The following is a 72,089-nucleotide window of genomic DNA, read 5'->3' on the forward strand; positions in this document are numbered from 1 at the left end:
AGAAAAGTAGCATGCATTTCCTGAATTAAGCCTACTTTTTATTTCCTCTTTAATTTCATTTTCATTTGTTAGCATTACTCCTAAGTACTTGAATTTGGAAACTGGTTCAAATGAGTTATCAATTAGATTTTGATTATTACCTAACACTTGGTTTCGGCTTGTAAGCATATATTTCGTTTTCTCTTTGCTAACTTAAAAACCTCTCTCTTTAGCTGCTTTGAAAAATATTTTAGCATTATTCTTAATTGTATTTATATCTTCCCCTAATAAGTCTACATCATCTGCATATGCCAACAGCTGAATCACACCATTTAATTTTAGTCTTTCGTTAGTTTCTTTTACCTTCCTAACAGCGTATTCTAAGGGAAAATTAAAGAGCAATGGAGATAATGCATCTCCTTGTTTTAACCCATCATGAATTGTAAATTTGTCAGACATATTAATACCCACACAAATTTTACTTTCGGTTTCACTGGTGCATACTTTTATCATATTAACAATCTTCTTAGGTATTCCAAACTCGACTAACATATTTTATAATTTATCTCTTTCCACTGATTCATATGCTTTCTGGAAATCAATGACTAGCTGATGGACACTTTGATTATATTCTCACTTTTTCTCGAGTGTCTGTCTGATGAGAAAAATTTGATCTGAAGTTGATCTGTTATGTTTAAATCCACATTGATAATCACCTATAATTTTATTAGCATATGGGTAGTCTTGTTAAAAGAACGTTAGATAATAAGAGAGAAGCTCAAAGTCTAATGTGTATTTACAAGAGCAAGACTGGAAAAAGATAAGAAAGTTTTGCACTCAGTGGTGCTCGAAGCACAAGTGGCTAACTGGGTACAGTGAATGAATGTACTGCTTCGTGTGTATTTTGTTTGGTGGTGAACCTAAGTCGACAAAGGAAGGTATGGTGAGACTGAAGAATTTTACTTGTAAAGCTACGAAACATCAGGCATCCGAAAAGCACATCAGAAACGGTGAGATTTCATTTCCTAGGTAACACACCGAGAATTGAAGGTGTTTGTCTGCAAATGCAATAAAACCTCGTTAATCCAGACCCCCATAAGCCGGACTTCGCTTAATCCAGACAGGCAAAAGGAAAAAAAAACAGAATATAAGTTTTTTAAATGTGGTTAGAAATCAACAAGAGAACTTCCCAAAGAAAAGGCAGTCTATCACTGATGAAATTCTGTTTCCCGCAGACTTTGTGTTGTACTCAGTGACCAAAACGCTACATTTTAATAGTAGCTTCGCTACAACTACAGCTACTCTTCCAAAATGTAGCTTCGCTACAGCTACAGCTACATTTACAAAAAATAGCTCGCTACGCTACTCCTGTTCGCTACTCGCTACTTCGCTACTTTTGCGCTACTTCTGCAAAAACTTGAAACAACCACATGGATATTCAAAAGAAGACTCTAGTATGATAGTTGTACTTACTGGAAAATACGTAGATTCTGTTTATTTATTATCATGATTCCCTTCATTAGATAACTTTGATAGCAGTTCAGTTACTTATTTTTACTATAGTGTTGGAGAATAACATACCTATGCAAGTGGCATATCAATTCAAATTTGATATATGAATATTGCAATTAGGGTGTTACCCAAATTAATGATTACAACTATACACAAATAAAATTTGGTAAGATTGCGTATTTATGTTCACATATCAACATATTTTTCTTGAGAATAAATATTTAATTTTTTAATAGACTGATATGAAGGCAATTTTGAATGAAAAGTATCTGGGGCTCTTTTGTAATCACAGGGCCTCAGGTTTGATACCCGGCAGAGGCACATAGTGGTTCGGATGCAGTCTCGATCAGTACCTAGTCTTACCATAAATACTGTCACAAAGTTTGTATTAAATTGACACAAAATGCTGAGAGATATTGTAATATCCTAATAACATTACTGAAATGGATGCATGACAAATCAAAATCATTATTCAAAGTGGCCACGCTTAGCACGCACACATTCTGTAAGTCTTTGTGGCCAGGCATCAATTGAATTACGCAACACATTGACTGGAAAATGAGCAACTGCCTTCAGAAGAGACCGCTTTAAACTTTCAATATTGGGATGTCTCTTCTTGCAAGCCATCTCCTGAAGCTTGGACCACAATTTGTAGTCCAAAGGGTATAGGTCCGGACTTGCAGAAGGCCAATCTGAAGTGGAAATTAAGTCTGGTACATTTGCCTCTAGCCACTGCTGTGTTGTTCGGGCCCCATATGTTGGGGCTGAATCCTGCTAGAAGCTCCAGTTCTGACCATGGAAGAGTGTTGTTGACATTCTTGACTAGTTTCTCAAACACTGTCTGCTGGTACACTTTGGCTGATGTTTTTACCCCTTTTTCACAGAAATGGACCGTGCCCTCATAGCAAATGTTCCAGACTTCATTTCCACTTCAGACTGGCCTTCTGCAAATCCGGACCTATACCCTTTGGACTACAAATTGTGGTCCAAGCTTCAGGAAATGGCTTGTAAGAAGAGACATCCCAAAATTGAAAGTTTAAAGCAGTTTCTTCTGAAGGCAGTTGCTCATTTTCCAGTCAATGTGTTGCGTAATTCAATTGATGCCTGGCCACAAAGACTTACGGAATGTGTGCATGCTAAGGGTGGCCATTTTGAATATTGATTTGTGATTTTGATTTGTCATGCATCCATTTCAGTAATGTTATTAGGATATTAAAATATCTCTCAGCATTTTGTCAATTTCTTAAAACTTTGTGACAGTATTTATGGTAAGACTAGGTATATCTATCCATAAAATGGAATCAAAACAAAAACTAGGAAAGAAGCCAAGTTGGGAGGATGGGATCCTCCTGCTCCTGCTCCTCCATTCCCGACACTGTTCATCATTCATCATTCATCCTCATGCTCACAATTAGCCGAAAGTGACTATAGATAAAAGAATAACTAAATAAACCATTTATTCTCATTGTCATGATTAACGAAATACATAAATTTGGCAACTGCACATTAACTAAAGAAAATTGTCGTTTCTGCAGGAAAGTCAATAACTTGTGCATAGTTTTTACAATATCATATAATGAGGAAACTGACGTGCAAACCCAAGTGTTCTAAACATATTGAAATTTTAAAATCTGTGAACAAATAACATGATGAAAATAACTGTAACTCCAGAAAGTGTATGTCTATCATTCTTGTAACAATAATTTATTGCTGGTGAGACCCTTATACACTGACAATTATCAATGCTGTTAATGTACTGAGCCATTGGTTGCTGGCACTATTGCTTAAAGTCATTGTAGTGGAAAATGGATCACTCATCTTTTGCACTGCAAGTTGTGTTTTACACAGTAATTAATGACATTTTGATATCCACAGGATTTGTTCCGGGGGTGACACAAACGAGACATTTTGTTTTCAAGCGGTGCAACAAACGAGACATGTTTCTCCCCAAACTAGCGATGCAACTGAAAGAAACGTATATGTTAGCCGGAATATATTCATATATGTCAGTTAGTTATCTGCATATTTGAATTATTTAGATACTAATGAAATATATTACGCAGATATCTATAATCTACAATATCAAGATATTTATAATCTAGATTATCCGAATATCCATGTAATAGACTGTCTTTGTAAACCTCCTGCAAAAGTAAGCATTATTGTCGATTTTTTTTACGCTGCTGTCACATTCAAAATTTACCTCAAAATGCTGAGAAAAATGTAGCTGTAGCGAAATTTTCGCTACAACTACAGGAATTCCGTAGCTCCGCTACAGCTACAATTTTCAAAATGTAGCGTTGCTACAGTAGCGCGCTACTTCTGACCACTGGTTGTACTGTATAGTGTATTTAGGCCTATGCCCTTTAAATACGCCATAATCGCATTTTGTTGCTATGAGCGGAGTTTTAATGCACTTTCTACTATTCTCTTAGGTTATTTCAGTTAATCTGGACTTTCGTTAAACCGGTCAACTTATCCCCCATTAGTCCAGATTAACGAGGTTTTACTGTATTAAAACACTGAAAAGGTGTCAATGAACAGAAAAATGGTCGTTTCGTGCAGTGGTGTCCTTTCTTGGTAAGCGATGGTTCATGAACAGTCTAATAGTATTGTGAAACTACTCATTCCTTGCAGCAACAATATACAAAGGTCATCCCGAAATTAATGCCTCCACCTTAATAACTCCTCATATTGTTATTGGATTGCAATGAAAGTTCAAAGTTTATGTCAAGATAGTTACATATGTTGGGTACTTATTAAGGCTATTCAAAATACTGTCCATTGCTTTCAATACAATTCTGCCACCATTCAACCCAATGCCAAAATCCGCTGTGGAAAAAGGGCAGTTTCTTTTTACCCATGCATTCTTCCACGTCCTGGAAATGCTGTCCACACGAAGGTTGTTTTTGAGACGGTCAACAAATGAAAGTCCAATGGGGCCAAATCAGGACTGTAAGGGGGTTGGGACATTACTGACCACCACATTTTGGCAATGGCATGTAACAACACTCTATTTGCAAGAACCGAATTACAGCTGTTCGTTTTTCTCTGCTTTTCATGTTGTTTATTTAGTTACCTGCAAATGCAAAATTGTGTGCATTAGTAACATATCACATTATATGTGTGTGAGGTTTCATTGCAATCCGATAACAATATGAGGGGTTATTAAGGTGGAGGCATAAATTTTGGGATGACCTTTGTATATTGCAGTTATTACAGAAATCAAAAATTGCATAAGTTATGTTTCGCATATGAATATTGATTGATTTGGTTTATTTTACTTTTTGCCACTTTTTGCTAATCATGATGATGATATGATGGAACTGATGAAGAGACACTTAAAAAGAACACCCATGCCCAGGTTGGGATATGAACCCAGGACCCCTGGCATTATACTATGCTGTGCTAGGAATTCCACCATCGAGGCCAGCTCAATTTTGAATAGTCTCTGCCTGTGTCTAAGACCAAAAAATACATTACATCAAATTAGAAGATTATTAAAAGAATTCTATCATACACACACTGTACAGTGAAATACGTTCCCACATAATACGTTCAGCCATCCAGGTTCCAGCAAAAGGCTATGTTAAATGTTAAATAAAAGGTCGTTCACCTCAATCTTACGTTTGCTCAAACTCCCGTTTCCCGTTTTTATATGTTTTGCAAGGAGTGCTGATGTAAAATTTGCCAAAAGGCTGGTCGGCCAAGCAACTTTTCCCTCCTTTTCCTTGATTTACCAGCTGTTTCATTCACCCCGCCACCTTGAACTTCCAGATGTTAGGTTTTCATGCTAGAGAAGGGAGGGAAGAGGCATGGTTCCGCAGCAGAGGGGAGAGGTGCACAAATTGAATTTATCCTCCCTCCCTTGAAGGACAGGAAGGGAAAACTGCACTTCTTGCATTCCCCGTGAGGATGAAATAGACCGATCCTTCTACCTCAGGATCAGACAAGCGGACTGTTGCCAAACCGATTCTGCCTAAATGCTGCCTTCCCTCGAGTTTGGACACAATGTGTGTGAAAGAGGTGTTTTGTTCACCCTTCCCCTCCAAAAAAACATGAGTGGAAAATTGACAACAAGACTCAATCATCACCATTCGCTTCTTTGTCCACACATTTACAGAATCCTTCCTAGTTGGGAATGAAAAAAAGAAGGGCAGGAGACTGGTTTGTAAAACTTTTCTTTTCTTCTTGTTTGCAGCATTGTAAATAGAAAAAAATAGGATTTGCCATACCAGATAGCAACTGCACTTTTTCTTCAGTGGAAAGTCGTTTAGATTCCTAAGGAAATATGATTGAGTCTAGTTCGATTATTTTTAATCTGAAGTTTTTTCACGAATGCTATATCATTTGGTTATCAGAATTAAGCTGAAAACGCACAAGCTAAAGTGATTTTTTCTAAGGGCAGATAGGGTGATATTTTACTCACTGATGGAAAAATATTCTTGTCAAAACAATTGTGTGGGGGAGGGGGGGGGGGGCAAAGTTTGGATAAATGTATTCTTCTTCCTGAGTCGGAGAATGTTTTCTGTATGCATATTACGAGACTCATGTGTTGTACAGTGACAGGGCCAGGAAAAATTAGTGAATAAATGAGGGGTGCGGCAATATTTTCTGAGAGCAGCCAAATTTTATGCACATCTAAATGCAATTAAAATGTGTATTTGGGCCAAAACATATTTATTTACTTTTTCTCATTTGCTGGACAGCCATAGTGGGCTAGTCGGTAGGGCATCTGACTGCTACACTGGAGACCTGGGTTCGATTCCCAGGATGGGTAATTTAAGCTGGAGCTCCCCGAGCTTCAAATACATTTGTACCTGGGGACAACCTTGGGGAAGGGGGGGGGGCAGTAAAGGCTGCCCAAGCATGGTGCTGATCACATCACTTCCTAATTGGCAGAGATCGAATAATATGTGGGGTAAAGGTGGTTGGAGCATGGTGCTGATCACATCATATTCCACATCCCCCTATATGTATATGCATCACGGTATGGTGCAAAGTGCTTTCTCATGCCACCTATGGCAGTATCTCTAGTAATTACTGAAAAGTGCCAAGTATTTCTGCCCCAATTTCCTTGCTTGTGTGGAAGTGAGCCTCCTTACACGAGACATCTTAACCAATTAACATAAAGGCGAAAAGCGATCTCCCAGTCTCCTTTCCTGTCTAAAATTATGCAGTTGCTTTTGAACCTGAATACATGCATTCAACGAACATAGCATACTTAAAAAAAAACTAAAAAAAACGCCCATCTCTCCCCCCCCCCCCCCACCCGGATGAGCTCATTAATCTGCCACTCTGCACAGCTATGCAGTAATTGAAGGATATAGCCCGTTTCTCATTCTTTAATGCCCCATGTCTGAAATCTTGATCCTATGTCTAAGCATTGACATGACATCATGGGAGAGCATCAAGCAGTGATCCTTCCTCCCTCCCCCTTCCTTCTTTCCTGCAACTTGGCCGGGAATAAGCACACTTCTGATAAGACTTGTTGAACTGCATTAGCGCCACTCCACCACCTGTTTGTCACCCCCTGCCTCCCGTTACAAACTGGTCCGAGGGGTGTCTGTGAGCAGCAGGCAGGCGGCACCAATGTTTTGTCTCTTGGCTCCAGAGCTATGACTCTGAAGGGAAGAAAAATGGCATTGTTTTGAGTCTCATCTCAGAAGGTCGTTTTGCTTTGACAATTACAAAACACAAGCACCAGATACAAAGCGAGGATTTTAAAAAAGACACATTCATTTTTTTCTTGTTCTGCTTTCTGATAAACACCTTGAAAACACAGAGCAGTCGAGGAAGGAAATGCACATGATGCTAAGAATAATATAATCACCGCTTTTCTTCGGAACCATTCATGTGATGAAAATAAATCACAAAATATTAAATGTTGACGGGGGGAGGAAACACTATATTTACAGGGAAACTATTGGTGGAAGGAGTGTTCGACCTCCGCAAGACTTCTAAATCCAATAATAAATCGTTGATTAACATGGATGTACATAACAATCAGTGGCGTGCCAAAGGGAAGTTGATGGGGATCATAACCCCGCCCCCTTTTTGGCCAGTATTTCTACAAAAAAAAAAACAACTTCAAAGGCAGGAAAAGATGTCAAAGTGAGGGCTGACTACTATAAAAAGTATATATAAACCCCATCCCCCTTTCAAAAATCCTAGGCACGTCACTGATAATTTATTGTGACATCTAAAAATGCATTGCGTAAGTTTAACAAAAGCTTGTTTTGTTCATTTCATGCTGTTGGGCTGATCGGGACTGGATACATATGCAGCTCAACTGAACCATCCTGCATGTCTTCAGGACACTTTGATTACAGTATATAAAGATACTTGACGTCCAGCTATAAATGATAACCCCCTCCTCTCCAATTACCCGGTACTTCTAAAACTAGCAACTAATTATCAGTTTACAGAGTAAACGGAGATCGAACACAATCAGATGCATAACCTGAACCTAATAGGCAGCAGTGAGAAGCAGTCATCCACCGTCCCTACCCTCGAAAGTGGGTCCTGTTTATCCGTCATTTACTTTCACAGCAGGTCTTGCTTTTTTCCTTAGAAATTCATAATCATACTTTTTTTTCCGGTTGTTAAATAATTTTTGACACAATATACCCCCAAAAAGTTGATTGTGTAGTAATTTCTTACTGACACTTGAGTTTTACCCTTCCCTTATGCTTTCCTGCATTTTACGTTTTTTTTATTTATGGGCCCCTGAAAAACTTAATATCGGGGTTTGACTGTACTCTACATTCAGTCTTCCTATTTTGGTAGGGTTTCAAAATTGGAGCTTCTAGCTTCGTAGTGTGTTGCTCTGGCCACTACGTCACATAGACTGGTCACCCTCACTCCTGTTCAATTTATTTTGAATCACGTGATGTAAAAAACAAAACTGTTACTTTGATGATAATTTGCAGGTTAGATCTCAATAGAACATACGAGGGTGGTTTGAAAAGTTCTCAGAATGGAATAGAAAGAAACGACTTACAACAGTGATTTTTTTTTTATTCTTCAATGTAGTCTCCCTGTACACTAATGCACTTGGTCCAGCGATGTTCCAATGCCTTGATCCCATCTCGAAAATTAGATTCCTCCAGGCTGTGAAATACGTGTCAACTTCGGCTATTAGTTCTTCCTTTGAAGAGAATCTCCATCCACCAAGGAAACTTTTGAGTTTGGGGAAAAGATGGAAGTCTGAGGGAGCCAAATCAGGCGAATAAGGTGGATGTGGCAACAAGTTCATGAATTTTTGCCATGGCAACGACACTTGTGTGAGGGCGCGCATTGTCCTGATGCAAGATGATTTTCTTTCTTGCCAAACCTGGCCTCTTTTCCCGTATCTTATGCTTTAGTTGGTCGAGGAGATTAGCATAGTATTGTCCCGTAATTGTTTGACCAGTGGGAAGATAATCGATCAACAGAATCCCTTTCGCATCCCAAAACACTGACGCCATTACCTTTCCGGCCGACCATATTGCCTTTGCTTTCTTTGGTGGTGGTGAATCAACATGTTTCCACTGCTTTGACTGTTGTTTTGTCTCTGGGGTATAGTAGTGGACCCACGTTTCATCTGTCGTCACAAACCGGCGCAAAAAATCTGTTTGGTTTCTCTTAAAACGAGTCAAACATTGTTCGGAAATGTCCACTCTGATGCGTTTATGGTCCTGTTAAAAGTCGTGGCACCCATCTTGCAGATAATTTTCTCATATCCAATTCAACTGTTAAAATGTGATACGCCCGTTCGGATGACATTCCTATAGCTTCAGCAATTTCACGCACTTTCAGTCGGCAATCCTCCATGACCAATTTATGCACTTTTTCAATAATTTCTGGGCGACCACTACGTGGATCATCTTCTAAGCTGTCCCGACCAAATTTAAACTCGTTTGTCAACTTTGCAACAGTTGAATATGAAGGAGCAGAGTCCCCCAGTGTGTTCAGAAAATCTGCATGAATTCACAAAGCACTGCACGGGAACAACTACAAAGTGACGTCCGCACCACAGATCTCTACCCAGAACACTGACGCGCCACGTGTTTATTAATAAAGGATGGCCTATTACTATGCGGGAACCTTGTTGTCCTAGCACTGACATCTGGTGGTGATTCCGAGAACTTTTCAAACCACCCTCGTACAAAAATCATTTGAATTTATGTGCATTTTCTTCTTTTGAATTTCTGCCTAGTTGCCAGCGAGTTCTTGGGTGCTACTCATAATCTAGCCATTTCAATTTTCAATAGTTTACATTGCTCTTCTACCTTAGGGTTAATCATGGTGAATATTTTTGGCTTGATTGCCAATCTCGGCATTTTGTAATTTTGGATATTTTGTGCAACATGTAACAAAATTCCAGGTTGGATAAACAAACTTCTAACATTATAGTATTTCTAATGCAGAAAGGAAGCTATAGTAAGTTATATTTTATAGAAATTTATATGAAATGAAAACAGTTCCCTGTGGCCAAGCTGCTAAGTATGAGGTCATAGGTTCAAATATTGACTAAGAAAATTGACTTCATTTTCATGTTTAATCTGCATATTTTTATTTATTTTTTGTTATTTAGTGTGGCTTTTCTGGCACTTTTGGCTAATCACAATGATGAGGATGACTGGTGATTAGATAAAAGTTGATGAAGGGACACTCACAACATCATTCATGCTCAGTCTGAAATTTGGATATAAAATAGACATTTTTGGAACCAGTATCAAAAGTTCTACAAGAACAGAGAGTTCCATCAAAATAGGGGATGGTGGGTGAAATTTTCATAAAATCCTGGATGATTTGACATTGAATGTAATCAATTACAATAACCAAACTCCAAATATATTCATACTTTTTTATGCAAAACAAAGTATTACAGTTGAATTACATGATGAGATTTGATGCAACTGGAATATTAAACTTCTATCTCAAGTATACAAATATTCCTTTACTCAGTTACTAGTTTCAGAATTATTCCATTCGTTTTCAACTTGTCAAACTAGTTCCTGTACTACATGTTCATATCATAACAACACACAACAGTAGTGATTCACAAGACACTAATGTGTATTAATACACTATACAAGTTCATATATGTGTATAAAAAAATATATGTATATCATGAATTTACAAATCATAGTAACTGTAAACTAAAGTTTGTATGTTTGTTTCTTAATGTCAAATGAAAAAAATATGAAATGTTAAATAAAATGACTTTTCCAATGGTATCTTATTTCTTGATGCAATGCTGACTGCATACAAAAATCATGAATATCAACACAAACACACATGAAATATTTGTGTACACATGGAAAGAAAAAGTGTATATGCAATATTTGCTGTTAAAACATAAGGATAATACAACACACATTTTCTCTGAGTCATCCATGTTAGCAAATATTAAGTATTACACATAATATTTGATAATAAAGATGACTCAAGGAGAAAATAATGTTCCTGTGTTAACCTTATATTTTCATCTCCAATTTCAATTGTGGTTTACACATTTGAAATAGGGTACACACACATATATCAGTTTGTAGATACGTTATTAATTTTTTTCAGTCTTACCATTAGCTGGGAATAAAGTCCCGTGTAGCCATTTCCCAACTTCTTACCATCTACACCTCTGTCTTCAAGAGATTTCGGAAATTCCGTAACAAAAGCACGAGCAACAGTTTCAAGTTGATCATCCGTAACTTTTTGACCCCCTTCAGTAAGTTGCCGGATAATTATCCTCACTAACTTGTGTCGTTTTTCCTGAGGAGGAATCACTCCTATCTTACAATACTCCTTTAAGTCATTAGTCAGTATATCCCAAGGTTTGAAAGGTACAACATAAGGATTATTAGAATCAGGTTCATCGGATTTAGTTACTGTTGACTCGGCCTGAGAATTATTGTTCCCAGATGGAGGTGCTGGAGGCCTTCGGTTTTGTGATCGGGAATGGAAGCTTCTTGTTCCAGGAACTTTATTACCAGATACCTGTTGCGAGTTGGCAGTTTTCATATTAGGTTTATGATCCATGTATCCAAAATTTGATGCTCCACCTACAAAAGACTTCTTCTGTGGTCCTGGCTGAAAGTGAGGGTAAACAGGAAATGAATTCGTAACACTAGATGACACAGAATCTGAACCACTAGAATATCCACACGGCTCCACATCAGAATTGTACTTTGCGTAAGACAAAAGTGGTGGCATACCAGTCAAATCCCTACTTGCGAATTTCTTAGAATTGAAAGAACCAGAATTTTTCTTTTGGTTCAAATCGCTCTTGGAAGTGTTCGACGTATATCCACGTGGCATGGAGAAGCTACCTCTGCCTCTTTGGGTCGAGAATGCTCCTCTTTGTGGTGGTGAAATAACTTTCTGGTTTGCAAACAAGCCTGTATGAGTCCCACCTCCAGGCTGCGATCCCCCGCGCATTCTCTTGTTCGGCTGCGAAGAAATCCTACCTCGTCCTCGAGACTTGACAATTTCATCCGAAGTTTCCTTTACTGCAAGTAAACCCCTCCCCCTGCCCTTCTGAGGTTTATTAGTATTATTGGTATCCAGAGACGACGTATCCTTGTCTTTCCATAATGATGCAGCACTATCAAGTTTCTCCAAAAGTAATAGTCCAGGATTATAAGTTTCCACACTTCCATCTTTCTTCTTTTCCTTGACCACAAATCCTATGCTATCGTTGGCATTTGCACTTTGTGGATTTTGTCCCACAGTATTTTTCACATCTTTTTTAACACTTCTTTCGCCAATCGTCCTGTTAAGAGGAGGTCCAATGTAGTACTTTTCCCACGAATATTTCTTTTGCTGTGTAACATTTACATCACCAATGGTAAGATTAGATGTGACTGATGTAATGCTTGCTATTTGGGAATCTTGGTTGTTGCAAGTTGAACTTGGGAGGCAGTTAGACTCTAACTCTGTTTCTTCCTGTGCTTCACATTGTGTAGCAGAAAAAATAAAGACTTCAGCATTAGATGTGTCTGTCTTATCCGATGGGGAACCAAAGTTAAATTTTTTATCTGGAGACGTGTTTCCATGCACGTCTGACTCAACATTACCTGAAATAAAAAATAGGCATTTCAAAAAAACATGAAGTGTACAGGAGTTTCCATAAAAGAGTTCTGGGATGGATGGGAAAAGTTCTTCCAACAGTCTGTAAACAAGTTGCAGACTAGAATTACAGAACAATATATCCATTGTTATTATTATTAACAAACTGAGTTTGAAAAAGTCCTTTGTCTCCCTCTGAGTGTTATGGGGTAGACCTTATGAAATGGGCTATAACTCCACAACCAGCACTTTTACTGCTTTTATATGTAATAATGAGAAAATTTAACAACATATGACAATTGAGGGTCCAGGAGCAAATGTCCAATTTTCAACATTTCTAAAAAATAACAACTTTCGAAAATGTTGTACAATTTCCGATTTTTTCTTCAAATTTGGGGATGGGCATTACATATCCTAAAAGAATGGTCTTTGTTGTGCTTCCCTCCAAATTTCGTCCATACAGAGTCCATAGGTCAGAAGTACAATGTATAAATTTCAGCTCTGCTACAAGCCGCAATTCCAAAAAAAAATATTTAATCTCTACGACAGTTTTATAGCGCAACCACATGGAAAAGGACCTGCGCAGAACCAAATCACACTTGTAAATGTAGGGGAGGGCAGAGTGAACAAGGTTTAGCACGGTCTGAGCCAGTATTGCCAGGTCTATTGGTTTGTCAGGGGATTTCCTTAGTAAACTATTGCCAGACTTATTGCTATTTCAGAGTGTAACTCCTTCTATAACTATATTTACATCCCTGTATACTCAGTACTGTGGCAGAAGAAAGACCCTTTGCTGTTTTACACCAGGTAATAGTACAATTTAATAAACTGATATAATTAATGGAATTTACCTTGTCTGGAGTGACTGAGGAAAAAATTATAAAGTATCAGTTACAAAGAGGGGGGCAATGGTATTTGAATCTACGACTTGTTGCATGGATGTAACTTTGGACCTAATTCTGAGGCCGCAGAATCGAACTTGGTGCTTAATTTTGGGAGAGCAGACTCAAAAAATTTTCCATTTCATAAAAATAGCATCCAGGATTACTTGTTAAATAAGCGGAATCACAAATATTGCTCTTTATTACTTTGCTTCCCAGATGCCAGGAGGTTAACAAAAGTAACTTGTAAATTGGAATAAACATGAAAATTTTGGAGGGACAAGTGCCCTGCCAAGTTACACCTATGACCTGTCAAATACTGGTTGGTTACCACACATTATTTTTAGATGTCAGAAAAATAACGAAATCGCAAATGGTATACAATCAGTGCTAGAAGTGAGGGACGACGATATCCCCCAGGCTAGTAAAACCTTTGTAAAGCATCCCTCCACTTGCCTCATTGTCACCAACCATGTTACACCACAGGAGCATCCCCCCAGCTAACCTCAAGACTCGACCAAACATCCCCCTCAGCTAACAATTTCCACTTCAGGCACTGTATACAATTCAATGTTTAGACTCATTTCTTGTAAATTAAAAGAATATAGTGTACTTCTACGAGGGGGTATCAAAATTTTTTTGCCTGTTGAGGTATAATTTGTTTAATAATGGAATGGAAAGATTGAAACAATAAACATACATATAGTTTGCTTGTAGTGTCCTCTACTCAGAGTTACCCTTCCACACAGTTGCCATCACTTTCGATGCATTTGTGCTACCATTTTATCCAGCCCTCAAAACCAGTTTGGAAAAATTCCACAGAACACTCCCAGCACCACCATTTAGAGCTGTTTTAACCTCCTGTAGGTCATCGAATCTCATGACACGAAGCACAGAGTTAGCTCAGACTTTATGGAATCCCAAACTCTCAATCATTGCATGTTCTGACCCATAGGACATGTGCACTGCATCAGAAATTTCCTGGATGGTGATGTGTCTATCCTCTCGAATGAGCTCATCATCCCTGTGGCGGTTGTCGTCAGTCAACGGTGTTGATGGCCTGCCACTCCCTGTCATGTCCACACTTTCGGTTTCTCCCACTTTGAACTAAACTACCTAAGTCTGTGCTTCGTGATATGAGATTCGATGACCTACAAGAGGTTAAAACAGCTCTGAACAGTGGGACAGGGAGTGTTCTGTGGAATTTCTCCAAACTGGTTTTGAGGGCTGGATAAAATGCTAGCACAAATGCATCGAACGTGATGGCAACTGTGTGGAAGGGTAACTCTGAGTAGAGAACACTACAGGCAAACTATATGTATGTTCATTGTTTCAATATTTCCATTATTACAACAAATTATACCTCAACAGGCAAAACTTTTTGATACCTCCTCGTATTTCTGAAGAGTCTTGGTTCCAAAACATTAAACTTCATACAAAATGGTTAACAAGTAGTCATCTTGTTACGAGTTACTGCAGACTGTACACTGAAAAAGAGGGCGTAAATAACACCTCTGCAACCCCCCCCCACTCCACCAAGGGGGGGGGGGGGCAGCAAGAATGATAAATTAAGAAAGACCGATAGTTTGCAAAAGTTTCCTTTCAGCGTTAAAATATATTTTGAACCAAACATGTTGTACTTTTATGTCCCTACAACTGCAAACAGAAAATTTTAAATCTCTACAAAAGTAGAAAGCATATTACCAGATTAGAAGAAAACCTGCATTAGTTGAATAGTTCAAGTCATTGATTACATCACCGAAGGGTAGACAACAGGCAAGACAATGTGCTGTCAACACTTTCAACCCCCCTCCCCCTCCTTGTCTCCCACGTTTCAGCAAGATTTGCCGAAACTATGCTGCTACCGTGTGTTGTTAAGTTTCTTACGTAGTTGTTATTGCTAATGATGTAAGAAAGGTTTAGAAACAAACGTCTGGTGGTGTTGAATTTCGAAAAAGGAAAAAAGAAGGAAAAAAGGCAAAGAAATATCCTACGTTCCACTGCTTTGTTAAACCTGGCAGTAGTGCTACAACTGAAATAATTTTAGATGTAATAATAACATTCCATCTGTAATTTGGCTCTCAGAGGACATAGAGAAGATGTAACGAATGTTCAAAGTAGTTCTGGTAATTTTCTTAACATCATCGACTTGTTAGCGTGATATGCCCCACTTCTTAAAACTCATATTGAAAATTAGAAAATAGAGACAAAATACTTTGGTCCTACTATTCAACATCAACTTATTACACTGGCTTCAAAACAGGTGTTGAGTGGCATAAAAGATGACGTTCTAAAGGCACCCTTCCCCCTTCCCTTATTTTATGTACAGCCCAAGATATTACTAAAATTAACGAAATGTCAGTTGTAACAAGATACGTCTATATTAAACATGAAGAAAATATTCTAGTAGGGAAGAGATTTTTTGAATTTATTGAAGTTTCAGACCAAATAACTGCAAGTTTAGTACATATAGGTGTAGTATAATATAAATGTATAATGTAAATGTAAGTGTTGACGTGAATCAATATTAAAAAAAGAAGAAGAAGAAGAAGAAGAAAAAGCACAACTGAAAGTTGTTTGGGGCCGCAGAACATGTTAGTTATGCTACTCTTCCAAGGTATATACAAAAGCAAAGAAGAAGAATGTGAGGGGTGTCTCTTTATAAGGATGTAAATTTATGTGAAGTCAGCACAGTTCAATTACATTGTAGTTGCACCTCATAATATTCACAATTATTATTATTTGTTTTCATGATTCGTGGTAGAGTGTTTATTCCTATAACTAAAATGTTTGAGCTCAGCCAATATTTTGGAAAAGTTGGCACCCATGCAAGAGTAATAATATTACATTTTAGGATCTAAAAGTAATAATTAATCTTCAATAAAGATAGTGAAGTTTTTCCCCCTAACCCAACCGCCACTTGAAAACATTGTTAATCTGTTAACATTAAATAATCTGATTTTGTAGCAGCAGATCTCTTGGTATTCCAAGGAACACACACCAGATTTTTTCAAATCCGACCTGGCAACACTGGTCCGAGCTCCAAGGACAGAGAGGAAGATGCGTAAAGGCTTTTGGCCGAAGGTTCATTTCCTTGTGGACAACTCTATAGAGCTGAAATTTATTTTGCACATTCTGGAAAGTTTGAAAAGTGGTTTGAAAATTTCCCATCCGGGGAAATTATACTTATATTAACCTGTTATAACAGGCACGTGGAACTCTGTTAAAGCATAAACATTGCCAAAACTCAATTCACACAATACAATACCAATTACACTCTTAAGAATTATAAAAAAGTTGAGATGGCTTGTAAAATCAACTTACATATAGAAGTGGAGTTTATATTGTCAAGTTATGCTGAACTGATGACCCATATCTCTATCAATTTCCTCCGACACTATTCAGAATATATAAGCATATCATAATCATATCAATCTATCAGTTTCTCCTCATCCTAAAATATTCACAAGTATTAAGTACAAGGAAATAAGAATATTAAAGTAATTGTAAGATAATCTCTATGGCCCAGGACTTTATGTCCTATAAAACTGTAAAATATACAGGGTGTCGCAAAACTCTTTCAACAACGCTTGGGTGCTGGTAGATATCATAAAAACAAGTGAAGGGCCAGGGGGAAAAACGATGAATGTCGATTTTTCGCCCATTTTGAGATCGCAGCGCCATCTGATAGTTCAGAAGCTGTACTATAAGAATGAGAACGGCCTTGGTTGGGAAACGATGAGAAGTGCCCGAAAAATGCATTATTGTTTTGGCATATATTAACGTACTTATGGAAAGAAATACTTTGTTTTTCATTTCCTGGCAAATCGTCTCGAATGAACATTCATCGTTTTTCCCCCTGGCCCTTCAAGTAACTTTTCCCTATAAAGTTTACTTCAAAAGCGCTTAGTTACTGCGCTATAAGCGCTTAAAATCTATCCTGTACGTATGCAACCCAACACAGCAAACGCTTGCTCTAACATAACTACCAGGGGCACGTGGCAGGGTTGCCACTAGCGTTCCTCATTAAGAGAGGCGACTTGAAAACAACAACTTGGGAGTCTTGCCTTAGCAAAATTCAAAACATTAATGATACTTGCGATGTTGTAAGAAGCATTGACAGTATTTATAAACTGACCAAGACAAATAATGGGCAGACTGAAATTCAAGATTACTCATTCTAAAATATCTCCATAACTGATTGATTGATTTGGTTTATTTTAATTCACTTTTCTGCCACCTTTGGCTAATCGCGAAGATGAGGATGATATGATGAAATAACAAATGACACAAATGTCTAGGCCAGGATTTAAACCCGAGACACCTGGCGTCGTAGCAATCTGTGCTAACCACATCACCACGGAGTGTTTCGTGTATCATGCAATATCAACAATTGCAAGGGACACGTGAGAGAGGGGAAATCCACGAACGAACAAATGTAAACATGATTTGTTTGCTGCCTCGTTTCGAACATTTGACATTCGAACAAAAACTGCTGGCTGATAGTGCATTACACAATGACTCTAACATCGTGGTTGCAATCGCATTCGCAGCAAAACATGCCTTTACTGCAGAAATGAAATTTTCTTGTCAGTATATTCATTCTTGACTTTTCTAACGCTACTCTTGTTCCAAGAGACAAAATAATTCGTTAAGAGCAGAGAACTAACAGACTTTATAAATTAAGTTTTCTTACAGTGTTCTTTTTACGTTACGTTCAATGCACCAATAGGTGTAGTGGTGCAGTACCTGATCCCTTTTCAGAAAAATCTGAACTACGAAGACGAATGATCCATTGGCATAATTTCTCCAGGCCGGAGCTCTTATCAGGAACCTTCGATAGAGAGATCATGTGTCGATCACTAAACGTACTCGATCACCAAGGCGACTCAATAGACTTTGGCTGTTCGCAAAATTGTTTTTTGTCATTGTGCAATACGAGTGACCTTTACAGTTCAGCGCTTGATATACGTAAGTATGCATTTCTTGGCTTTGGCTTTTACTAAGCACTAGTTTTAATGTGTGAATTTATTCATGTCTAAACAACGTGTTTCATTAAATTAAAAGCCGGCACCGTGGCGGAGTGGTTAGAACATCGAACTACGATGCCAGGGGTCTTGGGTTAGAATCCCGACTTGGACATGGATGTTTGTGAGGGTCTATTCATCAATTTCATCATATCATCACTCATCTACATCTTAGCAAATTTGCCAAAAGTGGAACAAAAGCGAAGTAAAATAAAGCAAATTAATCAATCAATCATTAAATTAAAAAAGCCTTGCAATTACTTGCTTGTCAGACGAACATGATCAGCAATAACAATAGCACAGATAGGAATAACTTCCAAATAAATTGAAATAACATTACAGTCTGCGTGTTTGAAACGAGGCAGCAAGCACATCATGTTTACATTTGTTCGTTCGTGGATTTCCCCTCTCTCACGTGTCCCTTGCAATTGTTGATATTGCATGATACACGAAACACTCCGTGGTGATGTGGTTAGCACAGATCGCTACGACGCCAGGTGTCTCGGGTTTAAATCCTGGCCTAGACATTTGTGTCATTTGTTATTTCATCATATCATCCTCATCTTCGCGATTAGCCAAAGGTGGCAGAAAAGCGAATTAAAATAAACCAAATCAATCAATCAGTTATGGAGATATTTTAGAATGAGTAATCTTGAATTTCAATCTGCCCATTTTTTTGTCTTGGTCAGTTTATAAATACTGTCAATGCTTCTTACAACATCGTAAGTATCAATAATGTTGTGAATTTTGCTCAGGCAAGACTCCCAAGTTGTTGTTTTCAAGTCGTCTCTCTTAATGAGGAATGCTAGTGGCAACCCTGCCACGTGCCCCTGGTTAGAGCAAGTGTTTGCTGTGTTGGGTTGCATACGTACAGGATAGATTTTAAGCGCTTATAGCGCAGAAACTAAGCTCTTTTGAGGTAAACTTTAGAGGGAAAAGTTACTTGTTTTTATGATATCTACCAGCACCCAAGCGTTGTTGAAAGAGTTTTGCGACACCCTGTATATGTAATTGTGTCATAAAAAATTAAAAATATGTCTGAAAAAGGCAGAAATATTCCCAGTAAAGCCAAAAATATGCACACCAGTACTTTCAAATTTCTCATTATACAGGATGTCAGTATCTTCCAGGGAAGATCAACTACGGTGGGGTATTAAATGTCGGGATTCCTTTAACCGAAGAATGTAGGGGGAAAATACTGAAAATATCGTGAGGTTCACCGCAAGTTTCATTTACTATTGTCAGATTTACACCTTTGTGGAAACTAAATCATAATTGGCAACTCCCTACAGCTCTGATAAATCTAGGCAATCAATAAACAGACACAACATTTTTAGGCAGATTTTGATGTTTCACTGTGTCTAAATGCTGCCATGCTGTAGATCTCCTTGAATATCCTTCCACGGTTTCACAAAACTTGCAAAAAGGTAAAGAAATTAGAAGAATTGAAACTTGTTTACTTCCTGCCCGCACAACAATGAAAAGAGAACATTTTCCCTCAATAATGTTTGCACCTTATCAATTTTCCACGGGATAAAAAAAGGGGGGAGATATTATTGTTCTATACTAGTTGGTAAGAAAAGTCGGCATCTGCTTTTAATTTCTTTGTTTGTAATTTCCTTATCCTGCATCGATAATATGAACTATCAGTTGCATTAAATATATGAAGAATGAATTATAAAATAACAGAGTATATGCAAGACAATTACAAAAGTATACAGAAATATGTCTTATTATGAGAAAATTGAAGAAATATGTTGTAAAAATGCGAAATTGGTAAAATATGTCAAAACATGACTTATCAAGTTCATCTATTTCAGCTGATTTTCATCAGACATGTAAAGATCTTACCCCAGTATTGGATCTGATGCCAAATTAAAAAAAAATATGTTATAACATAAAGTCCCAGGACCTAATAATCACAAAGCCCACTTTAGCAATAAACATTTCTGCAGAAATAATGCAGGAATAAAAGTTGAGTATTTTGTCAAGCTGATGGAAAATATTGACTTTGTAGGTGTCTTTCAGCACTTTGCATACTCCATGGTACAGTAAGGCAGGCATGTCAAACTCAATTTGCATGTAGGGCTGCTTTATGATGAGATCCCAATTCTCCGGACCACACACGTCCACCCTTGATGTCGAATAGACTTCTTCCAATGAACATATTGGTGAGCATTTAAGGGCAAAAAAGCTCAACCTGACAGGTCATTATTCCACCTATGGTGCATTCAAGCAACCACCCACACAAAGAGAGAGAGAATAACTAACAATAAATCTTCAACAAACATAGTGAATGACAGATTACTTAAACACACATTTTGCAATGGATGTTACAACCATTTATTTATTGAATTCGTTTCATCAACAAGAGAACATCCTTGTTATTTATAAACTGGTTGCACTTGCATAAACAGGCACCAAACTGCTTATAAACAGTTATAGTTTGGTTTCTGAGATCTGACATTTTTTAAAAAAAAAATAAGAAACTAACTTCTCAATGTTTGTATTATGTTTTTGTGAACATGAAATTCTTCACAATGATCACAATAGTAAGTGCTGCCAAACATTGCTAAAATTCCAACAGCAAACTGATACATTCAAGTGTACTGCTGTGACGATATGAGTGAAATCTAGGAGCATCACCTCGTGACATTTATCTTTCAGCAATGAGTTGCATTGTACTCCACTAAGTTCCTTTTTAAGATTGGTACTTGAATAAGCAGCAACAACAAGTGAAAGTGGACCCCTTGCACTAAAAATCTATACTCAAAATCACGAAGTAGTATTTTCACAACAGAAGCATTCCAGGCAAGGACCAACAACGATGATGATGGCAGTGGCCACCAAAATTAAGGGAACAACGAAAAACAGCACCGTGGAAAGTGAGTACTAAAGTTTCTCTGTATTTACTGAGTACAGTGTCTCTCATTTCCCAAGATATGAATTGTATTTGCACTTTGGGACAAATAGTGGCTTAAATCAGCTACACAGATCGACCATTGGTATTCCTGACAAAAATTACTGAAATTACTACAACACACTTGATTTATCCGAAGTTAAATTTTGATTTTGAAAACCTTAACCCTGTCACACAATGAAGTCACAATATGATCCCTCCCATAAATCTTAAATACTTGGTTAAATCTACTACAAAAGCCAAGCCTAGAACCCAATTAATACAGGATAACACACTTTCACTGTATCCTTTAATTTCAAAAACAATTTTCATTTCTTTACAGACCTGACAAAATTGTTGCAAAACTTCATGCAGGAAACCCGACAAACTTACACAGAAAACTTTGATCCTCTCTCTCAGTCATTAAGAAATGAAGTAAACTGATGATGCAGTCCATGTGAGTGCGTGAAATTTATAGCCAACTTTGCAAGTTTAAAATTTTTAACATAAAACTACTTTATGAATAATATAATGGGACTGACTGATTGATTGATTTACTTTACTTTACCTTGCTTTTCTCCCACTTTTAGCTAATCGTGAATAAAAGGATGTGATAAAATTATGAAGGAACACTCACACCCAGGCTGAGTTGCAGCCACTGCATATAACCACTCTGCCACGGAGGTGGGCAGACAACTGATAGACTTGACTTGAGTGAACACATGTGTGTGTGTCAGATGCAAGAGCTCTAGGCAGGATACCACAGGCATATACACTGTAACATGTATGTGTTTCCATAGCTTTAAGAGTCCACTAAACCAGGTAACAACATAAGAAGGGTTTCCTTCTAGTGTTGGGCAGTGTTTGTTAGGATGGCCATTTACCTGAGGCAGTTGTAATTAGCATCATACCTGATGAAGGCTAGCTGGTTCTCGAGTATGTACAGGTTAACAGGCCATAACTTACGTCCATGCTGGAATTTCCTCACAACAGCCTTTCAAGAGCTAAAATATATTTTCATCTAGCATATTTTGTTGGAAAGTAATCTGCAATAAATTCTATGAGGGCAAGGCTAACAACTATAGCACAAGGCAAAATTCAAATGTCAACAATTTCCAGAACTTTTTAGCCTTATTTCACATATTCCCTAATTTCTGACAAAGTCTTTTTACATGCTAAGAATATCTGATCTTCAGAAGTTACCAACAAACTGCAGAATGGATAGAATTCTATCAATGACAGTTTTAACTCTCAAAATGGGATGTCCAAGCTATAAAAAGTCCACAAACTCCATCAAGCGAAAAAGGCAGGAAATTTCATAATCATATTAAAAAACCGGGAAAATCAGGAATATGGAATGCCACTGAGTCACTGAAGTATATGTGGTGAATATGGAATTTTTACATATTTGTAAACAGTAAATTCTTACAACAGGCATCTTGCAGTATTTTAAAAATACCTTTAAAACTGACGTTACTTGCAAATGGAGGCAGTGCTTTTATATTTATACTCTCAATATGTACTGTGAATAGAGTTAAAAACCTTTCCGAGTGGTCTGCAAAAATTCAGGGAATTTGATTTGGAAAAGTGAGTAATAACCCCATGAATGTATGTTCTGACCAAAGAAGTAAATAATTACAAAATGTAAAAGGTAACTTTCCTGTTTTATTTCTATCCCTATTTCTCCCTGCCACTTACCTATCTGTATCGGCTTCCATTCTTCATGGTTCTGCAGGAGAATAAATATAGATTTCTCCTTAACGGTGTGAAGGAAAATGTCGTCATCATCTATTTCTGTACCATCTGACTCCAAAACAACCTACGTAGAAAAGAACACAACAGATTAATACTAGTCAACAACAAGAAAATACATTTATTAACTTATTATGCAGTCCATAAGGTCCATAAGATCTTTAGTAATTCCTTTTGCTTTCTAATGACAAAGTTAACACATTGGGGTCTCCCGGCAGGCATAGTCCGCAGTGCACTTAAAGTCAATGTGGACGAAAGACGGGCATAGCCCATCCTGCGGTATGCAATCGCTTTGCCGATTGAACTACAGGCTATGTTCGTAGTTCGTCTCATGTGTGTGTTCCTTCAAGCATCTTGGTTGAAATTCCGACCGCTAGGTGACTCATGTCCTATTTTAATCTCGCACCTGCGACTGTTTGTTGTCAGTTTGATGTACGTTGCATTGTTTAGAATGGCATTGTTAGATCCAGACTGCATAGCCGAAATTCTGCATTCCATTTGTTCATTAGGTCAGTGGTGAATTCATATGTAATTTATAAGAAAGTAAACAGGGAAAATCATAATATGCCTCTGGAAGAGTTCATCATCCAAGTAGGGGAAGCGCTACTAATCAACGCGGGCGGATATATTCAAGGTCAAACATCAATGTCAACTACAGCAGATAGGCTAACAGGCCGCCATTTTCCAATGAAAATCCCCTCTACACAGAGAAAAAGTCAAGGCCCTGTAGGTCATGTAAAGTTTGTGGAGACAGGCACAAAAAGAAACTGGCAAGTGGGCAAGAAAAGACACAACATTTTACTGCCCCAGCAGTGACGTTGTTCTCTGCATTCCTGAATGTTTCAAACTTTTTCATACAAAAGCTAATTACCTGTAATTTGTAATTATTTTTTGTTATGTGCACATCAGAAGTATTCTTATGAAAGATTCAAAAGATGTATTGATAGTTTATGTAGTTTTTGTATTGTTATATTTTTGAAATAATTATATTATTGAAATTTCCAGATTACGAACTTAAAATATCTCTATATTAACATTTGTTACAATGTTGTACTTTTTTCTTTTTTCACAAAACATTGCTGAAAAAAAAATTCAAAAATGTCTGAAAATGAAAAGAAAATTTAAAAAATTTTTGTTCATTGAAAAGAGGAAGCTTTGTAGATTTGAGAAATGTGTGGTAAATAAAAACAAATTAAAAATATCTTTTTCTACGATTATTTGAAAAACAACCAAAAACCGCAGGCCTGAGGTAAAAATGCTGTATTATGAGGCCAGACCCGAATGTGTTAAATGAGGTTTTTATGGGATGATGATATGTGAACATTTCTAGCATAGATAATATTCATTAGTAAAATATACATGTAATGAACACCAGAATACACTAATTTATTGCAACATTCACATATCTCTAAGTATATGTACTTAGTGAATTTGATTGGGTGCCCACCCGTGTCGCCGTCCCGAGTTTGTTTCACATATTCGATAATGTAATGCAGCCAGGAACATGAAATGACTTTCATTCGGTTAAGAAAGAACCATTCGTTGAAAATAAGGCTAAAGTTTGCATCCCCTTCCCAAAATAGTGGGGGAAGATGGGGCAAACTCTCCATTTTTATGATTTTTTCATTGAAAGTTGGGGGCCATGGTCCACCCAACCCCTCTTTTTAGCTATGGTATTTTGATTTCTGCACGGTTGCATGCCCTGATGTTCTAGCTGCAAAACAAAAGTTACCCGAAGTAGATTGGTCAAATAGTCTACGAGTTATAACATTTTTTGGTTTTGAAGAGGCCTTTGGCGCAAATTTTGAATTCGTACACTTATTTGACAAAAAATGTTATAACTTGTAGACTATTTGACCAATCTACCTTGGGTAACTCTTGTTTTGCGGCTAAAACATCAGGGCATGAAACCGTGCAGAAATCAAAATACCAAAGCCAATAAGAGGGGTTGGGTGGGCCATGGCCCCCAACTTTCAATGAAAAAATCATAAAAATGGGGAGTTTGTTTCACATATTCGATAATGTAATGCACCCAGGAACATGAAATGACTTTCATTCGGTTGAGAAAGGACCATTTTTAGATAATGAGGATATAGTTTGCATCCCCGTCCCAAAATAGCAAGGGAAGAGGGGGCAAACTCCCCATTTTAATGATTTTTTCATTGAAAGTTGGGGGCCGCGGCCCACCCTACCCCTCTTATTGGCTTTGGCATTTTGATTTCTGCACGGTTGCATGCCCTGATGTTTTAGCTGAAAAACAAAAGTTACCCGAAGTAGATTGGTCGAATAGTCTACCAGTTATAACATTGTCAAATAAGTGTATGAATTTAAAATTTGAGCCAACTTCCATACGTAACTTGGAACTCGGGGGGGGGGGGGGAGGGGTGTGCATCCACATGATGTGCCAAAGCTACTTTTAACCCACTGTAAGTGCTTCCAACCGAACAGAAAAGTATCATCATAAAAAAAACAGGAATGCACATGCACCATCTGATGCCAAAACAATACCATCACTTGGACGTGCTTCTCGCACCAGAACTCAAACAATGGAATCGTATACAACACAAATTGTCACATTTCCTTCTTCTTTCGAACTAACTGTTCCTGATTTCACATGTCATACATACAAACATTCAGATTACATGTGATTGTTGCGGAACTGATACTAACTTTTTTTTAATCTATGACGATTATTGCTGACCCAAAAAGAAAACATATATGAGTACTGATAAACATAATGAAATCAGATCATTGAGCTCATTGAAGAAGGGAAATATACTCAGGGAGGCTACAAACATGCAGAAATAAAATTCCCTGACTTTTCCAGGTTTTCCAGGACAAAATTTAAATTTTTCCCTGACAATTACAAACTAAACTAAATCGATGTTTTTGCAAATAGAAATAATAAACTTACACAGATCCACGTATGGTTTTGTTAAGTACCAATATTATCTTCTATGAAATTGACTTAATTTCTCTATTCTCTATGATTTGAATTCAAACTGCAAAATAGTGAATTTGGAAAATTATTACAATTCACAAGCTAGGAAAGGATTACGGAATTTTATCATACGCAGTAAGTTTAAAATAAAATACTTGATTATTTTTAAAGTTACGACTAAATGAGATAAGAGTGAAGAGTGAATGATTAAGAAATGCAATTTGTAATTTATCAGTCTCCTTATGCATTCTCCGTATTATATGTTGATATTTCCACTGAGGTTTGGAACCCTCTGCTTGCAAGAACCATGAGTGCGGACTGCGGACTCATTTTTCAATGCATAAAGCTACTTCTCTCTTCTCTGTAAAGCAAACAACTTAACTCTTGCATATAAGTGAAACAATTGAATCGAACAAAATAAAGTGTCATATTTCCTTACATTATCAATGGGATTTCTGCTTCAGTACAGTATATAAAAGTGAAGTACTGTGAAACTGACAACATGCAGTTATACCATTATTGCTGACGAAAAGGGTATGTAGGTATTAGAAATTTAACGCAAGGAATTTATAGAATTGCATTGTATAGGTACCTGATTTAGCTAACCACACATTAAAACAGGAACAATAATAAAAGCTTCTGAAAGTTCATATACGAGGGGCATCCTGAAAAAAGCTCCAATGGTGCCTATACGCAGCACTAGTGGTCGGAGAGCGACACACACACATGTAGGCAGGAAGAAGTGGCATGTAACTGTAATCTGGTACAGTTGCAATGCAGCCGTTTTAGGACAGTTCTAGGTTAAAGATTGCAGCTCTCATACAGTCTCCCACCGATTGCGATGTAGCCTACATTGCACGCTCAGAATTTGGCACAGAGCCACCAGCAATCGTGTGAGGTGTGCAGACCGGACGTCGTGAGTGATAGTATGGTCAGACGATGGTGCAGATAATTCACGGAAGGCCAGTCGAATGTGCACAACCTCATACAGCTGAGTACACACGGTCCCTTTGCATCACTTCAGGTGAGAGATCTTGAACCACTCCCTGTACAGCCCTGGCCTTGAATGTACAGACTTTCATCTCCTTGTTTAACTGAAGAGGTTTCTGGCAGGGCAAGGATTTGACCGCTACACTGCGGTAGAGATAGTTCCAGTCTTTGCTGTCAGACACATATACCATGGGCATACAAAATTTAGTGCCATGCTACGACGAATGCCAGAACAATGGTGGTGATTATGCCGAAAATTAGGTTAGGACTCACTGTTACTAATGCAACAAATTACAACTGATATTCTTGTTTCATTTATGCCTAATCGGTAGGGACCTTCATATTTTGTTCTTTCTTTAAAAAATTGGTTTATTTTCTTATTTTTTTTATTTTTTACTATACGGTGTTATTTTTCCCAAAATTCACATTTTCATTTTAGCGCATTTTCTGGCAAATATCTGAAATTATACCTTCATGGTGTTTTTAAACTACTGTTTCAAATTGTAAGTCACATGACTTATGCCTCTTCGTGAGAGTTTGATATCTTGAAAGATATTTTGGGAAAGTTATTTTCCATACCCCTTTTTTAATTTTAAGGTAAGGATTTTAGATAATGGAATTTTCCCCGTATATACTGAAGGGTGCATAATGACCATAAGTGGCGACGCACCCAAAAAATTTAAATCAAACAATCTCACGTGACAGATGCCAATATATTATGGCACCAAAAGTGGGCATTATCTTTTTTTGACTTGTTAGTGTTACGTTTCCCAAAATTCGCGTTTTTGTTTTAGAACATTTATCTGCCAAATATACCGAAACGTAATACTCCATTGTGCTTTTAAACTATTATTTTAAATTGTAGGTCACATGGTCTACGTATTTTCGTCACAGTTTGATATGTTGGAACAGATTTTTGAGGAAGTAAAAGTAAAGTGCTCCCCTGCACTTTTCCATGAAGGTGTATAGGGGTGTGGAGTTAGGGCCCCACACTTTCTTGATCACGGCTGAAGGTAGGGGTGATGTGATCAGCACCATGCTCCTGACTACCTTTTCCCCTCAAAGTTTCCTCAAGGTACCAGCTTCATATGATGCTGGGTGGGCGCCGGAGCAGTTTGAATAGGTGGAAAACATCCCGGTTCTCCCCCGCAGGGGATCGACCCCGGGTCTCTCAAATAGTAGTCAGACGCCCTAATGACAGCTCCATTACTACTCGCTCGACAAATGCCGATGGTGCGCACTTAACTTGGTAATTCGAAACATACATATCTCGTGCGATAAATACGAAGATGTGGCTCCCGTGTGACGGTAGATACGCACTCGATCTCCTGTTAAAACCCTGCCACTTTGCTCTGTGATGCAAATGGTTTTGATAGAAGTTGAAAAAATCGTGGAAAATGCATGATTTAATGTGGCTGTCGGAATTATTCCATGTACGTACAAATCTATAGTTTACTCTTGAGTAAGATGTTGGAAAACTTGCATGTTCTATGTACACAAACATAACCTAGAAAATACAAGAATGTTGGATTTCATGGAATTTTTCGTTGTTTTAGGACATTTCTTTAAAAAAAAATCACTAAAAACGCCAACAATTCGCATTTTATGCCAAATTCGCATTATTTCGATATTTCGAAGGGCGAAAAATGTGTCCAGACATCACTGCACATTCCTAAACATAACTTCGCAGCAATTACCATTTTTCACGGTTTTGGCGTTTGCGAAATATCAATGTCCCTACTAATTGGAAATTACTTTCTGGCCACCCCTCGTATAAATCAGTAGATGGAAAGTGAAAATTTAGCAGGGCTGGGCTTTGCTTTTATGATTGAATGATTTGAGTAAATATTAAAATATTTACGTATTTATTATTAGTATGTTATTTCATAATATTGGACATTAACCTTACTCAGTGAGAGATTAATGACCATCTCTCATGAGTTTAAACAGACAGGACAGAGAGTGGCGTTAATTTCATTGCAATACTAGTGTTGCAGCAAATTTGAGGTTGGGAGCATCCACTTGCCAATTTTTATAACTTTCACAAATGCAGATTTATGTTTCACTTTTTCGTGATAGTATTCAATATATATCCCATTTGGTTGGATTCTTCTTGATATATAAGAATAGTGCAATGTCATTGTAAACGTATGTTAACTTGTGCGAAACCAGTAATACGTCAGGGGGTGTAAGGGGTACCTTCCACGTAGGCGCCAAAAAGTCAACCTCACTTCCACGTAGTGCACCCTGGAGTAAAGACTAACGAGGCTCTGGCGACTGGCACTATGACCAGTATAATTTTGTGTGTGTTGTCCTGTTTTTTGTCTTTGTGTGTGCTGAGTGCCCTTTTACAGCCTCAGCTTTTAACAGAAGTCAGAAGATTTTAAGATTTTTAGTTATGCAACGTTAGTGTTGTTATTTGTAATGATAAGGGGCTGGCCCCCGTATAATGTGACGGGATCAAAATAGCCTAAGTGCTGACGCTCCAAAAATTGTAAATTCAAATTCAAAGTAATACGTTAGGATGATGAAAGAAAACCTTCGTAAGCACTGCTACATTAAATAAGGTGAAGTGAGCCAGAAGAGTAACAATATTCGAGCAGCATATTGGTAGTCTACAGCTCTTCTTGTTTATGCATGCGATTTTTGTTGGATGTTGCAGTCCATGCAATTTCTGTCGCATGTTGTAGTGAGGTACTTTGTCGGGTGGCTATATTCGACAAAAATCGAATGTATCAATGGAACCTATTTGTTTCCATGTTCCTTTAGTTTGCCCAACAAAATGCCTTACTACGACGTCTGACAACTATCGGACGGCGCCACCCGCTCCCATCCTCTCCATCTGTTGACAAGTCCCTTTACTACTCCCATACGGACAAGAAAAAATGATAATTCAATGCATTTTCCACGTAATATTTAGAGGCTTAACCTTTACTCCCCCGATGATACCATATGGTATCATCAGAGTAAGGTCGTACTCGCCCGATGATACCATATGGTATCATGGTGCTGATTACGAAATGAATGTGCTTTTTGGACCTCCATACTCTTATGTTTGGGTGGAAACTCTGACACAGGTCTGGAGCAAGCCTGGGAAATTCATATTGATGACCAATCTCCCCCCTCTCCGCAACATATCCATGCCACATTTCCGAACAGAATTTCACATTTTGGCTTATTCTTCAACTTGTATGGCACTCAGGAACATGAAACATGTTTCAATCTCTTTGGAAACGTCCATTCTTTGAAGAGAATACTATGGTTTGCGCCTTCACCCCAAAATAGCGGGAGAAGAGGGGGCAAACTCCAGATTTTTGTTTTTTTATTAAATTCGGTGGTCACCCCCCCCCCCCCCAAGCCCCTCTTCGTCGGTCCGGCGTTCTGAATTGTAAACGTTTGCATGCTATGATGTTCTAGCTGCAAAACGAAACTTATCCGAAGTAGATTGCTCCCATAGTGCCAGAGTTATAATAATTTTCCTCCAAAAATGCAAATTACTATTTTTCGTAAAAACAAAATCACATTTTAGCTTTATTCAACTTGTATGGCATCCAAAAACATGAAACATGTTAAGTTCTCTTGAGAAATATCCATTCTTTGAAAAGAATACTAAAGTTGACGCCCTCTCCCCCAAAATAGCGTGTGAAGAAGGGGGAAACTCCAGATTTTTATGTTTTTTCCATTGAAATTCGGGGGTTGTGCCCCCAAACCCCCATTCCTCGGTCTGGCGTTCTAAATTGTACACGGTTGTATGCTATGATGTTTTAGCTGCAAAACAAAACTTATCCGAGTAGATTGCTCCCATAGTTCCCGAGTTATAACAATTTTCCTCAAAAACTGCAAATTATCTATTTTTCGTAAAAAAAATCCTATTTTGGCTTATTATTCAACTTGTATGGCACCCAAGAACATGAAACATTATTCATTATCTTGAGAAATATCCATTCTTTGAAAAGAATACTAAAGTTCGCGGCTTCTCTCCAAAATAGTAGGAGAAGAGAGGGCAAACTCAAGATTATTATGTTTCTTTCCATTGAAATTCGGGGGTCGCGCCCCCCAAACCCCCTTCCTCGCTTCGGCGTTCCAAATTGCACACGGTTGCATGCTATGATGTTTTAGCTGAAAAACAAAAGTTATCCGAAGTAGACTGCTCCTATAGTGCCAGAGTTATACGTAACAATTTTCCTCCAAAGAGTGTCCGAATTTAAAATTCCCGCCGAGAAGCCAGGGCGAGAGAAATTTCTCTCTCTCTCTCTCTCTCTCTCTCTCTCTCTCTCTCTCTCTCCCTCCTCCTGCCATTACTGGTTTCTGGCGACGTGGATGTGTGGGACATAAAAGGGGCCTAAAAGTTGAGGCCGAAACTTACGGACGAGATTTCCTGTTCCCGTGCAGAGTTCCATAACGATATCTTAAATAAATAAATTTTTTAAAAAAAGTCAATGAAGACGAAATTCCCTGACATTTCCCTGACTTTTTTTCACACCTCAAATTCCCTGACATTTCCCGGTTTTCCAGGTTTTCCAGGTCTGTCGCCACCCTGTATACTGTATTGCTAAGCGCAGCCGGCTTCTATATAATTTCTTTAATAAAACATTAAACAGGAAATTAGGGTGGAACAGATTTACAAAACTCCACTCCAAAGAAATGCCATAAAATAGGGTAAAGTGAAAACATGTAGAGGTTGAAAGGGGACAAAAATTGTTTCATCACGAAAGCCATTTACCTGAAGGCATGATTCGTTATAATTTTGTACGATTATAGAAAGATTGTTTCTTAAGGTATTATTCAATAATCATGTTTATTTAATTTCCTCTGAAACGTGTGTTTAATTCTTGCTTCTATCAATGTATGTATCTTTGTTTCATATCCACTTTATTGCAGGGACTGCGCATGGAAACCATATTTTTTTTCCACAGAGAATTGAACTTACGACCCCATAACCATAAAGGTGGCAGCATTAACCCCTCCAGTATCGGGGCTGGATGACTTGCTTACATTCGATTCAACAAATTTCCATTTCACTGGGACATTCCTAAGTAGAGGTTTTGGTGTGGAATCGTCATAGTTAAAAAGGTGGCAGTGAAAAATCAGATGAAGCCAGGCAGGCTCGGTAGCTCAGTGGTTATAGCAATGGTACGGTATGCCAGAGACCCAGGTTCAAGTCCTGGTTGCACCTGCATTTTTTGCTGGAAATTCTACGTAGTGCACATTATAATATAACTTGGAAAGACTGTATGTAATTTTCTTCAAGAGTTAGTGTTAAAGTAAGGTAAAGTACCACATGCATATAGCATCTTGCCATGAAGGCACATTTAAGGGATATAAGGGTACGGCCCCACACATTCTCGATCTTCACCATATTGGAGGATATGTGATCAGCACCATGCTCTAGCTGCCTTTACCTCCCAAGTACCCATGGATTTGAGGCTGGGTGAACCACAGAGCCACTTTATATGGGGACAAGGCAGTTGAATGCCCTACCAGGGTGGCTACAGACAAGCAGAAATGAAATTCCATGACTTTTCCAGGTTTTCCATGACAAATTTTATACTTTTTCCTGACAGTTTTATAAACTAAATCCCTGTTTTTGCAAATGGAAATAATAAACTCATACAGATCCAGGAATGGATTGTCTTAAGGCGAGGAGGGACAATTTCCCTTAGGTCTTTCTTGCTGGGACAGCTGCCGATCACTGTTGCCAACTTTGCTCTTCTGGAGCCAGACTCTTTCGTGCACTCGCTTGACTGTGAACTATGGCACCCGTCCTCTGCCCCACCATGATGCCACCACTGGCTCTGGCCCATAAGGACCAACCTTTGCCATGAGTGTACATTTTGCACATGACGTGATATTCATATATAGGCTGCATCACCCACCCCCTATTTCCTCCCCAGGTATTTTTATATATAGCGCTGTGGCTAAGGTGAAGATGACAATATTATTATCTGGGAATCCTTTATTTTCAATTTCAAATGAACATCACTGGATTATTGATGGGTGATGCCGCCAAATCTAGGCAGTGAAAACTAAGAATAAATTGCCATCACTTTAAAGCTAACGGTAATAGCAGTGCCCCCACCCCCCTGACACCTAAAATTATCCTAGGAGGCACTTTATGCAGCCTTCTTTAATCTAGCTCATTGAAAGTCATCTTTAGCTCTATTAATGCTGAAATGTAGCTCTTTTTTGCTCATCGGGTTTGGCAACACTGCCAGGATGGCCATATGAGGCAAGAAGAAATGCATTAGATATATGGGACCATTATTTTATTTGTTCTCTCGGGAATATCAAACATCCAATGACGTAGAAAAGTACATGGACGAAAAAAGGACACGTTGAACTATGTCATTATCTCTCCTCGCCTTAAGTACCACCCTTATCTTCCAAGAAATGTACTTCATTTCTCTATGATTTGAATTGAAACTGCAAAATAGTGAATTTGGAAAATTATTACAACTCAGAAACTAGGGAGGGGTTATTGCAGAGATTTTTTTTCATTTTCAATAAAATATTTGATCATTTTTAATTGATCATTTTTAAAGTTGCGACTAAATGAGATTAGAGTGAAGCACCATTGATGAAAAAAGAAATATTGTAATTTATCAATCTCCTTAGCCTTTCTCGTTATTATATGTTGATATTTCCATTGAGGCTTGGAACCTTCTGCTTGCAAGAACCATGAGTGCAGACTCATTTTTCGATGCATTAGCACTTGTATCAAACTTATTTTCTGTGCAAAGCAAAGAACTTAACCTTGCACATATGTGTGTGATTTAGACAGGGCAAATTCGCCGCTTATTTGATGCACACATGGCAATACATAATGTCTGCTTGGCATCCCTTAAACCTGAATTTTGGGAGTAAATGTTCTGAAAGTGAAACAATGGCATCGTACAGAACAAAGTGTCATATTTCCTTACATTATCCTTCATTACAAACATTAACAGTATATCCAAGTACTGAGAAACTGACAATATGCAGTTATACTATTATTGCTGGCTACGGATTAAAAATTTAAGGCAAGAAATTTATAGAGGGGAATCTAATGCATCGTACAGGTGCCTGATTTAGATAATCAAATATCAAAATAGGAACACGCTGTTGATAACAGTTTCCGAAATTTCATTTATGATGAAACGAGACGTTCCAGTGACAACTGTACGCAATACTAGTGGCCAGAGCACAACACACACCTGCAGGCAGGAAGAGGTGGTATGTGGATGCAATCTGGTGCAGTGGCAGCGCAGTCATTTTAACTCAGTCCTGAGAGAAAGGTGGTAGCTTTCATACAGTCTCCTGCCGACTGTGAGGTGTGTACGGTCACCGGCTGATCATACGATAGTGCAGACAATTCACAGAAGGTTGATCCAATGTGCACAACCCCATTCAGCTAAGTGCACGCAGGCTATTTTATATCACTTCAAGCGAGAGATCTTCGACTACTTCCAACCTTGCACGTACCAACTTTCATCTCTTTATTCAGACAGATGAAGAGGTTGTTGGCAGAACAACGTTTTGACAGTTACGCTGCAGTACAGATGGTTACAGTCTTTGGTGTACATGCCATGGGCACAAAATTTAGTGCCACGTTACGACAAATGGCAGGAGAAAGGTGGTGAATATGTCAAAAATTAAGTTAGGAGTCAATGTAACTAATACAATAAATGTAAATTACTAGTCATGTTCTCGTTTTATTCATGGCAAATAATCGGTAGGGACCTTGATTTTTCAGTATTTTTCTTCAAATCTGAGTTATTCTTTTTAAACTATTACGAATGCAGATATCAGTTCCAGTTTGTCATGATATTATTCAATAGATATATCCCAATTTGTTGGATTCTTCTTGATATCAAAGTTAAACTTGATAACAGTTAAATGTCATTGTAAACACATGCTAACCTATGCAAAACCAGTATTATGCCGGGGGGATGAAAGTAAATCTTCGAATGCATTGCTACATTAAATAAGGTTAAGTAAGCCAAAAGAGTAATAAAATTCTAGTGGCATATTTGCAGTTGGTGCAGCAGTCTAAGATTCCGTTTATGAATGTGATTTTTGTTGAATGTTGTATCCAACAAACATCGTACATGACAAAAAAAATGTCAAACTGGGACATCCAAGAAACATCGGATTAATAAGAGTGCAATGCACGCGATTTTTGTCACATGTTGCAGATGACAAATTTATTAATTTAACAGAAGATTCCAAATGCAGTATTAGCCATTTCACATTGGAATGTACTAACAACAGAAAATAAGAAAAATAATCAAATACTAATATTACATGTGATAAGGTGACTTACATATTTTTACTCAACAGCTTTCTAAAATGTGCCTGATTTTCAAAAATCTCTGGCTTGTTAAATCACTGAATCGGCTGGCCGCCTGTGGAACAGGGAACAAATGTTGAACTGCTATGTCCAAAAAAAAAAAAAAAAAAAATTGCACGCATATAAAGTTTGTTCAATGAAATGTGGTACCTCACCAAACTTGTATGTACAAGGCTTCATTTATGCATGCTATGTTTGTCGGATGTCACACTCTGAAGACAATGTGATTTTTGTCGCATGTTGTAGCAAGACATTTTGTTAAAGCTCGACATTAGTCGGAAGGCGATATCCAACAAAAATTGCATGCATCACTGGAGCTTAAATGTTCGGTCGACAAATGGTGTACCATGACATTCGACAAATTACAGGGTTGCACAGCACCCTTATGTTCCCATGTTCCTTCAGAATGTCTGATAAAATGCCATACTACGACGTCTGACAACTATCGGACAGCGTCACAGTGGTGGTGCGCCACCGCCCATCCCCTCCATCTGTTGAGTTCTCTCCAAGTTAAAAATCCATAAAAGAAAGTTCTGTTAATATTTATTGAATAACATCACTTTCTACATTCTCTGGTTCCCATTGAAACTTAGAATCATTCCTAATCACCTCCAGAAAATGCTGAATATCATTCTGGGAAAGTATCTACTGGAAACAACCTTGGCCAGCCTTGTCAGCCACTGTGCCAAAAGAGAAAATACACAGAACATGCACCACAAGGAGAAGCGGAGAAAGAACAAAGAAACAGCATTTGTGCTGCCATCAAGAGGGGCAAGTTAAGAACTGAAATATCAAACATTTACAGCAAAACAATCATAGGAACACATACACGTTTCCATATGCACTTAAAAAGTGAGAACGTACATTCATCTTATCCGCAATTTATGCACAATAGGGGAAATATAGATATACGTCCTCCATGCCGAAAGTATTCATAACTTAGTTAATAGAGTTTGACAAGTGTATGTTGTCAGCACTGTGTTGACAGCTAGGCATATGATTTTTATTATTTATTTACAGCATAAACGAGAGTCCTGAACTCTCAGTGATAGCATCTGCATTATCCAATATGTTACCTCTGCCTTACGATATGTAAATTGGTGAAGATATGCAATACCTAACAGAAAAGTTGAATAAGTGCTTCATGTAAGCAACTCACCAGAAATCTGAACAATCCACAGAATTGATTCTGTGACAACACTCTATTTATGAGACGGCCTGTGAGTTTGAAGCATATAGCTGTGGTGAGATTAGTGCAAAAAGATGGACTTCCTTCATACTGACCCTCTCCCAGGGGAAAAGATGTCAGAGATTCAATTACCAGCACCAGCTCCAAGAATCAAACTCTTCCCAATCTAGGGGTGGAACAGAGGTGAGAGGATTTTGGTTAGATGCAGGTGGCATTGTACATCACTTTACAAATATGCCAGACAGAACAACCAAAAATGGAGATCCTTCTGATATGCCAGAAGCATGTCATGCCTCTTCATGTTAAAAGAAATCTAGCAACCTAGAAAACAACTGTCTTCTCCCAGTATGACTGCTCTACTCTAAATGTCTTGCTTGGATTGAGTAGAACAAGATTGGATTAAGTAAAATGAAGTACATTTCAAACTATATTGGGGAGGTTACTGCCCACTAAATGATGCATCATCATTCAACCTGTAACAGAGAAAGACAAGCAAAGTAAAATTATTAGAAATATATAAAGAATGCAAGAGGCTCTTGGTGTTGAAAACACAAAAGTTTTGATACCCAAAAACTTAACTGCGGTCATGAAATGACTTCCAAATATATTTTTGTTATGCAATTATGCAATGCTGACCAATACTCCCATACACTATGAAAAATTATGATTGAAATAGTCTCCTGGAAAAATTTTGCACGAACTGTAGGTTTACTCTCTTCACCTAAAAAAATACACTAATATATCTTTCATCGTGTACTACACTTGGACAAATATAAAACATAAGTTTATTTAAACTCACCACCATACCTTATATGGCATGCTATTAGCTGGATATCCCAGTTTTCCAGCAGCTTTGTTTTTAAAATCCTCCAGGCTCTCTGCTTGCACCATTTTCTTACCAGACCTATCTGCATTCCACACTTTGATGAAACTCATTTTGAAGAAGTGAAAGTAGGTACCTAGAAAAATTGAACTCTTTTATAATCCCTAATGAATAATCATCATTATATTAACAACAAAATAGGTATAACTATATTATTATCACCTATACCACTTATTTTGGTAAAAAAATTCCATGACTTTTCCTAAGGCTTCCAGACAATTTTAAAATTAATTTCCACACTATTCTGTCAGGCTTTAACACTAGAACGACAGGAGTGATCATTTTGAAAGCACTGCTTGTTTGAAAACTAATTTCACTCAAACGGTTAACATCAGTCCATTGTAACTTTTCGACTTTTTTAGGTTATTTAAATTCCAAATGATAATTTTTGCAAGTTTTATAATTTGTGAGAAAATCAACGATCTACCTAGAATGACTGCAGCAGTCAAAATGACAACCATATAGATTTTACATTATGATGCAACATGACTGCCGTCTGTAAAACACGTAATGTTGCATCATCCTTCCAACATTACTGCACGTCTCATACCCAGAAGTTGTTGTGAGAATGGTGGGACCCAACTCCCCGCATACAATTTAGATACGATGTCTTGTTAGAAGTTTCTAACTGTTGATGAATGTATAGCACATTTACAAGAATTTGACGAAAATTCGAGTGATGGTGGAAGTGAGAGTGATGCAGATTTTGTGGTTCCACGTGAGAATGAAGTTGCAGAAAACAGCGTCAGCTCCTCCGAAGAAACAGCCTTTGTCGGCACCGATACTTCCGATGCAACTCGAAATCAACGTAATGACACTATTTCAGCAAATCTTTGTGCCCGTGATGGAACCAAGTGGAAAATACTGGATCAAGGCAGTTCTTCTGGGAGATTTAGTTCACAAAACGTGTTGAAGGAAAAGGGCGGCCCTACTTCCTATGCAAACAGAAATATTGGAGGGAACGAGGCTTCATTGTGGCGTTTCTTGTTTTCAGAATCCATGTTGAAAAGTGCACTACAGAAGAAGCTCATCGCCAATTGAAATCTGATTCATGGAGTGTTTCATTAGAACTTTATGCGTTTATTGCGTTGGTGTACGCAAGAGTATGGTGACCAGACACATACATGTAAGAAAGAGGACAGAGCACGGTGAAAAGGAGGACAAAGTCATAGAAAAGAGGACACTGTAAAAATGGCAACTCATTTGTCATTACTCATAATTTAATCAATATAAAAGAAAACCATACCAAGACTTTGCTCACATATAATTCTGCCATTCTGATGATTTTTTAAACAATTTCCTCTTAGCAACGAAAGCAATCTCCTAATTATCATTTAACACATGACAATCATAACTAAGAATATCTATAATTTGAAGCACATAGAAAAGAGGACACCGCAAAAATGGCAACTCATTTGCCATTACTCATAATTTAATCAATATAAAAGAAAACCGTACCAAGACTTTGATCACATATAATTCTGTCATTCTGATGATTTTTTAAACAATTTCCTCTTACCTTTAAGCAACGAAAGCAATCTCCTAATTATCATTTAAAACACATGACAATCGTAACTAAGAATATCTATAGTTTGAAGCACAGAATTTATTTACTCAGAGTTTCAGATAGTCTTATTTGGCCATTTTATACTGAAACAACATAACGTAGAAACAAAAAATAATAAAAGATATAAACAACAAGATGGGATAGATTTACATGTTCCTGGTCAGTAATATACAAAAATTACGTTCTGGAAGGAAAATATCTACATTCAGGGGAAGTTTGTTGTAGATTTCTGGGAGCCGGTAAAGCAAGGAGCGTTGTAGAAGGGATAGTCTAGTGGTTGGGTTGTGGAAGAGTTTCTACAATCTTGGATATTAGAATGCAATATCACCACAAGTGAATGCAAATGTAACAAGTAAGCTTCGCTTTAACTTATTTCCAAAAACCGAATTTAAATTTTAGGTAGTTTAGATTGGGTCAAAAATATGATTTTAATGCCACGGACATTCTAGCACACTTTCAACAGCAGGGTAAAGTGACAGCCACCTTACACTTTACCTCATATTAGTTTCTTCCATCCTTTAAAAGCTTGATATTTTCTTGCAAGATCATTGATGCATATTCGCTTCGTTATTTCATAAAAGTAAATATGACTTAATAATCAAAATTGTCAATACGCGTTTCTGTATCACGTATGTATGACTCGAAAATGAACTGGCCAACCTCTGTGGCGGAGTAGTTAGCACACCGTGCCACAACGCTAGAGGTCCCGGGTTCGAATCCCTGCCTGGGCATGGATGTTCTTTGTGAGTGTCCCTTCATCAAAATCGTCGTATCATCGCTCATCCTCATCTTCGCGATTAACCAAATGTGGCAGAAAAGCGAATTAAAATAAACCATACGTACCAGTCAATCAAAAAGGAACTGCTCAAATTACATGTGTTTCACAAATCTCAGATTGCGAAGCAATGAGTTAGAATAATAATACGCACTAAAGACTAGGGGTGTGCGGGACAGAACTTTTTTTGGTCGGAATGGGGAAATTTTTAAAAATCTGACGTTCGGGACGGGTGAAATCCGCAATTTCCCAACCAAGCCGGGAAATTATAAAGAAAATTCCCGACGCCGTGGAAATCGCAAATTTTACGTCATTTCTCTTTTTTTGCTTTTCCGAAATAAAAGCCAACAATTTCGGAGAAGTGTCAACACACTTACAATGCAGAAAACATCAAGAATTAACCACTTTATAAAACGACCATTTGAAAGTTCCGAACTGCTCGGGATCGGAAGTCAGGATCAGGATGGGATTTTTTTTTTCACCGATTTCGGTACCGACTTTTCTGGATCGCGCACACCCCTACGAATGACTCAGTCGGGAAAGTGATCATTAGAGCCCGGAAGATTGGCAAAATGGGGACAAGAAGGGGAACCTGGATATCAGCAGCTATATATTATGCTAACACCCTGTGCCTCTTTTTATTTACTGCATATATTGATAAAAATTTTCCGGATATACGTTTTTTATGTTGTTTCAAATGTTTTAGAAGCCTTTTCATTTTGCCTATTTGGGACCCCACTGCCTATTTTTAATTATAATGCCTTTTTCAATGAAATTTGACCATTTTGTTTAAAAAAATGTTGGCATTTATTTTTCTTCCGTTTATTACGTGAATAATTTTCGCCTTATTTAAGTAATATTGAACTCACGCATGTTTCAACATTGCTGAAGGAGAAAAGTGTGAGAAAAAAGTATTTCATGCTGAGTTAGGATATTGCCTTTCGGTTAACATTTCCTTGTGCACGATTGACTGCTGAAGTGGAGAGGTTGATTTCGAACACAAAGAAGATATTTCTGAAATCTCCCTCTCGAACCCGAAAATTTCAGGAAGTTGCGCCTGAGCTTAGTTTTCCTCCGCAACCAGTCTTGACAAGATGGGGAACCTGGATATCAGCAGCTACATATTATGCTAACACCCTTGAAAAAATCAGTGAGGTGATCGATGCTCATCCAGAAAATGAAGCAGCTTCAATTCGTGAAGTGAAAAACTCCTGTGCTATTCAGAACTGAAGAATGAACTGTCGTTTATTTTTGCACATTATGGTGCATTGCCAGAGACAATTACAAAGCTAGAAAAAAGAGGTGAGACTCTTGTAGCATCCATGAAAATCTTCGAGGAATCTATGCAGCAGATGATGGAAGTGCCAGGAGAAAAGGGGTCAGCTGTTGCGGAAAAGTGCAAACGGGTAGTGAGTGCAAATAAGGACTTGAAACGATTGAAAACAATTTGTGATATTCTAAAAGATGAAAATGCTGTTACCAAAATGAGTCCAGCTACATTAGCTCGTTTTATGTATGCTCCAATAACTTCTGTCGAAGTAGAAAGATCATTTTCTATTATGAAAAACATTCTCTCTGACAGACGACTATCAATGAATGTTGAGAACTTAAAAAAACGCCTTGTAGTTATGTGCAATCAAGACGGAGAAAATTGAAATGCTCTTCCCAATGTAGATTTTAACATGTTGCCAGATATTATATATAAAAGTAAGCGACTTCCAAATGTGCCATTTTTTCGGTTTATTTTGCCTTTTTTTCATTTTTAGTGCCTATTTTCCACATTATAAATGCCTTTTTGCCTGCCTATTTTAACGAAAATAAATGCCTGAACTTCCGGGCTCTAGTGATCATGTTCAGCTCCCAGATGCTAGGTGAGCATTGCTCTAATATTTATCGCACCCCAAGTTATATGAATATCATTATGTGTGGATGTATTCTCTATGCAGAACATTTGCTACGGCCGATGCTATACTCATTCTAAAAAAGGAGGACATTTACCGATTTCTAAAAAATCCGCCCGGACAGACACCTAAAAAGGAGGACATGTCCGGATAAAAGAGGATGTTTGGTCACTCTACGCAAGAGGAGACATGTGTGCTTCTTTGTTAGACGTGAATGACATGTGGTCAAAACAGTGGGGAGCTACAATATTCACTAGGGGTGTGCTGGATCCCAAAAAGTCGCGACTTCGGGAAATGACTTCCAGACTTTTCAGGATCCTGAGCAGTCGGGAAATACTGAATGGTTATTTTAAAAAATCGTTAATTCTAGAAGTTTTCTGCATTGTAAATGTCTGGAACTTATCGCAAATTGTTAGTTTTTGTACCAGAAATGCAAAAATAATAACTTAATGTGAAAATGACGTGTAGAATTCAAGATTTCCAGAGCTTCGGGAAAATTCGAACATTTCACGACTTAGTCGGGAAATTGCGAATTTTTCCCATCCCGACTCAAAAAATTCTGTCCCGTACACTCCCTAATTCACGAAACGATGTTGCGCAACCTGTTCAAGGAAATTCTTTGGTTCCTGCGATTTGACCAATAAACAACACATTCGACTCTGCTTATCAACGACAAATTCGCCCTTGCTTCTGAGCTATGGTTGGTTTTCGTTGATAATGCGCAACTCTGTTTCACAGTAGGTGAAAACATCACAATTGATGAACAACTTCTGCCATGCAAATCAAGTTGCAAGTTCATCCAATATATGGCGAATAAACCAGATAAATTTGGATTTATATTCTGGCAGGCTGTGGATCTTGAGACCAAATACTTCCTGAATAGTTTCATGTATCTGGGAAAGGATGAAGAAAGAGACAGAAGTAAACTCATGGATCCGTTCCTTTCAAAGGGGAGAAATGTCACAACAGACAATTTTCTTTTACATTGCAGAAACTTGCAGACACCCTGAGTGCCAAAAAGACATCGATTGTTGGCACAATGCGACCAAATCCTACAGAACTTCCGCCGATTTGCGAAGATACGACTCAAGAATGCTTTTCGTCAATGGTGCTCGTGAACGACGAAAAAACTAACTGTCTACCGATGCAAGCCGAAAAAGAATGTCAGCGTCTTGAGTACCCTGCACAAAAATGTTGAAATTGCAGGCGACGCAAAGAAGCTTCCAGAAACTGTGAAATTTTACAATTGTACGAAGTGCGGGATGGATGTTCTCCACCAAATGAGCAGACTGTACACAACACGAGTGGAATGAAGAAGGTGTAATATTCTATTACATTCTGAATCGCGCGGCTATAAACACCTGGATTTTATTTTGTGCATGTAATTCTTCGGATTTTTCAAAACGGTGCTATATTTTGAACCTTGTGAACGAACTGAGATCTCTGCACTGTGCAATAAAGCAGCATTCCGCAGTTCATCCCTGCGGAAGGAAAACAACAACTAGTAGCAAAAGTCGTCAGTGCTCATCCTGCTTCAACAAAACTCAAGATTTGTGTTCGTCGTGCAACAATCCCACCTGTGGGAAATGCCAAGGACCGAGCATCAAAAACTTTTATTGTAAAAAGTGGGTAGAATAAGTGGAATACGTGATGCAAGCAGTTTTTTTTTTGTTTTTTTTTAAAAAAATATGCTCCATTTTCTTTATGGTGGTAAGAATCATTTGTGTTTAAGCATCAAGCCCAACATTGGAACGTGTCTGTCAAGGACTGTATATTAAAAATTTTGCTTTCAAAAAAAATGTGTACAAAAATTTCAATAAATTATATTACTATATATTACCTTGAAATTTCTTTACAGATACGTTGCGGAGTCACCTAGGTTCTGAGTATGATGTTTTCCCTCTAAATTGAACGTATGTGTTATTCTTATATAGCGGTCAAAATGACCGCTGCCATCGTTCTAGGTAGTTCGAAAAATCCGTCGTTCTAGTGTTAATACAAGTAAACAGCACCAGGGCTGCTCCTGTGAAGGTAACATTTTCCATGCCACGACAAATATGAATGTTACGATCAGTGACGTAGCAACGAGGCCCTGGGCCAGATTAGAATGCAAGGCACCCATCCATTCTTCAAATTTGAAATCTCAATGTGAATCGAAACAAAAACTTCACGGATACGTTAGCAATATATCATATTTAAAAAACAATAAATTTCTGTCGAAAATGATATTTAATAATTTCGCTCACCCTAAAAGTATTATTGTCTGTTTCCAGAAGCTGAAATCTTACGCTTTACGACAGGGCCATATCCAGGCGAGGGGCCATGTTCCCCCCTCAAACTTTGAATTATTACAATGTGAAGATATAAACACCAATGAAAATAACATTGACGATTTTTCAAATTGTGCAAAAAATTTTGATTTCGTCCTTGCATATATGAATGGATTGTATGGATTGTCAGGCTCCAGAAGTCTACAGTCTGCAACTTTGAATAATTTTATCTAAAATTTAAAACCAGATAAAAGCAGAATATTTTAATTTTATTGCCCACAAAAATTAGCATTTTCCACATTTATTTTCTCACTTCTATTTATTATATTTTTCGTATCAAGTCCACGGGAAGCGAGGCCCTGGGCAGTCACCCACCCCTTGCTATGCCACTGGTTACGATGAATTCACCCAAAACTTTAGAGTGCTGTAACTACTGAACAAACTGCTTAGAGAGGCTGTCGTTTCTCCAATTTATGGGCCATGTGCTTGTCGTAAAGCTGTTTAAATGGTATCCTGCTGCTCAAATAGTTGTTGAGTCATCTATCCTTAAACCTCCCCCCAATAAATCTGAACCTTTGATCATTGTTAGCTTTGCTTTGCTATAATTTACTTCGCTTTTGTGCCACTTTTTTTGGCAAATTTGTGAAGATGGGGATGAGTGGTGATATGATGAATGGACACGATGGTTTGCCACTATATTGAATTAAAAGTAGCAGAAATCATATTTTTATAACTCTTTATATCTCAGTTATTTATCATCAAATTTAAATTTTATTTTTTTAATTTGAATACTCTAAATAATATCTTCAATTGTTGTCCTTATCATTCTCTCATGAAACAATACTATTACAAATTTTAAAAAATAAAAATTGTTCTTAACCAAGGGATATATCGGCACAAATAGATGTGTGAATAGGACATATACTGTATGCCATGGCCGTTCAAACCAGATAACTTTAATTACAGATGAATTTCTCCCATAAAGCCTAATTTGGTCACATTATTACAAATTTCTACATAATTTTAATTTTTCAAATTTGCATCTGAATTTAGGCCACTTGACATGGAATGACTCAATACTTAGACAAACTTTTCATCTTCCCAACTCCTTATAATCAATGTTCCAAGATGATGACAGTGTTTCAACAAATATTTTTTAGCTTTTTGAAAATTGCAGGACTTTTACACTGCATCTGAGGAAGTTTTGATGTGTTGTGTATGTCCCGAGGAGGTCTCTTTACAATCTTGATTCTTAAGGACCTTTATACACTCCTTTTTTTAAATTTTAGGTAAGGAGATCTTCCTTGTATACTTTGAAGGGTACAAAATGGCTATATACTAAATAAATACAATTATGAAGGACAAGAATAAGTTACATATTATAAAAAAGCATTGTCTCCACACCGGTTGATATCATTCACTTTCTTCAGAAAATTATGTCCTACATTGTCACTTATTGACTACCTACTTACTTGCAGCAGTACAAGGTTCGGAGATTAATGTTGATATGGATATTGGAAATGGGTGTCTACGCTTTGAAAGTTTCTATAAATACTATGAGAACTTCTTTGTATCGAACAATAACTTCGTTCGGTTTCACACCATACCATATTTGGACCACCTTTGGTTATAAATTCTTGTGAAATTTAACAAATTGTTTGTAAAAATATCCAAATTTTAACACCAGAAACATTTGGGCATAAAAGGGGTAATCTCTTTTTCATACTTTAAAACTAAATGTCCAATGAACTTTACAATCAATTTTACTATTTTCAAAAGCATTTTTATATAGCAGGCACTCTTGATGTGTTGTTAATCTGTACAGAAAGCATTGTTAGAAATCTTACATGGTTAGAAAAAAAGCTCAATGAGAAGTGTTGAAGTGTGCTCAGAAAAAATAAATACAAATGTGCTCCTATATATTTCAAGGTGTAACTGCAACAAGTAATACCCACAATTTACAAGAATTACTAAGGGATACTAGGTCTTGAAGTTCTTCACTTGAGGATGAAGAAGTTTTCATTAAAAGACCTTTAGGACAGTTCGGAATGTTTAATGATTTTCGCGAGTCTCAGAGGAGTATTAGAAAGTGTTTTTACTGGAAACGATTGTGAAAGTAAGTTTGAAGCTTTGAGCAAGACACACTAAAGGAGCATTCTACAGAAAGTGGGCCGTCTCCATGTAAATAACAAAATTAATCAATTCAGAAATTACTGATTTTAATTGCATTAAGATTAAAATGTTTGTGAATGGATATAATTTGCATATTTCACCATCAAAAATTAATAGCTGCTCACGCATTAGGGCTATGTTATCATACACATGCTTTTTTTATTTGTTAGAAGACATCACAAAGTAGTTCATCATTCTATGAAATCACTTCACTATGAATATTTCAACCCAATTGCATATCTAGAACCTTATATGTATGAATGTCAACATACACAATGCTGGAATGCCCATAAGTATTATTTACGGGAGAAATTATGATTTAAAAGGTAACTTATGCGAGCATCTATGCATCTCCATCTGCAAGTCCTCCAGAAAACACACATTGATTAATCACTAAGCACATAAAATGTATGTAAACAGACATAAATAGAAATTTAAACAAGGGAGAAAAAAAATTGTGTGTACCACAATTAGTTCAGAATTAAACAATCGGAGCTTGGGCCAACATTTTTGGAGTTAATTCAATGGTAACTATCTGATATCGCCCGAACGGATTTCTTCAAATTTACAGGAGAAACTACTTACTGAAATCACTTTCTGTATCATCGTCGAGGTTTTTCGAGGTATTTTCTTTCCAGAAACTAAAAACTTCACCATAGAATGCTGCAGAACAATAAATAATCAGTTGTTACGTAAGGAACTTGCATCTTCTGTAACATTAGACCGTTGTTTCCATTATGTACGTGCAGGTGGCGAGAGCCTCGAAAGTCATTGCAGTCTTGGCAGTGTTTCCTAACGTGCCTTTTTTTAACAAGAATTTTTTATTTTTCTTAACTATGCTTACCTAACCTAACCTTGCCAGAAATGGTCCGTGGGCCTATCGTGAATGGTTTTTGGGGCTATCCATCAATGGTTTATGATGACATAATGAACACAAAAGTAGGTATTTTTCGGTTATGAAGGTTGGAACACTGCATACCCACTCCAAATCGACAAAACACAAGCACGACGCGCAACGATCCATGACGAGTGCATGCCATATTGTCTATTACCCAAGCATAACAAGGAAGACAAATAATGACTCGTAATATGAAAAGTTGACACTATTTTATGGAAAAGGGGAAAACTTCACCTTAAAGAATCTTCCGCGATGAAGAATAGGTAAGTATCAATGCTAAAATTAAGGAAATAAACGAGTGACAGGTGTTCGGGCCTTATCAGATAAGTACCAATTCAATAAACCACAATATTCTTGCACTATTTACATCACTATATTTAACTGTGAAAACATTGTCACGATTACTGTTCCACCTAATAACAACTGTGGCAAAACTTCAATCATCATTCACGGTTTACATAATAATAATAATATTTATTACTGTAAACCTATGATACATAGGCATGGAAAAAGTCAAGGGTAACAAGTGGAGTATTGAGAGTTTTGTCTACAAATAGTTTACGATATATGGTTGTTAAGAATATGATAGCCTTATGTCCTGAAAATATTACATAAAATTTTTCATACACAAAAGATAGCCTATATTACTACATAGAATTTCATTCATGGGGACATATTATATTAAAATTTTAGCATCCGCGAAACGTCTGAAATTCCTTTATTTTCTTCTTTTTCACATTGGTACTTACGTATTCTGCATTGCTAAGGGTTCTTGTAGGTGCCATTTCATTTTTTTTAACGCAAATAATCTCAATTTTCTACATATAGAGTAATTCTTATTTGTTTGTTTTCGCTTGCATTACATGACTAGTGTTGTCGATGATCAGTGGTTATGCAGTGTTGCAACCTTCTTCACCGAAAAATACCTACTTTTGTGTTACTGATTTTGTATTTTTTTTTCCAGGTTCAAAAAACCCCACGAACCATGCACGGAGAGCCCCACAACCCATTCATAAATAGCCCCACGAACCATGCACAGCAAGGTTAGGTTAGGTAAGGCAAACATAGTTAAAATTGTTATTTAACTGTCACACAGTTGGCTATGATGTAACTTGTATGTTTATGTTATGTATTTTGTCTACATGTTTTTATTTTTACTTATTTTTCATTCATTTTATTTTATTTTTATGTAGTTGTCTTTTCACAATTTTTGTATCATTTTATTCATACATTTATTACAATTATTTTATCAATAGATTTTGTAACTAAATCATACAGTTTCTTGTACACTGTATTAATACTGTAATAACATATGTATAAGAAATGTAAATTTAAATGTAATCGATGACACGGGTTAGGTGGCAGAACAGCCTCAGGCTGAACCTCGCCCACGTAAATAAAGAATTTGAATTTGAATTTGAATTTGAAAAAATTCAAACAACTTGGTTGGAAACACTGACCGGTTGTAACATCATCAAACGCATGCAACATTTGGTTCACATAGTAGAAGGACATCTAGGGAACAGGTTTCCTGCATCTGAGAGACATTAATGTTGAAAAATACATGATTTACCGGGAAAATAAATTCAGCAAGGGGAAAAAAACACTTCCGAGACCTTCGTAAAGTATACAGAAACTTATTTTGGTAAGTAATTTCTCATGTAAAATTGAAGAAATACTTTTCACGAGTATTAAAATTTTGGTACCAGTTTCATAGATCGGAGACACATTAAAATCACATATTTTGTGTTTCGCATGGTTCGTATTTACCAATTGTGTATTGCGGAACATAGTTCAAGGTGCCATTATGCTTTTTACACGAAAACAAATGCAATTTTTCACATTCTGAGTGCATTTTTTATTCCTTTCTTTGCTTCCGGAACACACAATATGGGGGGGCACATCTTGACTCATGTTGTGAGTATGCAGTGTTTCAACCTTCTTCACCGAAAAATACTTACTATCGTGTTCGTCACCGGTGGAAATTATACATCATGCATGGGTAGCTGACGTATAGCCCCACGAACCATACACAGATAGCCCCACAAACCATTCACAGATAGCCCCACGAACCATTATGCACAGTAGCTGACCGATAGCCCAACGAACAATCTCCAATAAGGTTAGGTTTGTTTACGTTAGGCAAGCATAGTAAAAAAAAGGGGGGGTTTGAAACACTGACAGTGGCTTACGTCAACAAACGTACGCAGCATCCGGTTGTCGTAGGGCAAGCAAATGAAAGCAATGGCAATTGTGCGTCAGTGAGATATTTCTCTTGAAAAATACATGATTTCCAGGTCAAATATATTCCACGATGAAAGAAAATACCTCGACAAACCTTGTAAACCTTGGAGAAACTCATTTCCGTAAGTAGTTTCAGTAAATATGCGATAACGCCCGGACACCTTTAACTCATTTATTTCCTTCATTTTACCACTGGTACTTACCTTTTCTGCATTGTGAAACATTCTTTAAGGTGAAGTTATGTCTTTTTCCATAAGATAGTGTCAACTTTTCATATTACGAGTGATTATTTGTCTTCCTTGTTCCGCTTGGGTAACAGACAATATGGCATGTACTCGTCATGGATCATCACGCCATGGGTATGCAGTGTTTCAACCTTCTTAACCAAAAAATACCTACTTTCATGTTCATTATGTCATCACAAACCACTGACGGATAGCCCCGAAAAACAATTCATGATAGCCCCAAAAACCATTTCTGGCAAGGTTAGGTTAGGTTGGGTTAGGTAAGCATAGTTAAAAAAAAAATTCTCGTAAAAAATGCACGTTTGGAAACACTGACGAGACCGTGTGACTTTCGACGCTCTCGCCACCTGCACGCACATAATATGGCAGGCAATGCAAGTATCTTACGTAAAAAGTGATTAATTCTTGTTCGGCAGCATTCAAATACGAAGTTTTTAGTTTCCCGTGAAAGAAAATACCTCCAAGAACGTCCAGAATGCTAAAGAAACTCATTTCAGTAAGTACTTTCTTCTGTAAATTTGAAGAAATCCATCCTGGCGATATCGCATATTTACCCCGTAGTTTCTTGTGTAAAATTGAAGTGTGTCTCCGATGTATGAGACTGTTACCAAAATACATCAAAACTACATTCCCGAACTTCAACAACGCTAAAGAAAATGATTTGCGTAAGTACTATCTTATGTAAAAAGTAAGAAATCAGTTTCCGCTATACGGAAGTGTTACCAAAATTTATTTGCAAGTAGTCCTGTAAGGTAATTTAAACATAATTCTCAATGTACCTTTTTTTGAAGTCTTAGTATTCTGGAGATGGTAACACTTTACTATACCTGAGACAGATTTCTTCAAATTTACAGGAGAAAGTACTTACGCAAATCATTTTCTGTAGCGTTGTTGATGTTTGGGAATGTAATTTTGATTCATTTTAATGCGAATGCATGTGGTTTTGTACGAAAATCTATTTCCGACGCGCTATTGCTGCTGCCGCCATTTGCTTCCTGCATGAGAGCACAATACGCTCTCGTATTGTCCGTATATGCTAAATTGAACGAAAGGAGTGCTAATGGAACCAAACCTAACAGGCCTAACCTAACCTAGTAGGCATACCTCGTCCCTGTGATGGTTTGTGGGGCTATCGTGAATTTTTGGGCTAACGTCAATGGTTTTTCTGGCTCAAGGAACGATCAACGGTAAGCTATCGCCATGTTGTGCGTGGAAATAAACAAGAACAGTAAGTACTCGTAAATGTAAGAAATATACATTACTTTCCTAACAAATTCAATTATTTCACCTAAATAAGTGTTCCGGAATGCAGAATAGTACGTTAGCAATGTAAAAAAGTGCGAAAGAAATGATTCCCAGGTGTCTCAGGTATAGTAAAGTAGTACCCGACAATTTTCAGTAATGAAAACATCAAGAGAAACTACTGTAAAGTGATTATTTACTCCCTTGCCCTTTCGATCATCGTTCTATTGTCACGTTATCGGCGTTTTGCAAATTAAAGAGAGTTAAAACATACACATGTGAAAGGACTGAGAAATAAAATTTCTTTATTACTGACCCTTCTTACGTTGTAATTTAGCTACTTCAATTTACCAATAGTCGTTATTTAAAATACGAAATATCTTCACATGCTGCGATAAAACTTCAAATGTTCTGTTACCTGGATTAGTGAAGAATACACCATTTACGTAAGGAGTTCATTACCAAGTCAATAATATATGTGAATCAAGGTCACAACTTTCTTCTTTTGAATTATTTCAGTTTAGTTTCCCTAATCCGTAGAATACCTTAGAATGTAAACAACAATAGATTCCTATGTCACTAAAACTATCTATGGCATAGCAGTGCTTTACTTCATTAGGGCAATGCGCATACCACAGTGTTGCCGAGACATTGTTATCGCGCTTTCCAGAATTCACCAGAGTGCATCAGACTGGTGGATAGAATAGAATCATAGAGGAGTTAAGGAGTAGAGGATTACCCCACATTTAAACCTCGCTGCGCTTTGAAATTGCATTTCCATCGGTGGCCAGTAGATGGCGCGGCCGTCTTCTTTTGCTGCTCGCAGTAAATAGGGGGGGGAGATTCATTGTCCCACTGGAGTGTCCTTCACCACAGAAAGGACAGGGGTGGGTTGTGAAACAGGTTTTCTCAAAACGAGGGGGGAATATATGTCTTTTTCTGATTTCATGCAGTTCGTGAATTTACGGAATGAGGACTTTGCCAGGCAGCTACATACCCTACCAGGGCGCGAAATCATTGAAGATTGATTTTTTTTGGGGGGGGGAAGAAGATTGTGGTCTACACAGACATACACAAACTATACATATATATTATGTATGTGCATGAAACTTTTCAAATTTTCTACCAAGCAACTGACAAGAAAGAGCCTATATGATTAATATTTATAATGTTATTAAATATAAAAGTAAATTACTAAACATGTAAAAATACATTAGTATTTAATACATATAAGGGAATTTATTTGATATTTTTTATGTATCAGATATTTATAACTGCCCTTCTCGATTGCGCCGTGAATAAGTTTTCGCCTTGCAATCAAGGAGTCCCGGGTTCGATACCTGGTGGAGGCACATAGTGGTTCGGATCCCACTTTAAACTATCGTTTGATTGACTTGTTATTGATTTTTAGTTTTGGTTATTATGTATAGGTTTTCTACCTACCTGTGGGTGATCGCGGTGATAGGGTTGAAGTAAAACATTATCTCTTATGCCTTTAGAATCGGTTTGGATGGAAGGGGGAAGGGTGCGTGGTATTCGCATTAACACAAGGTTAGTCGAGCAACTGTGCAGATTAAGGTTGACTAACAATGGCAGTGAGCCTAAAGTATCCAAAGTAAACATATATTGCTTAAATACAGGGTGCTCGGAAATTCCCTTTACAAACTCCTAGGGCTAGTAGAGGGGACTGAGTAGACAATATTTGGAATAGGAACCCAGGTCCGGAAACGTACCGTTTCTGTGCTACAACCATGACAATGTAGACAATGACGTCTACAAATTGTTGCGTTCCACTGTCGACACAGGTGTTGATTAATGAATAGTAAGTTTCTTTTTTGTTCCCTTGGCATTGTTACCAAATAAATGTGTTTGTATTATGGACTGAGTCACACGTCATTCACTTCCGTACCTTACGTAACACCTCATTTGACATGGTTGTAATAAATGATTACACTTTAGGTCATCAGGTGATCTTCTGACGTCATATACTGCCTACCCGGTTGCATACCAACACAGGCACATCCGACACATTGTCATGGTTGTAGCACGGAAACGGTACGTTTCCGGACATGGGTTCCTATTCCAAATATTGTCTACTCAGTCCCCTCTACTAGCCCTAGGAGTTTGTAAGGGGAATTTCCGAGCACCCTGTATGTCTGCATTATACAGTGACTCAACTACAGGGGGGACAGGGGCTAATGCGAGCAATTACCCCTTCGATTTCAAATTTTATGCAAATAAAAATTCATTTTGTAAAATTTTATTGCTTGTTTCGCTCGCATTATCTGCTATTCTTTTTTTAATCAAGTTCAGAGGGGCGGCGGGAGCCAGCTATTGGGCACGAATGATCTAAAAAAAAGTTGTAAAAGAGAGAATGCCATGGCGTCCAGGGAAATTAATTGCGCACTAATAAATCAATATTGTTTTCAATTGCACAAATTGGATCTAAAAATTTTTGAGGTATCTATGTGCATTTTTCCGGACCTTCTCATCGGACTAAAATGTATGATATAAAGTAATCCCCTCACATTAGCCTTCTAATACTAATAGTAACTAATGTATTCAACAATGTGCTCATTTCTGTTTTGGGGGTTGAACTGGACCTCTAGATTTCCAGTGTTAACCCAGCATCACAAGTTCAATTGGAATCTAGTAGACGGAAATATGGAGGACTCCAGCTTTGAAAGACGGGTAATAGGGCGGTGCTGGGACTTCATTCACTGAAAATTCGTCACTCAATGAAAGTCGATCGGAAAGACTGAATTCCGAAAAGGATTTCAATTTTAATAATAGTGGACATTATTAATAATAATTTCAACAATAGCATTTCTTTTCGATATATTTCATGAAACAAGACCTTTTTATATTAATAATAGATCGTCAGTGCTGGAGTTGTGGGTGTGGAGAAGGAGTGCAGAGGGGTGCTTTTCCCCCAGTTATGTACATTTCCATTAACCATCCCCTCCTGCTAGGATAATTTGCATAAGCATCCCCCACTTCTTCATTGTCTCCATGCTGATCTACACAAAGACCCTCCTCGACCAAGAGGCCTCCCCGATGGCGCAGTGGTAGCGTCGTCGCCTTGTAATCAAGGGGTCCCGGTTTCGATACCCGGTGGAGGCACAAGTGGTTCGGATCCCACTTTAAACTGTAGGTCCAGTCCCGATTAGCCTTACTGTGCATAAAGTGGACTTAAAACACCAAATCAATCCAATCCTCCTCGACCAAGCATACCAGCTATAGGAGTATCCACTTCGAGCACTGTAGATCATAAAATAAAAACACACTGGAAAGAAGGAAATGTCCACAGAATTTCAATATGGAAGAAAAATGAACTTCACAAAATGCCCCCAAATAATGGTAACATTTAACCCATACGCTGTGAACCCTTAGGGCAAAGGGATAATTCGACTCCACATCAAACTGAGTTTTGGGACCACTTTGAAGTAACATGGAACAGGTGTAAACTATTTTAGAGTTTTTTTCAGCTCTTATTTGAATATAAAAAGGCTTAGAGCCATCTTGAAAATATTTGATGTGAAGTTACATTTAAATACCACACATAAAATTAAAATTAGTGATAAAAGTTCATGATTTATCAAATTTAATTCTTTATATTGTGCAGCAACAAAGCAACGACTGGTTGAGTAACTGGATCTTTCTATACTGGATTAATGCAAGAAATAATAAGTTATGTCAGCGTTTCGTTAAAAAACGCAACAAAAGTTTTTTAGTGCCTAAAAACCTATTTTGCTTGTTAGAACCTATTTTAGGTTCCACTGTTACCTGTGCAATACAAAGTGGTCTGATCTGTGTGGTCTTGCTCACTTTCGCGTCACTTCCATGCTTTGTGGCATTCACGCCTTGCAAACGAACATTTCAGCATTGAAGTTTGCACCACTCACTATATTTTTGTTGTAAGATTTTCAGAATATAAGATGATCCTCACAGACAAAATTGCGGAGTTTTACTGTGGATAACATGAAAACAGATTGGTGCCTAAACTATACGGCGATGAGTGGAATTTGATAGCAAATTTCCAATGTTGAGTTCTGCCATCGCCGTAGGGTTAGGCAACACACATAACGTTATGCAAGATAGTGCATATTTCAGGATATATGTGTCTCATTTTCATTTCCGGTGACTATACCTAATCAGCAGTATTCAGAAATTTTGAACTATTTTAAGTTTTTTTTAACCTACTTCAGGATTTTTCGAGTCTAACTTAAGATTTTTAGGACCTATTTCAGGATTTTTAGAACCTATTTTAGGGTTTTTCGAACCTATTTTAGGATTTTTCGAGCCTAACTTAAGATTTTTAGGACCTATTTCAGGATTTTTAGCATCTAAAAATCCGAGGTCTAGTTATGAGATATGGGATTTTTCCTATAGATGTCCACCTGCGAGCAAGGAAGTTAATTCTGCATTTCGGAGGGGACACATATGTTAAGTTAGCCGGGCCCCTCTGGCCGAACCAGAACGCCCCTGCTTATTATCGAAGATGTCGTATCATATGTTACTGGAAACCAGATTTCTGTCTTGTAAATTAAATTATTTCATAAGCGACACTTCCTGTTGAATTTTTGAGCTATATAAAATTTCAGAAGCAGAGAGAGAGAAAGAATATTGCGGGGCTGGTTCTACACCTCGCCACACCCTGCATTGCCGGGCGGCCACTACGCCACTGTCTCTAATTATCATGATCAATTGAGCTTTCGTGGCTCCCTTCAGTAGCTGTTATGTCAATCTTCGCAGGTTTCAGATTCAAATCTTCTGTGGAAAAATAGCGACGCATTGGCTTCGAGGAGGAGGGGGGGGGATAACCTTGAGTTAGGACTCACTCACTGTCGTAATGTTCCCAAGTTTACGACCGCAACCATTACCCCGATGCCCAAACTGCTCGCGGATCTGATTCAGGTTTGGCCCGCTTTTGAAGGTCCTACAGGCATTTTCTTCCCCCAACTCTCGTGTTTACAATCCCGCCAGAGCCAGTTTCTCTGTGACGCAGGCCCGTAGCCAGAATTTTTAGTAGGGGGGCGAAGTCAATCCTAGAGGGGGCAAATTTTTAATATATTGTGTTGCATTGGAAGATGCCCCTCCCCCTCCTCCAAAAGTGATAAGTAACAGGAAAGGGATGATATCTTGAAACTCCAACGAACAAAAAAAGTTCTAGCAACATCAAATAACAATATTTCGATAATGACATTTTCGGACTACCAAAGAATACAAAGATAAAGTTTAACATATATAGGCTAATCGGGACTGTATCTACGTTATATTTACAGGTCAATAATGTTAATAGACGATTAATATGTACCAACAGCTTTGAGCTTCTCTGCAGAACTGATTAAGGAAGACGTTTATAAATCGTGCTTCATAATGTTTTCCTCTAGTTTCCAGTATGCAAGATTTTTACGCACAAAGGAATCTAACGAGAATCCAAGAACACCATTGTGTTGTGTTAGGCAAGAAAAATAGAATTAATTAAATAATAATGGTTACATATTATCTACACTTTGATGAATTGTGTAAACATTTACATTTTTTTAGGCCTACTTGCTAAAACATTAAAATGGGTCCCTTACTCCACCATGGATTCTATTTGCTTCAAATGAAAGACTCTTGCATCACTTCAGACAATCTTTGCCTACGTTAACCATTTTGCAAAATATTGTGTTGACACCTTACAAACAAATAGGAATCCCTTGATTGATCAGCGACTTCTTGGATTACACTGTCATCATTAATATTTCATGTTTTATCAAGTTTTATTGAGGGAAATGCTGTATCCTCTTTACATTTTGAAAAATACCTTCCTTAATGACTATGGTACGAAACCGAAAGATATAAGGGGCCACCTTCGCTTTACCCCATTTCCGCGGCACGAAGTCTCTGAGCAGCTTATCGTCACCACTTTTTGAGCAGAAGAGTACAAACCCCAAATATCAGGGATTTTTATTCTGATACTAATTTTTACCAGTCACACAAAGGCTTAAGATATATGAATAAAATTAGGAGAATCCACTACATAGCAGAAGAGTTGACATAATTATTTGTCAAAAAATTAGGTTGTGCCTGAGGTAGGTTTAACAGACAACTTCTGCTACAGACACAATTTATTATTATAAATATAAGAAAATAAATAGAATGTAATTTGAGAGATTTTCAATCGTATTTATTTCACTGCAGCTTTTTTCTACTTGTCATTTTCTTGAACCTATATTCATAAGGTGCCGCCTGATAACATTGACAACTTTCACAGTGTGTGCAGGACATCAAGGCAAGCAACTTTTCTCAGTCACTATTTGCGCCTCTAATTCATCTTTCGATGTTACAAGCAATCAAAATAGGCATCTTCTGTCCTTAATGGATGCAATCCCATTGTAAGCTTCGTAGTTGCAAATGTCATTTATTTTTACTGCCGATTAAAATTCTGAGAGCAATATATAACATGCTATTGAAACGATATCATGCAAACAGTCAGGGTTAAAACTTAACTTTTCCTTTATAAAATGGATATCATAACACACACCTATGTTGCTTACCATATTTGATGCGTTTGCATAGAGAAATGATTCATAAGATTTGAAATTGATATTTACACTCCATAAGATGCTTAGTGTAACCCTATGGAACTACAAATTTTATCGCTTTCTAACCGAAATAATAATTGTGAAACACTATCACATTTTCATCGTGTTTGATATTTGAGCCAGTAAGCTGTCCTACATCTTTCACTAGCCGACCTACATGGTAGGATGGTTACATAACACACTGCGAAGCCAGGGGTTCCAGGTTCGAGCCTGGGCATGAGTCTTCTTTGTGAGCAGAGGCGAAACCACAATTTTTTATCTGGAGAGGGGGTCAAGTACCAGGACAAACGTGCCAATAATAATAATAGTAATATAGTGCTGGTAATGGTAGTAATAATAGTAGCATTACAAGACGTTATTATCGTCGTAAATCATGCAAAAGGGGATAGAAGTCGGTGCTAAAGCATTTGTGTTTGAACAAATTATTTGAAATATTTTTCCAACACGTTCAATTTCACATTAGCTAATAATGGAAAACAAGCACACAAACCGTATTTTTCAAGGACAGAATAATGACGAACATTATTATTTTGTACATATGACAAGTATAACTTTCATGTATACAACATATATTTTAAACATATGTAACATAGAGCGACATAAAATAGCAAAACACATATGCAACATGTTAACGCTAAATTGTGTACATATTCAAAGTTTCTTTATATATATATATATATATATATATATATATATATATATATATATATAATTTAAATACATTACATGGTCAATTCATCCGCCAAATTGTCTCTCAAATGTGAACGCTCCATTTCCTCAAAAGAATTGTTCATGCATTTAAGCAGCAACAGTCTGAAGTATTTATATATCTGGCATTACCTCTCTCTCGGGTAATTTAGAATGCATTACAGAAATAATCATATTGGGATCGAAGCGAGCAGGAAAATCTTTAGTATCAAATGTTTGCAAACTGAAAACAATATTTATTTAATAGGGCGCAACAAATTTCACGGGGAACATGGCATTCTCTTTAACATTTTTTTTTATTTAGATCGTTTTGGCCCCCAGGGCTGACTCCCGCCGCCCCCTAGCTATAGCTCTGAACGTGGGACTATAAGAATATCAGATATTGATCTTGCGAGCGAAGCGAGCAAGAAAATTTTACGAAATGTACTTTTATTTGTAAAAGAAATTGAAATCGAGGGAGCAATTGCCCCTCTTTGTCCCCTGCAAGTGCCCTAAGCCGTCTGGAGGAAAATAGCAAGAAACACTTGAAAACTAATTCCAACTTGAGTAACCATTTTGTTCTACTATTCTTAGATTCTGCTAGTCATGTTTCTTTACTTCAATGTTTGCCCCCTCCCAGATTGGACTTCCGTTCAAGTTTGGGGGGGGGGACAATGCCCCTACCCCCTGTGGTTGCAGCACAGTTTGTGATTGTCTCTTCATCAATTTCACGTCACTCCCTCTCTCTATCACATGAATCGCTATTACCAAAAGGTAGACTTGGGAAACAAAAAATTATGCTGTTCAAACTTCTTAGCAACACATCCAAGAAAAACATCCAAATACATTAGGCACTTTTAATACAAGACTACTCAAAATATCACAACTGTTCTACATACTGAAAATTGATAAATCATTTCCCGAAGTTTGAATCTGGAAGAGATTTTATTCCCCAAATCCTGATGCGACATTATACGGAATCCCACACACCTTCATAAATCACAAAATCAATAAATGTCTTTGTTATGTTGCTAGAGTAATACAGGATCAAATTGTAAAGATTAGTGAGAATTCCAGGTAGATATTTATTCTGTACTTTTTACAGGGGGGGCAGTTGCCCCTCCGCCCCCTATAGCTACAGGCCTGCTGTGACGTCACCTACGTAGGTGAAACTTCTTCCGAGGGTCGCCATTTCAGCAACGAAAACATGTTGATTTGAAGAAGGGGGGCGTGGGCTGACATCTGATTGGTGTCGTTCTGTCCGAGTCACTAAATAGCTATCCAGGTTCTTTACTCTGGTGGTGAGAAATTGTAATTTCAATAATATTACATCCTTTGTAATGTGATAACTAGGGCTAGGATTTTGATGCAAATGCATATTTTTTTTGGTAAGGCAGAAACATTGCATAAGTAGATAGGAACGTATTTTACACGTAAGTGAATAAATGGGAACGCCTTTGTTTGGGCATTTTTTTGCAATTCTTTGAACCTTTTTGAAGTAAATGTAAGTTTTTAGACTTTTTAAACCGTTTGTCATTTTTCGGCCATTTTTTAAGTCATTTTATGAATTTTCTACATTTTGGTGAAAGAAGGGACATTTTACATGCAAATGTAACCCTTTGAAGGAGAGAGGTTCCCGACTCTCGTCTCATTGTCTTCAGCGCAGTTCTGAATGACTGTGTTTGAAGAAAAAAAGAAATTCTGTGCATAATTGTTGACACAAGGTGTTGTATAACAATTCAGCTCAAACAATGTGATTTCCCCTATATCAGTAAATATATTGTCGCCAGACGGATTATTGTAAAAAAAAACAAAGGGTACAAAGTTTTGTGTTCTGTATCGGATATTTTGTCAGGGAGCAATTTGCACTCTATGGAATTGAAAGTGACTTAACAGGAAGTGATATTGTTCATTTCAAGTAAGCTACTCTTGTGTAGGTGGAAGTCGAGAAAAAAATTTCCGTGTACAAGGCTCTCTTGTCCAAAAACCGACAATCATTCGTTGTGTACTGCAACTCAGTACTTAAAGTGTAAAAGATGACAAAAAGTGAACTTTCTTACTTGTACAGTGGGATCCATGAGTATTACCGTGCAAATTATCCATCACCATGTTCGTACACTTTATTTGACCCAGTAAGAGCTTTAAGAATTAGAAGAAAACACAAAACAAGCTGTTGACAACTTCTGCACCATCATGCATAAAAATCCATCGCTTAAAAACGCATCGCATGTAAGAGAAAAGTTAATGAAAATAGTCATGGACAATTTGCACGGTAATACTCAAGGATCCCACTGTACTACCATCATACGCAATGAGCATGTGCTAGATACTGTAACGTTGATTTGTAATTTGAATTTCTCTTGGTAGTTTATAAATTTGTTTTAAAAATCTTTCAGAATTTTTAGGTCATTTTTCTAAGTTTATAGGGCATTTTCTTGCATGTATTAGGTCATAAATGCATTTACAATGTACTTAAACCTGAGTTGAAGAAATAAAGATGAATAAAAAATAATAGAAAAATTGGTATTCTAGGCAATATTATATAATATGGGCAGGCCCGTACCCAGGGGAGGGGCCAGGGGGGGCATGCCCCTCCTCGAACTATGAAATATTTAAATGTGAACTTACAATAAGCTACGAAAATAACATCGACGATTTTTCAAATTTGTAAAATTCCAATTTTCTTCTTGCAAAAATGAATGTGTTTGTTGTGTAGAGAGGCAGACATCAGAAGTTTGCAGTCTGCAATATTGTGTATTTTTAGTTCTATTTTACAATCATTGATGCAAGGGGGGATTCTCTTCGAGATTCAGACTTCGGGAAATGATTTCGCAATTTTCAATATCTAGAACAGTTGTGGCATTTTGAGTAGTGTTGTATTAAAGTTCCCTAATGTGTTCGGATGTTTTTCTTTGATGTGTTGGTATGAACTTCGAACTGCTTAAATTTTTGATTCCCAAGTCTACCTTTTGGTAATATTGATTCATATCATATGAATCATATGGTAGAGAGAGGGAGTGGATATTTAATTTTTGTTACTTAGCTTTGCTTTTGTGCAACTTCTAGCTAATCGCAAAAATGAGTGATGACATGAAATTGATAAAGAGACACTCACAAACAGTGCCACAAGTACAGGGGTGAAGGGGGCATTGTCCATCCCCCCTCCCCGACCTTGGATTGAGTTCATTCTAGGGGAAGCAAACATTGAGGAAGAAAGAAAAACAAGGACAAATGGATACTCAAGATGGAATTAGTTTTCACGTGTTCCATGCATTTATCTTTCAGACGGCCGAGGGCACTTGCAGGAGGGCACAGAGTGGAAATTGCCCCCTGGATTTCAAATATAATAAAAATAAGAATACATTTCGTAAAATTTTCTTGATCGCTTCGCTCGCAATATCTTCGCACTTATAGTACAAATTCAGAGCCATACCATGGGGCGGCGGGAGTCGGCCTTGGGAGCCAAATGATCTATGTGGGGAAAAAAATGTTAAAGAGAATGCCATGGAGCCCCGTAAAATTATTTGCACCCTTTTAATTAAATGTCTCTCTATGAAACTTCATATGAAATATTAATGATGCCACTGTAATCCAAGAAGTAACTGATCAATCAAGGGATTCCAATTTGTTTGTTGGGTGTCAAACACATTTATTTCAACAATAAAATAACAAAATTCACACAACATTTTGCAAAATGATTAACGTAACCAGGAGGCAAACATTGTCTGTTGTGATGCAAGAGTCTCTGCCCTTTGAAGGAAATAGAAACCGTGGTGGACTAAGGGACCCATGTTTTAGCAAGTAGAAAAAAAATATTACAAAGTTTTACATAATTTATCATCAAAGTGTAGATAATATGTAACCATTATTATTTAATTAATTCGATTTTTCTTGCATAACACAACACAATGGTGTTGTTGGTTTCTCGTTAGATTCCTTTGTGAGTAAAAATCTTACATACTGGAAACTAGTGGGAAACATTATGAAGCACGATTTATAAAGGACTCCGTTAATCAGCTCTGCAGAGAGGCCCAAAGCTGGTGTTTTTCTGGCTTTGATTCTCGGGATGGGTTATCTAAGGTTGGTACTTTTCCGGCCTTGTGCCTCCAAGGTTCACCCACCCTTATATCAATGGGTACCCGAGAGTAAATCAACGTGGTAAAGGCTGCCGGAGCGTAGTGATCAGATCACCTCCAAAATGGTCGAGATCGAGAATGTGTGGGCCCCACCCTTGCATATGCCATCATGGCATGGTCATAGGAGCCGACTCCATGGGGCTTGGGGGGCTCGAGCCCCCCCCCCCCCCAATGTTAATGATATGGGAGAAGAGACCCTCAAATAATTTTGCTTAAGAGAATCTAATGTATTATTTTGCTTCTCTTGTAAAGTTTACTCTGAATTGTGCAACATGAACTTAACTTAAAATACACATTTGAAATGTTCTAGACCATCAAATTTGGGGGCTGAGACCGCTAAACCATCAACTTTTGGGGGGGTGGGCTATGAGCGGAGACAGCAAAACACGTGACTTATTACTATATACTAAGTATATAATTATGAGTATTGATAATATTTTTACTAAAAAGAGTTTCAAAATAACGAGGTGATATGACAATTATACCAGTATGTTGTTTAGTTAAATCGGAACAATTTGAGGTCGTAAACACGACTTTCAGGCAATATTGATATGTACGATATTTAGTTATCCTCGAAATCTCTTCCTCTAGTCCAAAGAATAGGGGGAAAATAATTCTAAAGTCTTTGAGTTTATTTAACACTGGCTTGCAGTAAAGTACGCAAGGAAAGCTTATGAAAAGTCTGTATTGCGAAAGCGGGAAGGGCTATGATCAAAGGCATTATTGCTAAAGCACGGCGTGCTATGTGTTTATTTATTATTGCAAAATTAAATTAAAAAAGTAAAATATTGTAGCAAGAACAAAAAAGTAAAACTATTTGCCTGCGATTTGTGTTAGCATTTATGTAAATAATTAAATAAAACTGTTAAATATTGTAAATATTCGCTATTTTTATGGGTACGTCAACACTAAGGTTCTTTGCACCCGTCACATGTCCTTTCTTTACAAATCTGTTGCGGACATTAAAACACACCCATGCCCTCGCCGGGACTCGAATCCGACACCTCCGGATCAAAGCGAGTTGAGCCGACCACCCAACACGCTCGGCTACCGAGGCCGGCATAAAACTGTTATGTTGGCCTCTTAATGTAAATACATAGCCTACTTTTAAATAAAAATGTTAATTGTTATCTAAAAAACAAATGAGCAGACACACGTTTTTCATGTTACATTTCATTTGCATGAGGAATATAATAGCTGCTTAAATCTGCTATACGAAGACGTAATTTTTATTTTTAAAAAAGGGAGGGAGTGAGTCATTCATTCATTTATTTCAGTGATCAGAGCCACCCCAATAATTTTGACAAGTCGGCGCCCCTGGGCACGGTGTTATATGCACGGGAAAATTTACATTACCTTTACCTATGGAACTCACCAGAATACATGTTGCTAAATTCCACTGAGTCTATTTTTGCGTTCACAAGTAAATTTAAAAAAATTGCAACGCATTAATCACTTCTAGGCTATTCAGAAAGCACTTCATCAACATTATTTACTGATGTAGATGTATATTCAGTACCACTTGAGAGTTCACAAGGGGATACGAAATCAATACCGGGAAGAACGTTCGCAATAACGACGACCCAATGCGACGAGGAAAGGAATTTTCACAATTCTGGCAAGAGTCACCGCGTGACTTTTTTTGGGGGACGGGGAGCGGGAATGCAAAATTGAATTTTGCGGTGGCGGTAGCTTACATGGTTTAGACATATCGAAAGTTCTCAAACGACACTGTAAAGATTCGTGATAAACCTCTAATACCGCTCTCCAAATTTTCCATTATATAATCAAAGCTCAAGAATGGGTTTAAACTCGGTACACTCAGTACACTCCACTGATGTTCACTCCACGTGAACACATCACAGGAAGGCAAGTTCTTCGAGCCGATGTGACGATGACGTCACAGAATTTTCAGACCGCGAGGGTTGACAAAATCCCATTCATTCTCTTAGCAAAAGGGGATGAGGCCTTGCTCGAAAAAGGTTTTATATCCCTGCAAAAGGGGACCTTCAGGCAGTGGGCAGAGAACACAACGTAACTTGACTGCGGGACAGAAGGGATGCCTTCTTGCGAGGCATAGAGGACCAGTCGTCCTTGAGCGAGGGAAGGTTTGGGGAGAGACGAATCCATTGACCATAGTTTGATGTCGTGCGTAAACGATTTCTTTAAAAACAACCCGCAAACTCCGTGCTGTGACTTCCTGCGTGATGTAGGCTTTGTCTTGGTTGGGACCAGAGGCGCAAACACGAATTTTTGTCTGGGGGGGGGGAGGCAAGTACCAGGATAATCGTACCAATAATAATAATAATAATGTTAATAAAATAATGTTAATAATAATGTTGCTAATAATGTTATTGTAACATTATTATTATTATTGATTTACTTTATTTTACTTCTCTTCTTGTGCCGATCACCACTACTAATTAGCAGTCTTAAAAATATTCCCGAATCAAACGATAGTATTATATATATTGTAATATTGGGCAATGTTTGTTAGAAGTTTTAATTTAAATTTTAGATTAACTGAATACTTAAGAAGAAATGATGCCTCTCGCTCGAGCGCGTTCGTCTCCCGAGTTTTTCCCATTTACTTCTGAAAGAAGTAATCAATTCCACTTCTGCGTAACTATTGGACTTACGACCTTCAAATTTTTATGGGACACTTTTCGAAGGTTTATTTCATAATCTATTCATTCAAATTTTCATTCTCACAAATGGTTTGATATTTGGTTTTATTTACATTAAATTTGGCAATGTTCATTCCAAATGCCATAAACAGGCGAAGTCAAAATCGACCCTTTACACGGAACGGGGTCTTTCCCGGCGGTTGGAGTTTTCCCCCCTCATTTCGGCAGGACCGCGAAGGAAGGGAGGGGTGCTGCTAATGGCCCGCCTGCTTTTGACCACAGAATGCTTGAACCTCCTTTCAGTGTGTTTTACGAAGCAACGGGAGTTTGTGTTATTTGTAACAAGTGCCAAACCTTCGTTGGAAGAGTAAACCTTCAAGAAATGGAAGATCGAAGAGAGAAAAGGCGCAGAACACCATATTCAAAGGTTCCAAAGAATAAATCTCGGCAGGGTGCTCTTCTTCGGAATTAATGGAAAAACCACCATTCATCTCTTTTCATTTAGATCGTTCGGCGCCCAAGGCAGACTCTCGCCACCCCCAGCTACGGTTCGGAACTTGATAATACTAAGAAAATCAGGTACTGCTAGCGAAGCGAGGAAGAAAATTTTACGAAAAGTATTTTTATTTACATAAAATTTCACAATATTTGTTATTAGCTTTATTTTTGCTTCAACTTTTGTTCACTTTTTGGCTAATTTGCGAAGACGGGGATGAGTGATTATATGATGAAACTGATGAATGGACACTCACAAACATCCATGCCCAGGCCGGGAACCCGAGACCCCTGGCGTTGGAGCGCAATGTGCTAACCACTCCGCCACGGGAGCCGGCTGAGTTCACAATGAAAATTGTTTGCATGTCCGGGTAAAAACAAATATTTAATTTCGATTTTGTGGTTCGATTGAATTGGTTTATTTTATTTGCTTTTCTGCCACTTTTAGCTAATCGTGAAGATGAGGATGATTGATGTTCTGATGAACCGACACTCACAAAGAACAACCATGCAAAGCCCTGGCTTCGAACCTTGCATCCCTGGCATTGTTGCGCACAGTGCTAACCACAGCGTCATGTAGGTCGGCGATTTGGTGTATTAAAAATAAACAGAGAATCCTTGTGTATTAAATCATTCTTAAGCGAAGTGATAGCAAGGGACACCAGATCACCAAAAATAAAATAAAATAAAGACAAAATGAAATAAAAATAAAGAATACTGCTTCGGTAGTCTACTCGGTAGGGCGTCTGACTGCCACGTGGGAGACACAGTTTCGATTCTGGAGGTGGGCCTTGTCCCCTCATAAAGCGGCTCTGAGGCTCACCTAGCCTCTAATCAATGTGTATCTGGGGGCAACCCTTGGGAATATCAGAATATCAGAAACAAAGACAGACTTTATCCAGCAAAGTACAGGCCTCCATGTTCAATTACCTTCACCCACCTCTGCGACAACAGTTCAATCTGATGGCGATACCAGGTGGCAGGTTTAGAATTGAAAACCTCACGACAGGCAGAATTTACCTCATCATATGAACTGAAGTGCCGACCACACAGGAAATGAGAGAGAGCGAAACAAACCGTAATCCGATGGTGCAACTTCCCAACTATAGGCGGGATGAGGTAACAACTCAAATCCGTCAAGCTCAGCTAGTGTGTTGGCCACTCTTCGAGACCGGTGACTGGGAGCATTGTCATTTTGCAGCAGTAACCTCTTCCTCCTCGTTAATGCCGGGTATTTCCCGTCCAGAATGGCATACGCTCGGCGTAATTGTTCAGAATACATTTCACCTGTTACAGCATGGTCTTCTGGAACAAACTCATAATGGACAATCCCGTCAATATTCCACCACACACTCAGCATGAGCTTTTTCCCAAATCTGTCCTGTTTCACATGGGCGATGGCCTCCTGCCTTCTTTTCACCCACTGTTTACGTGTATCGGGGTTTTCAGAAACACATACTTCTCGTCTCCTGTCACAATTCTCCTCCAAAAACGAAGATCATGCGGGTTTTGTAGCAATGTCTGGCAAATTGCAACTCTGCGCTGGGCCTGCACCTCTGTCAGCTCGTGTGGACTTTGTCGAGACTGTGTATTGGTGTAATCCATGTCATGCAAGCGAAGTTTTACTGTCGATTTGGATGCCCCAACCCCTCTGGCTAACACGTGTGCTGGATTGTGGTGTAGCATGCACAGCATCCTGCAGAGACTCGTTAATGTCCATCGGAGGTCACCCCGTGCGGGCCTTGTCCGCGAGGCGTAGTTCACCCGAAGCGAATTTTTTAAACCAACGGGAAGCTGTCCATCGATTCACCACTTCTTCGTTCTCCACACGACAAATTTCCTCCGCTGCCGCTTTTGCTGTTAGACATTTTTTCCATAAAAAAGAGCTAGCACTGCACGAAGTGCAATTTGGTCCTCACTCATCGTGCCCACTTTAATTTCAAAGGAACACTGGCTACACATGCTGCGCGTGCCTTCACTTGATCCCACGAACCTGTCCTCTATGCCTGCCAACAGCTTTTCACCGGTGGCGCCACCTACCCTCGCAAACTTCATCTCTTGGGGCTCAGTGTGCTGATGGTGCAGGACTTCTGGGACAGCCTGGTATTAGTGTTGAACTAGTGTTTATTGACTAAATTATATATTTTACGCATGTACATATTTGTTGTGTGTATATGATAGGACAGGGTTTCGCCGATAAGCTGTCATTCTTCTGCTGGCTTCCTGCTTAATTGACTTCTATAGTGAGTACAGTTTTAATTAAAATTATTGATTTGATTTGCTTTCTTTTACTTCGCTTTTTGTGCCATTTTTGTCTAATTTGCGAGGATGGTGATGAGGAATGATATGATGAAATTGATAAATGGACACTCACAAACATCCATGCCCAGGCCGGAATTCGAGCCCAGGACCCCTGTCGTCGTAGCGCGATGTGCTAAGCACTCCGCCACGGGGGCCGGCAGTTTTAATTACACAATTAAAATCAATCAATTTAATAACACAATAATCAATTTTATACGGAATAATATTATATATTTTTTATCAGAAAGGGGTTTGTCAATAATAATGAACAGAAATTAATTTAATGATGATGGCTTGAGGAACTTATATGCTATAATATTGCATTGCTCCAGTGATTGGTAACTAATTTAAATTTATATTTGTCAGTCTTTATGATTATACTGTCACGGTATCTTGTGACATGCTAAACGCAGTTCGATATAAATTATTTTTTGTTTATTGATTCATTTTATGCACAAACAAGAAAGTGTGAGGTTTGATTTTATTTTTGTGAATAAACTTGTATCCGAGCCAGACGTCGGGAGTTGGGAGATGGGGTTTTTCTTGAGTGACAGCCGCCGCCTAGAACATGACATATTTGCACCAACGTGGAGATAAGGAAAGATTATTTTCGCCGCTACCGGGCTCGAGTCGCAGCAGGCGTTCGAACCCATGTTCACGGATGACCAGGAGAACCAGCTAGAGCATAACTCTGCAAGGATCCAGGACGCGTCGCCGACCGCGCCTTTCAAGACAATGGACAGAGGTCATTTCCATCTCCTGAGAAAGCGAAGCCAAGCCACTAGAGCGTCCTGTTCAACGGAAGAATTCGAATCTCTCATATATAGGCAGTACTATGATTCCAGACACAGTTTTTCACCCGGATTTCACAGAGAGAGCATCTCCGCGCTACACTCTCGCGTGATCATTGCTTTGTGTCCGTGAACTTCGTTTCCTTACGTACTGTGAGCGACTTGCGGATAGGGAGTTACCAGTGTGCGCCTTATTTTGGTGAAGATTACGCGGTGATTTGTTTTTGCCAAGCGTGGACTACATAAGGATGGAGGGCTAAAGAAGATAGAGAAGGGGGGCGTTGCTTCCCTGACGCCTGCAACGACGCCGAAGCCAGTCAGACGACGCCGAAACCAAACACTGCCCAAAGCCCGAAGGACGCTTTCAGATCGACGTCCCAACCAAAGCCCGAAGGACGTTTCCAGAGAGAGATGATTTCAGATCGACGTCCCAACCAAAGCCCGAAGGACGTTTCCAGATCGACGTTCCAACCGAAGCTAGTTACCAGAGAAAGAGAGGGAAGGATGATACCAGAACGACGCCCAAACGAAGCCCGGCACCAGAGAGAGATGATTGCAGATCGACGTCCAATTGATGCCCGACACTAGAGATATTCCGAACCGGCGCGTGACCACGTACACCCGACGCTAGTGACAAGAGGAACGCCCGAGGTTCTGAGGAGGTGCAAGTACACCATATCGTCGCAATTATTCTTCGTCGCGATCGACCTCGGAGGACAATTTCGCCACAAAGGAACCGTGTGCAAGTCCCGCGTCCAGGAGAGATGAATGACCACGCCATGTAGCAGAGTCTGGTACAGTATACTTCAGAGGGTCTCATGTACATGTAAACGTGCGTCGTTAGTATCAACACCGTACAGTTAACGCCGAAGTCTCTCTTATTTGCAAAGTTACTCAGGAAAACCCAAACCTAACTTCCGCGTCTAAAAATTGTTTTGGTATTGTTATAAAAAAGGGTAATTTCATGTTCAGATGTTCTAATTTAATTGTCTGCATTCAGCGTTAGAAGCTCCATTTCATTTCTTTAATATTTAGTATAAATGGTCAAAGTGTGCTCCATTTTTTTTGTGTAACCGACCGCCCCGTCGCGCCATTTAATTTGTCAATACTTGACTGATGAGTCCTTTTTAATTGTGGAAAGCGTAGTTGTTTTTATTGCAAGGTCGTGCGCATGAAGTAGTATTATTTGTTGCATAGTGGTTTTTGATGTAAATTTTGCTCGCGCCGACGATTGATTAGTGTATTTCCGGCAGCTGGAGCCAATTAAGTTTTTGCATCACTATGTAATTGAGTAGTTGTTCTCATTGGACGAGAGAGGCTTATAGGTAATACCCCCGTCCGAGAAACTTGTATAATGTCGTTCTTACGAGTCAACGCATACGTTCATTCGAACGAAAGATTTAACCACGCCGACCCAATTGTCTTAGTTAACCGCTTTCCGAGGGCTGACACTTAAGTTAATTTAAAAGAGCACAGGAGCTGGCAGACAAATGCCCTAAATTCACATAAAGGCTTAGAAATTAAAAGGAATGATATGTTAATGAGATCCATGATTTGTATCCATACTTCACATGTAAAAATACCTCATGTGTGTGAAAGAGAGATAGAGTGAATGTTGTGAGAGTGAGGAGGCTTTGTAAACAGTTGTTGATTGCAATATTATTTTGTTGTTACAATATATATTCACTTTTTACCGTTCGTCAGTGTTGTTATTTGACGTTTTTTCAGGTACCAGATATTATGCTATTAGTGTTTTATGATTGTTCGAATCTACATATCAAAGGTAAACAAAACAGTGTAACATTTGAAGGTATTAATCTCCGCCTCGCAATAGTATGACAATAAACGACCGTCTCAGTACCGAACTTGATAACTGGACCGTGAGTCACGACCGGTCTCCCGTACACATAACGACGTTTGGCCCCATGCCGGGGTATGATTGACACGTCATTTCGGGAACCGTGAGTGCACTCGTTACATTTTGGCGCCGCGAACATGGGACGGCAACTTTTGTCATGTCTTTCCAGGAAAGCCAGGTTGCGAGAGCGGTAGAAATTTCATTGTTGTATACGTCATGCATAAAATTCTTGTGTTAGGTTCCTGGTTATTTGTGTGTTTTTCGTTTTGTATTTCGAGGGTTATTTTCATGTATTTGTCGTAGGTTCACGTGTAAGGACACGTTATTGGGCGTAATTGGTAACAATAGGGCAGATATTTTTTTTCGGCGAAAGCAGCAAGGGCAGCTGCATAGGGCATTTTTTATGTACTTTTTGTGTACTTTTTTTTGGTTGTTGGCATAATTTATGGCATCAGGCTGAGTTGCGGGATAAGGGATTCCCGACGGACCTCCTTTTTCTTTTTATGTATCGATTTATAATTCACATTTTGTGTGAGCTCGCGTAAGTTTGCTTAACTGTTCCAAAGTGCGACAGAAGATTGAGCAGATAATTAAGGAAAGGCCTTCATGAGATTAAGAAATCGTCGTATAGACTGTTTGAACAAGAGTGACGTCGTGATAGTTTGCGAGGCTTGTGGAAAGGAATTTGCCGATTTCGAAGTCTACAGCGAGGGAGCCAGACCGGTTTGTCTTCAGTGCAAGGGCCCGTTGGAAATGGAAAGGGAGATACCAAGTGCCCAAGGGGGTACATCGTCACGTGCGGACAGCGACCACAGCAAGGAAGAAGATGACGTAGGAAGTGGCAGTGGTGCCAACCAATTCCAGCTGGTTCTCCAGATGCTCCAAGGAATGCAGACCAACATGCAAGGAATGGAAACCAGGATGCAAGCCAACATCCAGGGGTTGCAGTCTGAAATGCAAGGAGTCCAAACCAACATCCAGGGGTTGGAAACCAGGATGCAGACCGACGCACGAGGGATGGAAGAACGCCTCCAAGGGACGGTTCGCGCCTCCGGAGAAGAAATAAAGCAACAACTCCTTCAGACGATCCAAGAATCCGAGGCTCGAATCGAATCCAGGATCGCCAGGAACGACGTTCGCCTCAATGAACAGGAAGCCAAGGTGGCAACACTGGCGCAGAGCGTGCGTGAACAGGAAGGAGCTTTGCAACACATCGGCCAACAATGTGCACAGCTGGAGTCAGACTGCACTCGGAGCAACGATGCCCTTGAGCGACGAGTACGGCGAGCGGCGAGCGTAGCGGAAGGGAATTCCGAAAAGATAAAGGAAATAGAAGAGAAACTGCAGCGACTGAACGTAGCCGACGTTCCCGGATCATCGCGAGAGCCGGCAGCCATGACGTCATCGCAGCCAGCTGCGGTCCCCTCGTCTTCGAGGCGCGAGAGTGACGCAAGACCGACTACGCTTGTCAACGGAGGAAGCGAAGTGGAACCTGGACTACATCTTCCATCGCCGCGACCGTTCGAAGCCCAAACTTCAAACAGGGAAGATATACGGTCTGAACCAACACCGACGAGAAGGGCTCTGTTCCCGCCTGAATATAAGAAACATTTCAAGAAGTTCTCCGGGGCCGACAGGATATTGCCGTCTGCCTTCATCGAGGAATTTGAAGCAACAGCCCGGGAGTTAGGACTTGCGGATGGGGAGCGATTACTCGTGCTGAAAGGCCTAATGCAAGATCGGGCAAAGAACTGGCTGGATCGGAATGAAAGACACTTTCATTCATACTCGGCGTTTAGGGAAGCGTTCTTGACACACTTTCAGCGCCCCATGCAAGTGGAAAGGATGCTTAT

General features: G+C 38.4%; 1 protein-coding gene across 2 annotated transcripts; it reads right to left on the minus strand.

Moving 5' to 3' along the window:
• Positions 1–10,118: 10,118 nt before the first annotated feature.
• On the minus strand, positions 10,119–51,369 carry LOC145986398 (uncharacterized). 2 transcript variants are annotated; one of them, XM_083120367.1, is made up of 4 exons: positions 51,167–51,369; positions 37,359–37,510; positions 23,049–23,169; positions 10,122–12,551 (listed from the first exon to the last, which is right to left on the minus strand). In XM_083120367.1, the coding sequence occupies exons 2-4, from the start codon at positions 37,485–37,487 to the stop codon at positions 11,020–11,022; spliced, it is 1,782 nt and encodes a 593-aa protein (XP_082976493.1). In that variant the 5' UTR covers positions 37,488–37,510; positions 51,167–51,369; the 3' UTR covers positions 10,122–11,019. The 2 variants fall into 2 exon arrangements, with proteins under 2 accessions (XP_082976494.1, XP_082976493.1); XM_083120368.1 differs by lacking the exon at positions 51,167–51,369 and having other exon boundaries at positions 10,119–12,551; positions 37,351–37,483.
• Between the last annotated feature and the right edge of the window lie 20,720 nt (positions 51,370–72,089).

Source organism: Lepisma saccharinum, chromosome 4 (genome assembly GCF_977018435.1).
Source record: "Lepisma saccharinum chromosome 4, izLepSacc3.1, whole genome shotgun sequence".
In the NCBI taxonomy this organism is placed as follows: Eukaryota; Metazoa; Arthropoda; class Insecta; order Zygentoma; family Lepismatidae; genus Lepisma; species Lepisma saccharinum.

Excerpts from the sequence above, each read along its gene's own strand:
- LOC145986398 (XM_083120367.1), bottom strand. The coding sequence starts at position 37,487 with ATGAGTTTCATCAAAGTGTGGAATGCAGATAGGTCTGGTAAGAAAATG. Across the intron at positions 23,170-37,358 it reads CTAATAGCATGCCATATAAG|GTTGTTTTGGAGTCAGATGG; the intron begins GTATGGTGGTGA and ends TTTTCTACGTAG. Across the intron at positions 12,552-23,048 it reads ATGGAAGCCGATACAGATAG|GTAATGTTGAGTCAGACGTG; the intron begins GTAAGTGGCAGG and ends TTTTTATTTCAG.